General features: G+C 40.6%; 3 protein-coding genes and 1 pseudogene across 5 annotated transcripts in view; all 4 read left to right on the forward strand.

The window, feature by feature from the left end:
- amacr (alpha-methylacyl-CoA racemase) overlaps positions 1-3959 on the forward strand; it is a 21185-nt gene extending 17226 nt beyond the window's left edge. For both annotated transcript variants that reach the window (XM_062031241.1, XM_062031242.1), the window contains exons 5-6: positions 1807-1993; positions 2213-3959. In XM_062031241.1, the coding sequence (XP_061887225.1) occupies positions 1807-1993; positions 2213-2622 (597 nt within the window). In that variant the 3' untranslated portion in view covers positions 2623-3959. The remainder of the gene's footprint in view (positions 1-1806; positions 1994-2212) is intronic.
- A 109-nt stretch (positions 3960-4068) lies between these two features.
- LOC133638539 (transcriptional activator protein Pur-alpha-like) lies at positions 4069-7171 on the forward strand (annotated as a pseudogene).
- A 17618-nt stretch (positions 7172-24789) lies between these two features.
- LOC133638963 (opioid growth factor receptor-like) lies at positions 24790-25824 on the forward strand (the record flags this gene model as incomplete). The annotated part of the gene is made up of 1 exon (XM_062032017.1): positions 24790-25824. A coding segment is annotated over exon 1 (951 nt), but the record flags the coding sequence as incomplete, so codon positions are not given.
- A 24802-nt stretch (positions 25825-50626) lies between these two features.
- The window catches only part of slc45a2 (solute carrier family 45 member 2), a 99197-nt gene continuing 77734 nt past the window's right edge, over positions 50627-72089 (forward strand). For both annotated transcript variants that reach the window (XM_062031239.1, XM_062031240.1), the window contains exon 1: positions 50627-51245. In XM_062031239.1, the coding sequence (XP_061887223.1) occupies positions 50774-51245 (472 nt within the window). In that variant the 5' untranslated portion in view covers positions 50627-50773. The remainder of the gene's footprint in view (positions 51246-72089) is intronic.

The raw sequence follows: 72089 nt of genomic DNA on the forward strand, positions 1-72089 counted from the left end.
AGTAAATAAAAAATTACTTTTATCTTTAATTATGATCATGATTTCTTGCTAGCCCTGACAGCCCACCCCTGAACAAAACTAATCTAAACAGAAAATGCACTTCAACATACAGGCATATACTCGCTAAATTCTTTTGCAACGAATATTGACCGCTTTGATTGATTGATTGATTGAAACTTTTATTAGTACATTGCACAGTACAGTACATATTCCATACAATTGACCACTAAATGGTAACACCCGAATAAGTATTTCAACTTGTTTAAATGGGGCTAACTTTGTACTACCAGGCCAGCCTGCTGTTCTCTGCACTGTGTGTGCCTGTGCTGCTTAGCTTCGCAAGACTGTTGCTTAAATGTCAGACTCTAATTTTAAAACACATACCATAGTCAGTGTTTTGTGTAACATGATTTGCATATAGTACATCACCTGGTAGGTGAAGTGTTACCTGTATCACACAAAAAAATCCAAAACGTGGCCTGCCGCAAGTATACAGTCATGGTCAAAAGTTTACATACACTTTTAAAGAACATAATGTCATGGCTGTCTTGAGTTTCCAATAATTTCTACAACTCTTATGTTTTTGTGATATAATGATTGTAGCACATACCAAACATATTGGTGAGTATTGAGTAAACAGCTCAATTTTTGTTTCATCTGACATCACATGGACAAAGATAAGACCTTCTGGAGGAAAGTTCTGTGGTCAGATGGAACAAAAATTGAGCTGTTTGGCCACAACACCCAGCAATATGTTTGGAGTAGAAAAGGTGAAGCCTCTAATCCCAGGAACACCAACCTACCGTCAAGCATGGTGGTGGTAGTTTTATGCTGCCAATGGAACTGGTGCTTTACAGAGAGTAAATGGGACAATTAAAAAGGAGGATTATCTCCAAATTCTTCAGGACAACCTAAAATCATCAGCCCGGAGGTTGGGTCTTGGGCGCATTTGGGTGTTCCAACAGGACAATGACCCCGAGCACATGTCAAAAGTGGTAAAGGAATGGCTAAATCAGGCTAGAATTAAGGTTTTAGAATGGCCTTCCCAAAGTCCTGACTTAAAGATGTGGACAATGCTGAAGAAACAAGTCCATGTCAGAAAACTAACACATTTAGCTGAACTGCACTATTTTGTCAAGAGGAGTGGTCAAAAATTCAACCAGAAGCTTGTGGATGGCTACCAAAAAGCGCCTTATTGCAGTGAAACTTGCCAAGGGACATGTAACCAAATATTAACATTGCTGTATGTATACTTTTGACCCAGCAGATTTGCTCACATTTTCAGTAGACCCATAATAAATTCATAAAAGAACCAAACTTCATGAATGCTTTTTGTGACCAACAAGTATGTGCTCCAATCACTCTATCACAAAAAAAAAGAGTTGTAGAAAGTATTGGAAAATCAAGACAGCCATGACATTTTGTTCTTTACAAGTGTATGTAAACTTTTGACCACGACTGTATGCACGCACGTGTAGAACTGATTTGAGTATTAAATAATTAACAAGGTGGTGCTATACCTGGCTGCAAACAGCAGAGGGGCTGTTGGTTCAGGCGCCACCAGTTTGCTGTCTAAAGAAGTAACAGGTCAGTTACTTGAAGTTGAGCTACGTCCTTGCCACACTTCCGCAATAGCTGCCAACCTCTATAGACAGTATTGTTTTTGTTAACAACAACAGTAGTTGAGAACAATTAGAGAACAATTCTGTAGTTCTATTTTCATTTCTATGGCCGATCCAGGAAATGGAGTTAAATGCCCAACCTTTAAAGTAATTGCATCGCCCCGCTAACGAGCTCTGTTTACAGGTGGAAGGAGCGGCGTACGTGGGCTCCTTTGTTTGGAAATCCCACAGCATTGGTATGTGGGACCGTCCACGAGGAGAGAATATGTTGGATAGCGGTGCACCCTTCTACGACACCTACCGGACATCTGACGCCAAGTACATGGCCGTGGGCGCCATCGAGCCACAGTTCTACCAACAGCTCCTTAAGGGTTTGTGGACACCTTTTTGTTTGGCTTTTTATTGTCTCATTACGGCCACTTTCGGGACTGAACACGTCAACCCCTAAAAGTACTTCATAGATTGAAACCACCAATTGTAAGTGTGGAGCCAGAAAACTTTGAATCCATACATCCTTCAGTTATTATCCCGCACCACTCATTAGCTGCTCAACTTAACCTACTGTGACTGTATTTATTTTTTCTTTCAAGGTTTGGAATTGGACGCAGACCAGTTACCACCGCAGATGAGCTTTGACGACTGGCCGCAGCTCAGGCGGATCTTCTCGGAGCGTTTCGCCTTAAAGACCCAGGCGGACTGGTCCAGAATTTTCAATGGAACAGACGCGTGCGTGACGCCTGTGTTGTCGTTTGACCAGGTGAGCGTGCACCCACACAACCAGGAGAGGGGTTCCTTCATGAAGGACTCCGGCGGGGAGGAAAGCCCTCGGCCGGCCCCGCTGCTCTCTCGCACCCCCGCAGAGCCTTGTGTCGCCTCTGGCCTGCTAACTGGAGAACACACAGTGGAGGTTCTGCAGGAATATGGGTTTAAAACATCTGAAATAGACAAGATGCTTGCAGCAGGAGTTGTGGAAGCTAATGCCGTTAAGGCAAAATTGTAGAACAAAAAACGGTAGCACTTTAGTATGGGGAACATATTCTAAGTAACAAAGACTTAATTTACAGTTATTTGGCCTCGGGATCTTTCTGTGTGGAGTTTGCATGTTCTCCCCGTGACTGCGTGGGTTCCCTCCTGGTACTCCGGCTTCCTCCCACCTCCAAAAACATGCACCTGGGGATAAATAAATGATAAATGGGTTATACTTGTATAGCGCTTTTCTACCTTCAAGGTACTCAAAGCGCTTTGACAGTATTTCCACATTCACACACACATTCACACACTGATGGCGGGAGCTGCCATGCAAGGCGCTAACCAGCAGCCATCAGGAGCAAGGGTGAAGTGTCTTGCCCAAGGACACAACGGACGTGACTAGGATGGTAGAAGGTGGGGATTGAACCCCAGCAACCCTCCGATTGCTGGCCCGGCCACTCTACCAACTTCGCCACGCCGCCCCAGGTTGATTGGCAACACTAAATTGGCCCTAGTGTGTGAGTGTGAGTGTAAATGTTGTCTGTCTAGCTGTGTTGGCCTTGCGATGAGGTGGCGACTTGTCCAGGGTGTACCCCGCCTTCCGCCCGATTGTAGCTGAAATAGGCTCCAGCGCCCCCTGCGACCCCGAAGGGAATAAGCGGTAGAAAATGGATGGATGGATGGTTAGAGTTAGGGTTGGAGGGTTAGGGTTGTACTGTATTATACTGGTTGTATAATAAGGCCATGCAGAATAAGGCATTAATAAGTACTTAATAATGACTAATTAAGAGCCAATATGTTACTAATTTGCATGTTAATAAGCAACTAATTAATGGTGAATATGTTCCCCATACCAAAGTGTTACCGAAAAAACAATTAATTAAAATATTAATATTGTCTAATTTTTTAATGTTGTACAAGCTAACTTTTGGTATTGAAAAATACTAGAAAAAGTTGTATTGACACTGAAATTGAAAGTATTGGTTTTGTAAAATGAATTTTAAAAATAAAAGTCTTTAAAAAACAAAAAAAAAAAAAAAATGTTTGTGGATATATCAGTTAAACTGTGTTTTTAAGGTTGCTCATGCACAAAAACCTGGCGTACACCATTCGTCACAATGAGATGTATCAAGAGTGAAATCAACTAGGGCTGGGCGATATGTCGAGTTGGTTATATATATTGATATATTTTTAAACAAGATATGAATTGAGAAAATATATCGATATAATTTAGTTCACGTTAAAATGACCAAACGCCGCTTATGGGTGAGGGCCGACATCCGGGCAACTGAGCTACATACGGGTTCTTCGAGCCATAGCAACCAGACTGGCGTTGAAAACAAACCGTTGCCATTACTCTTTAACCTGTCGACCTACGCTGGCTAAACCCGTCATTCTGCCTCCAAAATGCCGAAAAACTGTGTTGTTTTTGTTTGTGCTAACCACAACTGGAAACAGGGAAAACAAAGGTTGTATTTTGTTCTGCCAAAGCGAGATAAAAGCCCACAGAGACGAGACAAATGGCTCGCAGCTTTACACCGGGAAAACGAGGACGGTTCTCACTGGAGTCCCCCAAAGTCGGCAGGCAGGCAGCATCATGGCGGACAGAGACAGTGGAAGTGAGCAGGGAGGAGCAGCCACGGGCCCAGGCTTCGGTTCCATGCACGCTACAGCGGGAGGGACGGGCTCGGCTTCCGGCCTCCAGCATGAGACGCAGGAGCTGGCGTCCAAGCGAGTTGACATCCAAAACAAACGCTTCTACTTGGACGTCAAGCAGAACGCCAAAGCCCGCTTCTTGAAGATAGCCGAAGTCGGGGCCGGTGGCAACAAGAGCCGCCTCACGCTGTCTATGTCGGTGGCGGTTGAGTTCCGCGACTACTTGGGGGACTTCATTGAACACTACGCCCAGTTGGGTCCCAGCAACCCGGGCATGGTGCAGGATGAGCCGCGGCGGGCCCTGAAAAGCGAGTTCCTAGTGCGGGAGAATCGGAAGTACTACATGGACCTGAAAGAGAACCAGCGGGGACGGTTCTTGAGGATCTGGCAGACCGTGAACAGGGGGCCCGGCTTGGGGTCAGACCATCGCGCTCCCGGCACAGGGACTTAGCGAGTTCCGCGACTCTTTGGCCAAACTTATTGACGATTACGGCGTGGACGAGGATCCCGCGGAGCTGCCGGAGGGCTCGTCGATGACTGTGGACAACAAGCGCTTCTTCTTCGACGTGGGCTCCAACAAGTACGGCGTGTTCACACAAAGTTGTTGATAACTTCCGCGTCTTTCTTAGTAGCGCGCAGGCTAAGCTAACTAGCAAGCTAAGCTAAGCCTGAGAAGCTTTAAAGTTCACTGAGACGAGTCTGACGCAAATAATACATTTTCGTTTTTTCACACGATATGCGAATAAGTAAAAATGCGTAAATGAAGGATTTAACGCCGACTTCCAAGCCACAACGCTCGTTAAATGCTTTTTCTGTCAATGCTGTGTTCGCTGTGAGCTGGTTTGTTTTCAACGAATTCCCGGTTGCTAGGGTATTGGTAGGCGGAAGTGACGTAGGTCCGCCCTCACCCATTTGTTGTGTTCCTTGTTCTCCCCCACTCCCGCTCCATGGGCTACTAAACCCCTCCCCTTCCTCCTTCCAAGAAGTGCTTGCACATATAAGAACATCCATGATTGGTTGGTTGTTTACTATTATGAGTCACGATTGGTTAGGCCCAGGCCAATCAAAGGCAAGATAGGGCGGGTCATCGAACCAGGAAGGGAAATCACAAAGTGCCTGCCAGCAATGTATTTTTTTATCTGAGTTTGATACGTTTTGTATTATTTGCACAGCTAAGTCATTTATTTTACGTAGAAATAATATATTTCTGTTTTATTTATGTTATGTATTTTCTGTACTACTTAAACAGTTTTTTTTCTGTGCTGTTAATACCCATATTGACTAATTGGGTTAATAAAAGTGCCACTGACTGTTTACAGTACAGTTGTCATTCACTTCAATTTCACTGAATATCGCTCAAAAATGAATATATTTATACACTACCGTTCAAAAGTTTGGGGTCACATTGAAATGTCCTTATTTTTGAAGAAAAAGCACTGTACTTTTCAATGAAGATAACGTTAAACTAGTCTTAACTTTAAAGAAATACACTCTATACATTGCTAATGTGGTAAATGACTATTCTAGCTGCAAATGTCTGGTTTTTGGTGCAATATCTACATAGGTGTATAGAGGCCCATTTCCAGCAACTATCACTCCAGTGTTCTAATGGTACAATGTGTTTGCTCATTGGCTCAAAAGGCTAATTGATGATTAGAAAACCCTTGTGCAATCATGTTCACACATCTGAAAACAGTTTAGCTCGTTACAGAAGCTACAAAACTGACCTTCCTTTGAGCAGATTGAGTTTCTGGAGCATCACATTTGTGGGGTCAATTAAACGCTCAAAATGGCCAGAAAAAGAGAACTTTCATCTGAAACTCGACAGTCTTTTCTTGTTCTTAGAAATGAAGGCTATTCCACAAAATTGTTTGGGTGACCCCAAACTTTTGAACGGTAGTGTATGTATGCTTTCACCTGAAAATATATCGAGATATATAGAGTTTAAGTAAAATTATATCGAGATATACTTTTTCGTCCATATCGCCCAGCCCTAAAATCAACGTGGAAATCTGCTGTGACTCCCCCCAACTCCATGCTTGACGTACGCATATTTTACAGGCTGTGAATACTTTGATACGGTGGTGGTCCTTTGGGCTTTGCCAACATTTGACTTCAACAATGTAAAAAGATCAAGCAAAGGACGCAAAATCCACTTTTTCGTCAAAAAGCATTTAATGTTTTCAATTCTTGTTAATTTTTGACGTCTATTAATTTTTATAGGCAATCATTTTTCCACATATTACTGTCACAACGTGTTCCTGTGACTCCAGCACCAACTTGGCCAGTCGGGCGGACAACAGCAGCAGCCCGTGGCGGCACAAATGGCACCGGAGACGGTGGAGAACTGGGCCAAATCTGTGTCACGTATGGCTGTGACATCAAGTCTTTTCCTGGCTTTTATTAATAAATTGAGTAACCAAACAAGAGTAAAAGTCTATCGTACCCTTTGTGGTATGCTGGCATGATTAAATTTAAAAGATTGAAAACCAAATAATATATCATTTTCACATGAAATCTGGCTCTGAGCAGGGTATTATGTATAAACACATTTTGTTGTAAATTACACAAATTATATTTGTATTGGGGATAATCATCTTCTAAAGTTTTACAGATTATTGCAGCAACTATCTTTTTAAACTAAATACATTGCTAATTGATCTCCGGTCCCCTAGCTTGCCTGTTTTGGCCATGCACAGCCATCGTCTTCTTCACCTTCCTGACGTTTTCGTTTTTATTTCAGCCTGTCTGCAGTTTTCAGAGCAGCCATAGACATCTGCAATCAATTCCAAATGTAACAAAGAAATGTGCTTGGCTTATTGCTTGCGCACATTTATATCAATCTACATTTTCTTGTATATGCTGTTTTCTGGATTTAAACGTACCGTATTTTTCTGACTATAAGTCGCAGTTTTTTTCATAGTTTGGCCGGGTGTGCGACTTATACTCAGGAGCGACTTATGTGTAAAATTATTAACACATTACCGTAAAATATCAAATAATATTATCTAGCTCATTTACGTAAGAGACTAGACGTATAAGATTTCATGGGATTTAGCGATTAGGAGTGACAGATTGTTTGGTAAATGTATAGCATGTTCTATATGTTATAGTTATTTGAATGACTCTTACCATAATATGTTACGTTAACATACCAGGCACGTTCTCAGTTGGTTATTTATGCGTCATATAACGTACACTTCACTATTCTTTATTTATTTTAAATTGCCTTTCAAATGTCTATTCTTGGTGTTGGGTTTTATCAAATAAATTTCCCCCAAAAATGTGACTTATACTCCAGTGCGACTAACATATGTTTTTTTCCTTCTTTATTATGCATACTCCGGAGCGACTTATAGTCAGAAAAATACGGTTCGTCAATTTTTAGTAGGAAATCCACACAACTCTTGATACATGAGGCCCCAGGAGCGTCTTAGCTATATATAGATAGCCATAATTTTTAACGGTAATATGTAACATGCCCATCAAATTAAATACATTGTAAAAAAAAACAAAGGCTTTTTTAAGTTTGGCACATTTCGTTTCGTCCATTTTTCTTATTTGAACAATTGAATAAGAAACAGAATAAAGAATTTTCATTTTCTTGTGTTAGTTAACAGGCAGGTATGTCTCAAGCAATCGACTCAAAGCGCTGAGCTCTCAGGACTCTAAACTCCACTCCCTGGTCAAAAGACTGCTAGTAAGTTGAAACTAAAAAATAATACAACAGAACCTGAAAAATAGTAAGATGAAAATAAAAACATGAAGAGTTTTTAAAAAACCCTGAAGATTGGTATGGAAAAATATCAAAATACACAACCCAAAACCAGTGAAGTTGGTACGTTGTGTAAATCTTAAATAAAAACAGAATACAATGATTTGCAAATTATTTTCAACTTCTAGTCAATTGAATAGACTGCAAAGACAAGATATTTAATGTTTGAACTGAGAAACTTAATTTTTTTTTGCAAATAATCATTAACTTAAAATTTAATGGCAGCAACACATTGCAAAACAGTTGGCATAGGGGCATTTTTACCACTGTGTTACATGGCCTTTCCTTTTAACAACACTCCGTAAACGTTTGGGAACTGAGGAGACCAATTTTTGAAGCTTTTCAGGTGGAATTCTTTCCCATTCTTGCTTGATCCATCCATCCATTTTCTACCGCTTATTCCCTTCGGAGTCGCGGGGGGCGCTGGAGCCTATCTCAGCTACAATCGGGCGGAAGGCGGGGTACACCCTGGACAAGTCGCCACCTCATCGCAGGGCCAACACAGATAGACAACATTCACACTCACATTCCCACATTAGGGCCAATTTAGTGTTGCCAATCAACCGATCCCCAGGTGCATGTCTTTGGAGGTGGGAGGAAGCCTGAGTACCCGGAGGGAACCCACGCAGTCACGGGGAGGACATGCAAATGTACAGCTAAATTCGTTCAACAGTCCGGGGTCTCTGTTGTGGTATTTTACGCTTCATAATGCGCCACACATTTTCAATGGGAGACAGGTCTGGACTACAGGCAGGCCAGTCTAGTACCCGCACTCTTTTACTACGAAGCCACGCTGTTGTAACACGTGCAGAATGTGGCTTAGCATTGTCTTGCTGAAATAAGCTGAAAAAGACGTTGCTTGGATGGCAACATATGTTGCTCCAAAACCTGTATGTACATTTCAGCATTAATGATGCCTTCACAGATGTGTAAGTTACCCATGCCTTGGGCACTAATACACCCCCATACCATCACAGATGCTGGCTTTTCAACTTTACGCCTATGACAATCCGGATGGTTCTTTTCCTCTTTGATCCGGAGGACACAACGTCCACAGTTTCCAAAAACTATTTGAAATGTGGACTCGTCAGACCACAGAACACTTTTCCACTTTGCATCAGTCCATCTTAGATGAGCTCGGGCCCAGCGAAGCCGGCACGTTTCTGAGTGTTGTTGATAAATGACTTTCGCTTTGCATAGTAGAGTTTTAACTTTCACTTACAGATGTAGCGACCAACTGTAGTTATTGACAGTGGTTTTCTGAAGTGTTCCTGAGCCCATGTGGTGATATCCTTTACACACTGATGTCGCTTTTTGATGCAGTACCGTCTGAGGGATCCAAGGTCACAGGCATTCAATGTTGGTTTTTGGCCCTGCAGTGATTTTATATAATATTGTTTTTTTAATGTTTTATTTTTCAATTCAACATTTTACAATACCAATGCTTGTTTTAGTGTCAATACAACTTTTTTTCTACAATGCTAGTGTTATTTTCCAATACTAAAACTTACTGGCTATGTATATGTTTTTATTAATTATTAAAAGGTAGACTGGTTAAAACTGTATGCCATTGATAAGAGAGCGTGTTAATCTTTTGACCGTGCTGCAAGTTTCAAGCATGTAAACTATGCCCAACATAACACACACTTGTGCATTATTTTGTTAGTTTAAGTTAGCAAAGTTTAGCTACTGACTTAAGGCTATACATTCATTGATGGATATCATAACAACATGACTGCAAATTGTTGACTGCTTTTGTGTGTGTGAACGGTAGTGCAGGTGTGTGCTAGACAATTTTAATTTTTTAATGCGGTTTATTTTGTAGTTGTGTAAAATATCTACTTTTTTATTTTTTTTACAATCTGTTCTTTTTAACGAATAATGGTAACATATGCTTACCGGTGGTGATAGTGAATACATGTTTTGTTTAAAAAAAAAAATTGATGCGGGACATACAACAGCTCATTTTCTAAAAAGAAAACCAAATCAATATCTTGACACGAGCTTGATGCCAAAGCTGACATTTGTGAAGTGGTTGCCATGGAGATACACTTTAAAGTATGTGACCTGAAGCAATACGCATAAATAATATGGAAATGTAATATGTCCTGGTTTCGTGACATATACGATGACATGTTATTGCTGATATCAACAGCCGCACTTATGTATAATATATATAATTGTGTGCTATTAAAGGGGAATTCAACTCGTAACAGCAAATGTTGTCATTTCTCAGAGCGTTTTACATGATTTTCTTTTAATAGTGGACCTTTTTTTTGCGCCGCATGTGATAAAGAAATTAAGACACAGAATAATACCCTTAAACCAGGGGTGGGCAATTCATTTTCACCGGGGGCCGCATAAGCAACCCGAGCACTGCTGGAGGGCCACACGACAATATTTCAATTAAATTTTGCTCAATATTATTTTTGATATACCGTAAGATAAATAATAATGATGATAATAATAATAATAATTACTACTAATAATAATAATTTAATTTAACCTAACTTAACTTTATACAAAAGTAGATTGCTTTTGATGGTCACTTTATCCTGCATTATCCAACATTTTTCCCCATCAGATTTGGACAACCATCTGTTGTTAAAAATAGTTATTAATCATATTTATTTTATATTGTTTTTTATATTGGTTTTATATGTAATTGTTTTTTCTTTTTATTCAGTCATTGGTGGAACTAAGGATAATATTTGAATATTGTTTTTAATATTGTTGTGCAGCACTTTGGAAACATTTTGTTGTTTAAATGTGCTATATAAATAAAGTGGATTGGATTGTCACACCTGCCAGCTTGTCCCAACACGCATTTACCTATGTGAACAAGTCATTACCTGTGGTTGTCTCTTTAATTGACTGCATGGCTGCCAGCTACTCCGTGATTTGAAAGTCTGCAGTTATCCCACGTAAGAAGAAGAGCAGCTGGGCGGTGTCACGTACATCACAGCTCTCATCCAAAGTTAGCGAAAAACAGTCCATGTCTCCGGGCATACAGCGCAACAAAGTCCAATAAGCACTCCTTAATAAACTCTCCGTCAGAAAACGCCTTACTTTTTCTGGCGCTTTTGTGAGAAATGACGAAACTTGTCCTGACGGCTGCATCTCTGGGGGTGTGAAATATGGCAAAAAGTCCTTGTTGGGTTTGCAGTTTTACCATTAATGCATCGGCCTCCCTTGCGCGCGCTTCATCACACACATTCCGGTATTTTCCCTCGTGTTTCTTCGTGTAGTGGCGATTAAAATTATATTCTTTAAACACAGCAAGCTGTGTACCACAAATTAAGCACACGGCTTTACCATTAATTTATGTAAAGAAATACTTGGCAGTCCATGTCTTCTTAAAAACACGCCATTCGTCATCAACTTTTCTTTTTTTAGCGTCTCATCACTTGTCTCTATGCACCTTCACTCACAGGTTCCCCCCGGACATACGGCATAAATAACACATTTCAAAATAAAAGCAGCACAGTTGTATTGCGCACACGACATAGATGTTTTTTAAACTTTATTTTGTAATTGCGCCGTTCAATTCACTCACAATCGCACACGCGCATACGTCCACACGAAAGTAATACAAATAACGCTTTTCAAAACAAAAGCAGCACCGTTGTATTGCACACTCGACATAGATACTTTTTGAAATTTATTTTGTAATTTATGATTGGCCTCACGCGGGCCGGACAGGGATGCGCAAAGGGCCGGATGCGGCCCGCGGGCCGTACAATGCCCAGGTCTGCCTTAAACCATTGCAGCATCTGCACGTCATAGTGGGATAGCCAACATGCAGATATCACTTGCCAGTTATTTATTACTATTACTAGTGTGGTCAAAGATAAAGCACATAGCGATTCTCCACCTGGAGATGTGCTACTTAAGGATTGTTTCACTTAGTGCTGTAAAGGTAAAGTTAAAGTACCAATGATTGTCACACACACACTAGGTGTGGTGAAATTTGTCCTCTGCATTTGACCCATCACCCTTGATCACCCCCTGGGAGTTGAGGGGAGCAGTGGGCAGCAGCGGTGCCGCGCCCGGGATTCATTTTTTGTGATTTAACCCCCAATTCCAACCCTTGATGCGGAGTGCCAAGCAGGGAGGCAATGGGTCCCATTTTTATAGTCTGTTGAACAACTTAAGCTGTACATCAAGGAAGAATGGGAAAGAATTCCACCTGAAAAGCTTCAAAAATTGGTCTCCTCAGTTCCCAAACGTTTACTGAGTGTTGTTAAAAGGAAAGGCCATGTAACACAGTGGTAAAAATGCCCCATGTGCCAACTTTTTTGCAACGTGTTGCTGCCATTAACCATTCTAAGTTAATGATTATTTGCAAAAAAAAAATCAAGGTTCTCAGTTCCAACATTAAATATCTTGTCTTTGCAGTCTATTCAATTGAATATAAGTTTAAAAGGATTTGCAAATCATTGTATTCTGTTTCTATTTATCAATTACACAACGTGCCAATTTCACTGGTTTTGTATAAAATATTTAGGGCTGTCAAAGTTCACGCCATAATAACTATAATTTAAAACATGCGATTAACGTTTGGTGCTCATAAACAGACTATATGAACACATAATTCCTCGTGTTGGTGTGCGTCTGTGTGAGAGAGCGTTGTTTGCAACACAGAGTTGTTTTCCGACAAGCATGCATTTGATAAACATCCACACTTGAGTAAATAGCTGCATAGATATATTTAGCTGTAGTATACCTGGCTACAAATCTATTAGAATATAGAAAGGGCTCCGGTCTGAATAATATGCTTTGTAGTACAATAATAAGATCAGTGCAAAATCTCAATAGAAAATCCTACCAGGAATGCCTTCTTTGGTCCCACGGCTGCCACTTTGGTCTGCAAGGTGACATAATATTTCATAGACTTTCCCCTCGAGCATATTATTGGATGCTTGCAAAGTGTGTGATCTAGTGCATACAGTACAGTACAGTGCACACTACATAGTTATGGGATTTAAGCACATGCATGTATGTGAGGAATGTCCACGGCGTGACCTCAAACATCTGACTTTCACCTTGTATGGGCAGACTCGTGGCAAATAAATGCGTATAAGAACGCACACGTGATTCATTATGCACTGAATACATGTACATGTTTGTCTTCAGATTGGTTGAACAATCAATGAGTCAATGTAGAAGCAATTATAGAAAATGCCAACGTTTGCGTCAGTACTGCCATCTATTTTCTTGTGGTTTACATTTTTGTTACATCTGACATCACATGGACAAATATAAGACCTTCTGGAGGAAAGTTCAGTGGTCAGATGAAACAAAAGTTTAGCTGTTTGGCCACAATACCCAGCAATATGTTTGGAGGAGAAAAGGTGAGGCCTTTAATCCCAGGAACACCATTACTACCGTCAAGCATGGTGGTGGTAGTATTATGCTCTGGGCCTGTTTTGCTGCCAATAGAACTGGTGCTTTACAGAGAGTAAATGAGACAATGAAAAAGGAGGATTACCTCCAAATTCTTCAAGACAACCTAAAATCATCAGCCCGAGGTTGGGTCTTGGTCGCAGTTGGGTGTTCAAACAGGACAATGACCCCAAACACACGTCAAAAGTGGTAAAGGAATGGCTAAATCAGGCTAGAATTAAGGTTTTAGAATGGCCTTCCCAAAGTCCTGACTTAAACATGTGGACAATGCTGAAGAAACAAGTCCATGTCAGAAAACCAACACATTTAGCTGAACTGCACCAATTTTGTCAAGAGGAGTGGTCAAAAATTCAACCAGAAGATTGTGGATGGCTACCAAAAGCACCTTATTGTAGTGAAACTTGCCAAGGGACATGTAACCAAATATTAACATTGCTGTATGTATACTTTTGACCCAGCAAATTTGGTAAATTTTCAGTAGACCCATAATAAATTCATAAAAGAACCAAACTTTTTTGTGACAAACAAGTATGTGCTCCAATCACTCTATCACAAAAATAAGAGTTGTAGAAATGATTTGAAACTCAAGACAGCCATGACATTATGTTCTTTACAAGTGTATGTACATTTTTGACCACGACTGTATATATATATACAGTATATATATACATATATATATATATATATATATATATATATATATATATATATATATATATATATATAGTAAATACATTAAAAATAATATGCCTCTTTGATAGCTTGTAAAGCTCTAAGCAAGTCCAAAACATGATATCTATACTTTATTAATGTTGATGATTTTACAATATTTATATAAACAATACTATGTATAATATTTATATTTGTATATTTATTACACGGAATGTCCCAATCAGGGATCTATGCTGCTGATTCCGATACTAATCATCAAAGATGAGATTGGCCGATACCGACACAATCACATGTATTAACTGTACATTTTTTAATGTATGTGTAGTTGGTGATTTTGACAGTTGAACAATATCAACACAATATTTTAGCTACTTCCTTATTCTCTTTTATTGCATACATTGGTTTGATCAAATCCAAGTCAATAATACACTGTAACTAAACACGATCAAAAACTATTATCTATTACTCATTGAAATCCTTTTTGCCCCCAAGTCCTCCTGTGTTCATGGAATTATTCCGAGTTAGTAAACATTAACAAAAAAAAGAGATTTTGAGAAAATAAAAAAAAACGATTTAACCACTGCAGTGTCGTTCATATACTGATAATACCCTTAGTGTCGATCCGCCCTCCTCTTAAGTGTCGTGCACTGACTGTGACAGTACTGACACACCAAACTGTTATATTATCCTTTCGCTAGACTTTTAGCAGTTAGCTTAGCTATTAGCATGCCTGCTCCTGCTTGCTCTCGGTGTGTAACATGTTCAGCCTCGTCCTCCAGTGATAATGTTACTTGGGATACTTAGAAATAGTTTATTTTCCGTAATGGAGGTGATTATTATGAAGTTACAGGACTGTGTATGGAGACCCATAGTTAGCTGCTAGCCCCTTGTCAACCGGGGGACTGAAAATAAATCAGCCAGAGGAAAATCGTGTTTGCGATCGCTTCTAAAAGGCATGAGTTGGCAATAGCAATTGATTACTTTTTCAAGAAAATTGTCACGTCCCAAGCGCCCCCAGTGCACATTCATCTGTGCGCTGCACTTTAACTATAAAGTTAAAGTACCAATGATTGTCACACACGCACTAGATGTGGTGAAATTTGTCCTCTGCATTTGACCCATCCCCTTGTTCACCCCCTGGGAGGTGAGGGGAGCAGCGGTGCCGCGCCGGGGAATCATTTTTGGTGATTTAACCCCCAATTCCAACCCTTGATGCTGAGTGCCAAGCAGGGAGGTAACTGGTCCCATTTTTATAGTCTTTGGTATGACTCGGCCGGGGTTTGAACTCACAACCTACCGATCTCAGGGCGGACACTCTCTCTCTCTCTCTCTATATATATATATATATGTATGTATGTATATACTGTATATATATATGTGTCCTTACGTAACATCACCATCACTATTGGTCCTCCTAATTGTCAATCATTCTGGTCACCAGAATGATTGACAATTAGGAGGACCAATAGTCAACATGATCCACAACATCCTCTAGTATACCTTAAAGTCTTTCATATATATATATATATATATATATATATATATATATATATATATAAGAAAAACCCAGTGAAGTTCTGTGCTCGTGCGCTACGTTCGCTCGCATCCTTTGCATCTCCTGTCCCCCCTGTTCTTAAAAGCTAGTGACGCCCCTGAGCAGCACAAAGAGCATATGAAATAGTAAACAAGGATGTGAAGAAGAGTGTCAGAAGGGACAAAAAGAAGTACATCAAGGATTTAGCACAGCAGGCAGAGGAAGCAGCAGGAAAGAATAATCTGAAAGAACTCTATCTAACCACAAAGAAGCTCACCAGCAAATTTAAACAAGCCCAAATGCATATTAAAGACACAAATGGTACACTCCCCACAACCAAGGAAGATCAACTCCAGAGATGGACTGATCACTTTCAAGACCTACTCAACAGAGAGCCCCCTCAACTGACTGCAGATCTTCCACCAGCTCCAATCATGCAAGGAGACCTCAGGGAGTGTAAAAACTACAGGGGAATGATGCTCCTCTCAACGCCAGGGAAGGTGCTCAACCATATACTACTAGAAAGGATGCGAAAATTGGTCGATGCACAACTGAGGGAAAACCAGGCTGGTTTCAGAAATGGAAGATCTTGTGCTGACCAAATTGCCTCCCTCATGATTGTAATAGAACAATCCATGGAATGGAACTCACCGGTATATATTAATTTCATATGTTTGAAAAGGCGTTTGACAGTGTCGATCGTGAGACACTGTGGAAGCTGATGGCACACTATGGCATCCCACCGAAGCCCATCAACATCATCAAGAGCACCTACCAAAGGATGCGATGTCGTGTCCTACATGACGGATGCCCATCGGAGGCCTTCGAGGTCCTGACTGGGGTGCGGCAAGGATGTCTGCTCTCGCCTTTCCTTTTCCTCCTCTGTATTGACTGGACCATGAACCAAACAACCAAAAACAGCAAAACCGGCATACAGTGGAGCCTTACCGAACAACTGGAGGACCTAGACTTTGCAGATGATCTAGCTCTCCTGGCTCACACCCACCAACAGATGCAGGACAAATCACAAAAACTACAAAGAACTGCTGCATTTCTTGGGCTTAAGATCAATTCACAAAAAACAAAGGTCATGCATATCAACAACAAGAACAATACACCAATAACAATTGACCATAATCAATTAGAGGAGGTAGTCAGTTTTCATACTTGGGGAGCATAATCAGTGTAGATGGAGGGGCAGATGAAGATGTCAAATCCAGAATAGGGAAAGCAAGAACATCATTCAACATACTAAACAAAATATGGAGAGCAAAAAACATTTCTCTCAAAACCAAACTGAAAATATTTAACTGAAATCCATTCTGCTGTACGGATCAGAAACATGGAAAACCACCAATAGCATACTCAATAAACTACAGACATTCGTAAACCGTTGCCTCCGTCGGGTCCTAGGAGTCTACTGGCCAGACACCATCACCAATGCCAACCTGTGGGAACTCAACAAACAAGAACCAGTGGAAATCAGGAGAAGGAAGTAGAGCTGGATAGGCCACACACTCAGAAAACCCAATAAATCAATCACCAAACAGGCACTAACATTGAACCCACAGGGAAAAAGAAACAGAGGGAGACCAAGAACAACCTGGAGAAGAAGCACGGAACAGGAGATGAGGGCTGAGGGGCTGTCATGGCAACAATTCGACCGAAGGGCACAAGACCGGAATGGATGGAAGGCTTTTGTCGGCGGCCTATGTTCCTCAGGGAATACTAAGGCCTAAGTAAGTAAGTAAGTAAGTTACCTGCACCTTGCCTCCGGAGTTTCCGTCTGCATCCTGGGAGAAGGACCCACGCATAAACATGCGACCCAGACGTGACTGTTATAGCATTTTTGCAAAATGAAACAAATTCATTTTGGTTCTGAAAATTCTACACACCATACGCTATAATGATATATTTTTTTATTTTCCAAATGTTTTAGAAATAAAGAGGAATGGGTGAAACTGCCCAAAGATAGTTGTTCCAAGCTTGTTAAAAAAAGTACCAATGATTGTAACACACACTAGGTGTGGTGAAATTATTCTCTGCATTTGACCCATCACCCTTGATCACTCCATGGGAGTTGAGGGGAGCAGTGAGCAGCAGCGGTGGCCGCGCCGGGGAATAATTTTGGTGATTTAACCCCCAATTCCAACCCTTGATGCTGAGTGTCAAGCAGGGAGGTAATGGGTCCCATTTTTATAGTCTTTGGTATGCCTTTGGTTTGAACTCACGACCTACCGATCTCAGGGCGGACACTCTAACCACTAGGCCACTGAGCAGTGGCATTGTATTCAGAAAAAGACAAAGTACTAAGCAAATGCTGTAAAAATTATTTGATTGTGATTTTTTAATTGTATTTATTTTTAATAAATTTGCAAAAATTCTGAAAAAAAACCCCTGCCTGTATTTCCCCCCAAATTTGGAAGCGAAAACTTATGACTTCCACTTTTGTCAGAAATGTTTTTAATTTTAACACTATCGTCGTTACTATTTACGCTGCACGTGCTCCATTTTTGTATCACACCCAACCAACCCTTAAGAGTCGAGCCCTGCGGTTAAAGAAGCCCTTTTAAATTTGTGGTACTTTGTCAGAAATGTACAAGCAAAGTGTTTTCAACTTTACCAGACCAATCAAGAGGGAGTTACTGTGCACCTGTATGCTACTCCTACGCAATAATTATTGCATGCAGCCTCAGAAATGCCTGAGAGGGGAAAAAGGGAACTTTGAACACAGCAGGACACAACTATAACACTCAAAATTGGCCATGAAACACTGTGGAGGTGAACCATTGGCAAATCATTTTCACTTCCAGTTTTTGTAAGTAATCAAAACCAAAAGATTTGGGCTAAGACCTTCTGATTTGAAGCATTGGAAAGCCATGCGGGCTCAGCCTTGAATGTGTGTGGTAGATTGTAATAAGCATTTTTTGGAGTCAGACACTGGAGGCTTTTGTTAGAATATTTTCGGAGAGTGACGTCCCCGGAGGAACACTTCTGCACTCTGACCATGTTATCAGATCATCCATACTGGAAATAGGTGAACATTGGCAAGCGATGTGCTGTTTTTTTTAATGCATTGGAAATCATAAATAAATAGCCAACAATTGAGTCAACAGATTGAGGGTCATTTATAGAGATGTCCGATAATGGCTTTTTTGCCGATATTCCGATATTGTCCAACTCTTAATTACCGATACCGATATCAACCGATACCCGTATATACAGACCTGGACATAGTCTGGACTGTATACAAATGCTTATTTTGAAAATGTCATTTTGTTTACAGATTATATGCAATCTGTTGTTAAAGTTCCCAAATTTTGAGTGTACATAAATGAAGGTGTGTTTCTGAGCCCGACCTGGACATAATCTGGACTGAACATGGTTTTTAAGAACCCATTAAACAATCTAATTTCATGGACAACCAGGTCTGGTGAAGATAAGGTCCTTTTTAAAAAATAAAATAAAATAAGATTAATAAATTAAAAACATTTTCTTGTATTGTTCTCTTATGGCTCCTTTGAATATTATTATTTATGTAATTGTTTTGCTAAAGCACACAATTAGGGGCCGGGATGTTGGAGCCTATCTATATTATTTATTTATTAATTGTTTTGACAATGAAATCAATTAATGTCAAGAATGATGTTGATGAATTATTGGATGTTTTAGATTTCATTGTGATTGACTGATTGTTTTCAGCTGCTCACGCTCCTACTGGTGAGCCACGTCCTCCTCCTATAATTAAGAAGACAGGACAGCTGGGTGCCCCTTGTCTGTCTATCATGTTGAAGGAGTGAGGAGTGAAACAGTTTGTTTACTGCTAAACAAGTTATTTTGAAGCCACGCTAAACAAGTTATTTTGAAGCCACGCTAAACAAGTTATTTTGAAGCCACGCTAAACAAGTTATTTTGATTATGATGAAAGTCAACCACGGAGAATATTTTTTGTTTGTGAAAATAAATTATGATCATTTTGAATCTAGAAATATCTCCGCGAGTGCTTATTAAAGGCCTACTGAAATGATTTTTTTTTACTTAAACGGGAATAGCAGATCCATTCTATGTGTCATACTTGATCATTTCGCGATATTGCCATATTTTTGCTGAAAGGATTTAGTAGAGAAAATCGACGATAAAGTTCGCAACTTTTGCTCGCTGATAAAAAAAAGCCTTGCCTGTACCGGAAGTAGCGTGACGTCACAGGAGCTAGTATTCCTCACAATTCCCCATTGTTTACAATGGAGCGAGAGAGATTCGGACCGAGAAAGTGATGATTACCCCATTAATTTGAGCGAGGATGAAAGATTCGTAGATGAGGAACGTTACAGTGAAGGACTTGAGAGACAGTGATGGACGTATCTTTTTTCGCTCTGACCGTAACTTAGGTACAAGCTGGCTCATTGGATTCCACACTCTCCTTTTTTTATTGTGGATCACGGATTGTATTAAACCACCTCGGATACTATATCCTCTTGAAAATGAGAGTCGAGAACGCGAAATGGACATTCAGTGCCTTTTATCTACACGACAATACATCAGCGAAATGCTTTAGCTACGAGCTAACGTGATAGCATCGTGCTTTAACTGCATATAGAAACAAAAAAATAAACCCCTGACTGGAAGGATAGATAGAAAATCAACAATACTATTAAACCGTGGACATGTAAATACACGGTTAATGCTTTCCAGGCTGGCGAAGGTTAACAATGCTGTGCTAACGACGCCATTGAAGCTAACTTAGCAACTTAGCAACGGGACCTCACAGAGCTATGCTAAAAACATTAGCTCTCCACCTACGCCAGCCAGCCCTCATCTACTCATCAACACCCGTGCTCACCTGCGTTCCAGCGATCGGCAGAAGGACGAAGGACTTCACCCGATGCGTTTGGCGGCCCGGAGACGTAGGAAGTCAAGGTGAGGTCGGCGGCTAGCGCGGCTAGCGCGGCTAGCGCGGCTAGCGCGGCTAGCGTGGCTAGCGCTCCAACAAAGTCCTCCTGGTTGTGTTGCTGTAGTCCGCTGCTAATACACCGATCCCACCTACAACTGTCTTCTTTGCAGCCTTCATTGTTCATTAAACAAATTGCAAAAGATGTCCAGAATACTGTGGAATTATGAAATGAAAACAGAGCTTTTTGTATAGGATTCTACGGGTACCATAACTTCCGTTACTCTGACTTCGTCACGCGCATACGTCATCATACCGCGACGTTTCAGCCGGATATTTCCCAGGAAGTTTTAAATGTCACTTTATAAGTTAACCCGGCCGTATTGGCATGTGTTGCAATGTTAAGATTTCATCATTGATATATAAACTATCAGACTGCGTGGTCGGTAGTAGTGGCTTTCAGTAGGCCTTTAAGGAATTTAGTGAGTCAAACACCTCCTCCTCAAGACTACTCTGCATTACTTTATTTTTATTTTTTCGAACTTTTTGAACGCAAGAGTAGCCGCTACAAGTAAACAAACTTCACTGAAGACCAAAAGGACCAAGCACAATCGCTCTGCACGGAGGACCGAAAGCAGCCGGCGGGCCGTGAGTAAAATCAGCTGATGACGTCATGAATGAACGAATGAACGCGCCGCTTCGCTGTATGGAATCATTCGAACAGATTGTGGATGTGAAATGCAATAAAACAGGATGTTGGAAGGACATTTAAGAATGAATTAAGTGGGCATTAAATTGAGCTGTGTGATTATCTGAAATGATGTCTGGCACACCAGAGACGGCAGCTGAGGCCGACGACATGCTGAGAACGTGCATTCGCCATCAGTGTGTGAATGTGTGTGTGAATGGGTAAATGTGGAAATACTGTCAAAGCGCTTTGAGTACCTTGAAGGTAGAAAAGCGCTATACAAGTACAACCCATTTATCATTTATTTATTGCTTCGCGCAGAGGCAGACTGGGCGCGTGCACGAGGACGCTAAATGAAATAAAGACTTTGATGACTGATGTTGAAAAGCTGATAAAGTCAATGATGCATTTGAAGTATTTAAAGGAGCTGTGGATGAATTTAAAAACGCTCACAAATCTGTGCAATAATTCTTATCAGAAGAGGAAAAGGAAAATGATTATTATGACTGGTATGAACCCAGAATAATAAATTTGAATTATTTCATGAAATATGTTGAAACATGGAAAAGACAAATTGCACAATCAAAAGTTGGACCACTGGACAGCATATCAAATGTATCTCACAAATCAAAGTCTGCCACTGGATCAAAAGCCTCCAGATGTTCCTCAGTATCCTCAGAATTAAAAAAAGCCCAAAGCGGAACAAGCTGCTGTAATGGCTCGAGCTGCTGCACTGAAGGAAAAAGACACCTTGCAACTGGAGGAAACAAAGCTTAAAGCAAAGATGGAGCAAATGGAGTTGGAAGCAGACCTCGCAGCATCAACTGCTAAAATACAAATCCTTCAAAGTGATTTAATTCATGAAAGCCATGATGTGGCTCAGGAAACTCCAGGTGATGGCATGACTGAGTATTATGATTCTCACCATGAAAGAGAAACTATGGAGAGCAATTTGGACTTTATAGAGTTAGGTGCAATACCCAAGACCCCAATTCACCAAACCATCTTAAAGGCCTACTGAAACCCACTACTACCGACCACGCAGTCTGATAGTTTATATATCAATGATGAAATCTTAACATTGCAACACATGCCAATACGGCCGGGTTAACTTATAAAGTGCAATTTTAAATTTCCCGCCACACTTCCGCTTGAAAACGTCTCGTTATGATGACGTATGCGCGTGACGTAGCCAGTTTAACAGAGGTATGGCTTCCCCATTGAAGCCAATACGAAATAGCTCTGTTTTCATCTCATTATTCCACAGTATTCTGGACATTCATTGCATTATGGAGAAAGAAGCTGAGCAAGCAAAGAAGAAAGTTGTCGGTGCGATGCGGATATTTTGCGAGGGAAGTCAGCAACACAACACAGCCGGTGTTTGTTTACATTCCCGAAAGATGCAGTCAAGATCGAAGAACTCGGACAACAGAGAGAGTAGCTGTGCTTCCAAACATTTGATCGCTTGCTATAACTAGCTCGAGCTAGGAGCTAGCATAACAAACACCTAGGTGTTTGTTATGCGGGATTAATTTGTGGCATATTAAATATAAGCCTGGTTGTGTTGTGGCTAATAGAGTATGTATATGTCTTGTGTTTATTTACTGTTGTAGTCATTCCAGCGGAATATCAGGTCCCACCCGCGCGCTTCCAAACATTTAAATGCTTGCCCGTACGTGCGTGTCATGTACGTAACTTTGGTTAAATATATAAGCTTTATGAACCTTGGGTTAGGTGAACGGTTCTTTAGGCTGAATGAGTGTGTGTGTTGTGCAGGTGTTTGAATTGTATTGGCGAGTTATATACACGGGATCCCTTCCATTTAACCCGCTCGAGCTATAACTATCTCGAGCTAGTAGCTAGGAGCTAGGAGCTAGCATAACAAACACCTAGGTGTTTTTATGCGGGATTAATTTGTGGCATATTAAATATAAGCCTGGTTGTGTTGTGGCTAATAGAGTATATATATGTCTTGTGTTTATTTACTGTTGTAGTCATTCCCAGCTGAATATCAGGTCACCCCCGGCTCTCACAGCATCTTCCCTATCTGAATCGCTTCCACTCCCCACTAGTCCTTCACTTGCATTTTCCTCATCCACAAATCTTTCATCCTCGCTCAAATTAATGGGGAAATCATCGCTTTCTCTGTCCGAATCTCTCTCACTTCTGGCGGCCATCATTGTAAACAATAGGGAACTTTGTGGATATGTTCAATTGACTACGTCACGCTACTTCCGGTAGGGGAAAGCCTTTTTTTTTATCAGATACCAAAAGTTGCGATCTTTATCGTCGTTGTTTTATACTAAATCCTTTCAGCAAAAATATGGCAATATCGCGAAATGATCAAGTATGACACATAGAATAGATCTGCTATCCCTGTTTAAATTAAAAAAAAATCATTTCAATAGGCCTTTAAGTCTCCACAAACCTCTACTTAAAAGGAACACAAACACATCACAAGATCTAAATAAACCTCAAGACAAAAACACAACTGAAAAACACAAGACCCAGAGTGTAAATCAGACTCAACCAATAAATAACTCTGCACAAGATAATGTGGTTATTAATGCTGCTCATGATAACTTGGATATGGTTATTCAAAGACAAAGTGACATCGCAAAACTCATTGTCTCACAGCAAAAACTGTCTCTACTACCAGTAAGAGAGATTTCGGTGTTTGATGGTAACCCACTGGCATATCAGTCTTGTATCCATGCATTTGAACACTTGATTGAAGACAAGACTGATAATGATCAAGACCGGCTCTACTACCTTGAGCAGTTTACCTCAGGTTTGCCAAGAGACTTGGTTTGCAGCTGTTTGCACACAGAAGCCAGTAGGGGCTATAATGAAGCAAGGCGCCTCTTAAAAGAACACTTTGGAAATGAGATGAACATTTCGGGAGCTTATTTGGAAAAAGCCTTGAATTGGACAGCGATTAAAGCTGAGGCAGGGAAAATGGAACTTGATATCCCATCGAACCTAAGGCTAATTACATCCAAACTACCCTACAAGCTCAGAGAAAAGTGGCGAAGCACAGCTTATGAGACACAACAGAGAACTGGCAGGAGAATCAGATTTAACAACTTTGTGGATTTTGTGGAAAAGCATGCCAAGATGCTTTTGGATCTGTTGTTTGGAGACATTCAGGACCAAATAACAACGAAAAGGCCTCTTCCAAGAAGCACAAGTGAATTAAAACCAATCAGCCAAAGACACAGCAGCTTTGCTACTTCAGTAGCTGTGAATTCAGAGCCAGCAGGATGCACTGTAAAACAATCATCTGTTCCACAACAACCTGCTCAAACCACACCCAGTGGTATCATCCCTTCATGTGGATATTGTCACGGCAAACATGCTCTGATTGACTGCTCACAATTCAAAACACAGTCACATGACAAAAAGGTTGACTTTTTAAAAAGGCATGGATATTGTTTTGGTTGCCTACTAAAAGGTCATCTAAGCAAAAATTGTAAAAGAAGATTAATGTGTCATGTTTGCAAAATGAAACATCCTACTGTACTTTATATTCCAAGTGAAAAAGGCCCAAGGCAGGAACATCAAGCAAAGTCCACTGCTGAGACAGAAGAAACCCCTATAAGCAGTGCTCTTGTTTCAGCCGGTGATGCAACCGGGGCCGGGAAAGACTGTGCACCTGCAATCATGCCAGTCAGAGTTAAGACGGCAAGCATGGAGGACGACTGTGTGTGTGTTTACGACTCGACCTGGGACACAGAGAGTGATGGAGAGGACCAGGCCAGAGATGGTCAACATCGTCGATCCAGTCAAGACAAAAATAAATCTGGTTGGACTTCAGAATCGTGGCATCGCACGCCCAGAAACATGAGGGCAGCAAAGGACATGCAGAACTACAGAAGAGGATACCCTAATCTTGCAGATGAAGAGTGCTCAGAGGACAAAATGAACAATTTGCAGTTTTACCTCAATAAATTCCCCTCTTCACCTGATAATGTCTACATTGAATCGTTCCTTAAAGAATGGAAGAATGACTACAAAAAGCTGGAGAGAGTTCACTCATACATTCAGTGGCTGGTTCCACTCCGAGAACTAGGGGTAAACTACATGGCTTCTGAACTCACCAAGAAGGAAATTGAGGCCTTTAAGAGTAATGAAGATGCAAAAAAGAGGCTAGTGGAGTCCTATGAACTCATGTTGGGCTTCTACGGCGTCCGCCTGGTTAACAAAGAGACGGGTGAAGTGACACGAGCAGACAACTGGAAAGAGCGCTTCGAGAACCTTGAGCGGAACATGCACAACAACCTGCGCATCACTCGTATCTTGAAGAGTCTGGGCAAGCTAGGATTTGAGCACTATCAGGCACCGCTCGTTCGCTTCTTCCTCGAGGAAACTCTGGTCAAGAAAAACCTCACCAGTGTTAAACGCAGCGTACTTGACTATTTCCTGTTTGCGATTCTGGATAAACAACAAAGCCAGGAGTTGGTGCGCTACGCCTACCTTCACTTTGAACCAAAGGATACATTTGTGTGGTGTCCCAGGAAGATTCAGAGGCAGTTTAAGAAGTTCAGAAAGAAAGAAAAACATCGGCATTCCTCCTCTTCTTATTCCACAAAAGACCATTACGAAGATAAAGAAAAAATCAAGGACTCCACCAAGGACAAGACCATGGACCATGGAACAAGGAAACACATAACAAGACCATGGACCATGGAACAAGGAATCGCATAACAAGATAATGAACCTAAGACCATGGAACAAGTAAAGACATTTCCAGATGCCAAATGCTTTGTGAGAAGTGTTTTGGTTAAAACCAAGATCAACACGGTTCAACGACCAATAGATTAACTCTGCCTGCTAATGGAAGCAGCTTGATGGACTGAGGTGGGATTCGGTTCTCCAGACTCGATGACTCGATGACCGCTTTGGATATGACTATGGACTTTGAAGAGACTTGACGAGTAACTCAAGTAACTTCATTAATTTTGAATTTGAAGAACATAATTGTTTGGATTGTATTGTTCTATTATGGCTCCTTTAAATATTATTATTTATGTAATTGTTTTGCTACAGCACACAATTAGGGGCCGGGATGTTGGAGCCTATCTATATTATTTATTTATTAATTGTTTTGACAATGAAATCAATTAATGTCAATAATGATGTTGATGAATTATTGGATGTTTTAGATTTCATTGTGATTGACTGATTGTTTTCAGCTGCTCACGCTCCTACTGGTGGGCCACGTCCTCCTCCTATAATTAAGAAGACAGGACAGCTGGGTGCCCTTGGTCTGTCTATCATGTTGAAGGAGTGAGGAGTAAAACAGTTTGTTTACCGCTAAACAAGTTATTTTGAAGCCACGCTAAACAAGTTATTTTGATTATGTTGAAAGTCAACCACGGAGAATATTTTTTGTTTGTGAAAATAAATTATGATCATTTTGAATCTAGAAATATCTCCGCAAGTGCTTATTAATGAATTTAGTGGGTCAAACACCTCCTCCCCAAGACTACTCTGCATTACTTTATTTTTATTTTTTCGAACTTTTTGAACGCAAGAGTAGCCGCTACACCATGGTTTAATAGTATTGTTGATTTTCTGTCTATCCTTCCAGTCAGGGGTTTATTTCTTTTGTTTCTATCTGCATTTAAGCACGATGCTATCACGTTAGCTCCGTAGCTAAAGTGCTTCGCCGATGTATTGTCGTGGAAATAAAAGTCATTGTGAATGTCCATTTCGCGTTCTCGACTCTCATTTTCAAGAGGATATAGTATCCGAGGTGGTTTAAAATACAAATCCGTGATCCACAATAGAAAAAGGAGAAAGTGTGGAATCCAATGAACCCTTGTACCTAAGTTACGGTAAGAGCGAAAAAAAGATACGTCCTGCACTGCACTCTAGTCCTTCACTCTCACGTTCCTCATCTACGAATCTTTCATCCTTGCTCAAATGAATGGGATAATCGTCGCTTTCTCGGTCCGAATCGCTCTCGCTGCATTGTAAACAATGGGGAAATGTGAGGAGCCCTTCAACCTGTGACGTCACGCTACTTCCGGTACAGGCAAGGCTTTTTTTTTTATCAGCGATCAAAAGTTGCAAACTTTATCGTCAATGTTCTCTACTAAATCCTTTCAGCAAAAATATGGCAATATCGTGAATGATCAAGTATGACACATAGAATGGATCTGCTATCCCCGTTTAAATTAAAAAAAAATCATTTCAGTAGGCCTTTAAACCTTGATGTATGAACCTAATTGGTTCCTGACCAGGGTTCATGAATACAAAACCCAAAACCAGTGAAGTTGGTACGTTGTGTACATCGTAAATAAAAAGAGAACACAATGATTTGCAAATCCTTTTCAACTTATATTCAATTGAATAGACTGCAAAGACAAGATATTTAATGTTCAAACTGAGAAACTTAATTTTTTTTTCAAATAATCATTAACTTAGAATTTAATGGCAGCAACACATTGCAAAAAAGTTGGCACAGGGGCATTTTTACCACTGTGTTACATGGCCTTTCCTTTTAACAACACTCAGTAAACGTTTGGGAACTGAGGAGACCAATTTTTGAAGCTTTTCAGGTGGAATTATTTCCCATTCTTGCTTGATGTACAGCTTAAGTTGTTCAACAGTCCGGGGTCTCCGTTGTGGTATTTTAGGCTTAATATTGTGCCACACATTTTCAATGGGAGACAGGTCTGGACTACAGGCAGGCCAGTCTAGTACCCGCACTCTTTTACGATGAAGCATTAATGGTGTCTTCACAGATGTGTAAGTTACCCATGCCTTGGGCACTAATACACCCCTGTACAGCCCTTACCTTTGGGCTGGTACCGAGGGCGACTGTGTTGACCAGTTTGACGCGTGTAAATGATAGAATGTCCAGTACTGTAGAACTGTGTTTGGATATGACAATCCGTTTATTCCAGCTATCTAAATTAAATCAAATGTAAGTTATATAACATAAAGTATGCTAACCTTGAATGGCACATTGTCACAGCATTGTCACGGCAAGACACGACACGTCACGTCACAAACACGAACACGACCACGACCACGATCGAAAACTGTTTGTCCTCCAATCGCCCTGCCCATGCTCACACCTGAACCCAATTTAAAGGAGGCTACCATGGTAACCGCACCATGGTAACAGTCCCTCCCTGTCAACACTTCCTGGTTCTTAACAGGAAGTGGGCGGAGCAATCTGCCGCAAAGGAAATTCATCATGCTGAACCCAACAATCAATTACAGAAAATAAAAACAAAAACAATATAAACAAATAAGGAATTTTGGCTCCAACACTCCGGCCCCCAATTGAGAAGGGCATGATGCCATGAACAATTCAAAATAAATAACAATGGAGCCATAAATAAACAAATAATAATCGTCTTTGAATGTGTGTTTTTTTTAATTTTTTATTACACTTCAGCTTCTTGCAGCAAGCACATTTTTGTAACTGGTCTGTCCAGTGTGCTTGTTTTAGTTTTGATTTTAGCAGAACGCACCAATCCTTTTTTATCTGGATAAGTCTCCATGACTCTTCCAAGTAACCAAGAGCCACGTGGAGCGGTATTGTCTGCGATGAGTACAATGTCATTTGGGACGAGGCTTCTTCTCTGTTTGCTCCACCTCTGCCGCTCCTGTAGCAAAGGTAAGTACTCTCTTAACCAGCGTTTCCAGAATAGGTCAGAGATGTATTGGACTTGTCTCCATCTTCGTTTGAGATAGAGGTCTGATTTTTCAAATAATCCAGGTGGTAAAATTGGTGTTCCTTTCATGGTCAGAATGTGATTTGGAGTGAGGGCTTCTAGATCATTGGGATCCCCAGACAACCTTGTTATGGGGCGGTCATTCAGGATCGCTTCGACTTCACACAGCACCGTTTGAAATCCTTCGTCATTCAGGGTTTGCTGTCGTAGAACTGATGTCAATGTTCGTCGGATCATTCTGATCAAGCGCTCCCATGCACCTCCATGGTGAGAGGCTGTTGGTGGGTTGAAGCTCCACTGTGTTCCTTCCTCCAGAAATGCTGACTGTACTTTGCTGTGATTTAGAGCAGCGAGTGCTTCTCTCAACTCCCTTTCAGCACCAACAAAATTGGTTCCATTGTCAGACCTTAAATGAGAGACTGGTCCTCTTCTACAAATGAACCTGCGTATAGCATTTATACAAGAATCGGTATCCAATGAGTAGGCGACTTCCAAATGAACTGCTCTACATGCCATACAGGTAAAGATAACCCCATATCGCTTTTCCAATGAACGACCTCTCTTGACCTCAACCGGGCCAAAATAATCAACTCCGACGTTGGTAAATGAAGGTAGGTCGGCAGCGATCCTCTCTACAGGTAGGTCTGACATCTTCTGTTCGCCCAATTGACCTCTATGGCGTTTACAGAAGACACAGTTTGAAATGATTTTTCTGGTGGCTGCATTAGCACTTGTGATCCAATATTTCCTTCTTACCCTGGAAAGTACATGGTTTCTCCCACCATGTCCCAGTTGTTCATGGATGTGTTTTAGTATCAGAGCGGAGATGTGGAGATCTTTTGCGAGGATAATGGGATGTTTAGAATCCTCTGACATTGCTGCTTTACTCAATCTCCCTCCTACTCTGAGCAAACCGTTTTCCAGAATGGGGTCCAGCTTGTAAATAGAACTGTCTTTCTTCACGTTACTCTTCCCAGATTTCAATAAAGCAAGTTCCTGTGGGAATCTTTGCTCTAGAGTGAAGTGGATGATGGCTGTCTCAGCTTTTGACAGATCGTCTGGTGTTAGAGTTTGGTTTCTTTGTGCAGCTTTAATGTGCATTATTTCCTGATCTATTTCGTTATCACTTAATAGCTTTCTCTTTTGACTCATCTCCAGTAGAGTCCTCTTTATTTTCAGTATCCAGGCAACTGACCTCTTCAACCGTTTCCAGTCAGAGAAGTAGGTGATCAGTTGGTGAGTAGCATTTGGAGTATCAACAATAACTACATTGGTGCTGAGCTCCTTTTTTACCTCAGGGTCCTCCACTGCAATCCCATACTCCATCATATCAGCTGGCCACTCTTCCTCTTGTTTCTTCAGAAACTCAGGGCCTTCTATCCATCCTTTGTGAGTCAGTAACTCATCCACTTTAATTCCTCTTGAGGCTTTGTCTGCAGGGTTTTCAGTGGTATTAATGTACCGCCATTGTGTGACTTCAGATGTTTTGCGAATGGCAGAAATCCTGTTTGCTACAAAAGTATGAAATCTCTTGTCCTCATTTTTGATGTACTTCAAAACGGACGTGCTATCAGTCCAGAAGCAAGACTTCACCAGTTGAAGCTGTATTTCTGCTTTAATCATCGTGTCCACACGGACCGCAAGAGCAGCTGCAGTGAGTTCTAGACTCCCTCAGTTCCGGTTTTGAGCGTCCCTGGGTTTGTGTTTTCGTTGCGATGGGTGCAGACTGGTTTCACCTGCCTCTGATTAGTGTTCGGCACGCTCACCTGCTGCCGGGCACTAATCAGAGAGCTACTTATTCCCGTTTTTCGCCACAGTCAGTCTGGTTCTCTTATTTTCTTCATGCAACATTTACGTTTGTGATCCACGCTTTTCGGCACGCTTGCTTTGTTTGTTTGTTCCTGCCTGATTTATGACAATAAATCACTGTCTTACCTGCACCTTGCCTCCGGAGTTTCCGTCTGCATCCTGGGAGAAGGACCCACGCATAAACATGCGACCCAGACGTGACAGTTATAGCATTTTTGCAAAATGAAACAAATTAATTTTGGTTCTAAAAATTGTATATTTTTTTAAATTTTGCAAATGTTTTAGAAATAAAGAGGAATGGGTGAAATTGCCCAAAGATAGTTGTTCCAAGCTTGTTAAAACAAGTACCAATGATTGTCACACACACTAGGTGTGGTGAAATTATCCTCTGCATTTGACCCATCACCCTTGATCACTCCCTGGGAGGTGAGAGGAGCAGTGAGCAGCAGCGGTGCCGCGCCCGGGAATCATTTTTGGTGATTTAACCCCCAATTCCAACCCTTGATGCTGAGTGTCAAGCAGGGAGGTAATGGGTCCCATTTTTATAGTCTTTGGTATGACTCGGCCGGGGTTTGAACTCACGACCTACCGATCTCAGGGCGGACACTCTAACCACTAGGCCACTGAGCAGTGGCATTGTATTAAAAAAAAGACTTGAGACTGTAATTGCTGTCAAAGGTGCATCAACAAAGTACTAAGCAAATGCTGTAAAACTTATGTGATTGTGATTTTTTAATTGTATTTATTTTTAATGAATTTGCAAAAATTCTGAAAAAAAAAACCCTGCCTGTATTCCCCCCCACATTTGGAAGCGAAAACTTATGACTTCCACTTTTGTCAGAAATGTTTTTAATTTTAAACGTCCAATTTTCCAAACACTATCGTCGTTACTATTTACGCTGCACATGCTCCATTTTTGTATCACACCCAACCAACCCTTAAGAGTCGAGCCCTGCGGTTAAAGAAGCCCATTTAAATTTGTGGTACTTTGTCAGAAATGTACAAGCAAAGTGTTTTCAACTTTACCAGACCAATCAAGAGGGAGTTACTGTGCACCTGTATGCTACTCCTACGCAATAATTATTGCATGCAGCCTCAGAAATGCCTGAGAGGGGAAAAAGGGAACTTTGAACACAGCAGGACACAACTATAACACTTAAAATTGGCCATGAAACACTGTGGAGGTGAACCATTGGCAAATCATTTTCACTTCCAGTTTTTGTAAGTAATCAAAACCAAAAGATTTGGGCTAAGACCTTCTGATTTGAAGCATTGGAACGCCATGCGGGCTCAGCCTTGAATGTGTGTGGTAGATTGTAATAAGCATTTTTTGGAGTCAGACACTGGAGGCTTTTGTTAGAATATTTTCGGAGAGTGACGTCACTGGAGGAACACTTCTGCACTCTGACCATGTTATCAGATCATCCATACTAGCAATAGGCGAACATTGGCAAGCGATGTGCTGTTTATCATTCACAATCCTTATGTGAGACAAGAACACATATGCGTAGCTTTTTTTTATACATTGGAAATCGTAAATAAATAGCCAACAATTGAGTCAACAGATCGAGGGTTATTTATTGTGCCCATTATACTTTCTCTAAAAACATCCACAAAGTGCCAACAATACTCCATTGACAAGTCGTGACCTGAAAATTAACTAAATATGAGTGTTATTGTTATTATAAGTGCTAACGCAGACGGACTATTTTAGCAGCGCATTGATAGCAGTAGTTTACGCTTCTGATGTTCACACAGAGCCGACGGCTGCTTCCGCTTCGTCTCAAACGTCCATCCATCCATTTTCTACCGCTTGTCCCTTTCAGGGTCGCGGGGGGTGCTGGAGCTCAACTAAGCTGCATTCGGGCAGAAGGCGGCGTACACTCTGGACAAGTCGCCACCTTATCGCAGAGCCAACACAGAGAGACAGACAACATTCACTCACTAGGGCCAATTTAGTGTTGCCAATCAACCTATCCCCAGGTGCATGTCTTTAGAGGTGGGAGGAAGCCGGAGTACCCGGAGGGAACCCACGCAGTCACGGGGAGAACATGCAAAATCCACACAGAAAGATCCCGAGCCCAAGATCGATCCCAGGACCTTCATATTGTGAGGCACACGCACTAACCCCTGTTTCACCGTGCTGCCCGTATCAAACTTGCTAGAAGTAAGTTCTAGATTATAATTCATGCATCGCTCACCTGATAGTAGACAAATGTGGCCATGGACCGACTTTCACGTCTCAGGGAGATGGCAAAAAGGACCCCGAAAGACACTTCCTGGAGGAACTATTTTTTTAACCCTTCTTTAGGATTGCAATTGAATCTTCATGTAAAGCGGATTATGTGAGTGTCCTGTCAGTCGGCATCCCAGCGAGACTGGAAATATTACAGTAAGTTTTTTTTTCATTAAAATGGTTAGTTTGCACCTAGCAATACTGCGGATGCTAGTGTCACAATAAAGCTACATCCGCCGGGTTACAGTCGGCTTATTGCTCATCCTCTTTGTGTTCGGGCTCAAAAATATAAGGCTCTGGGTCATAATTTTCCAAAAGTAATCGTTGTTGGCTCTCACAAAGTCTGCTTGATTCGCATTGATGTTGATGGGGAAGGACTCTATGGTTCCTAATGCTACGTCACAGATCACGTAACTGGCTTCCCCAATAACTCTTAAAATGGCTCGGGAATCTCCGTGAGATTGTTACTATTTTGATCATATATATTTATTAGCAAACTTTGGAAGTTTTTTGGTGTCATACATCAGAAATATATGGTAATAGCTTCAATATAAAGGCAACTTGTTTTTCCTGGTACTTTCACATTTAGATTTAAAATGTATATTTAAAATGTTACATTTATATTTAGATTCAATATTTGATACTTAGATTGAACATTTATACTTAAATTTTACATTTTAGATTTAGATTTAACATTTAGATGTATATCTAACATTTGAATACAACATTTAGATTTAGATTTAACATTTAGACTGAGATGATGAGGTGGCGACTTGTCCAGGGTGTACCTCCTCCTTCCGCCCGAGTGCAGATGGGATAGGATCCAGCACCCCCCTGCGACGCCGAGAGGGACAAGCGGTAGGAAATGGACGGATTGATGTTCAATCTAAATCTAAATATTAACATTTGTATTTCAAATTCATAGTTAAAAGCCTACTGAAACCCACTACTACCGACCACGCAGTCTGATAGTTTATATATCAATGATGAAATCTTAACATTGCAACACATGCCAATACGGCCGGGTTAACTTATAAAGTGCAATTTTAAATTTCCCGGGAAACTTCCGGTTGAAAACGTCTAGGTATGATGACGTTTGCGCGTGACGTCAATGGTTGAAGCGGAAGTATTCGGACACATTGTATCCCGATACAAACAGCTCTGTTTTCATCGCAAAATTCCACAGTATTCTGGACATCTGTGTTGGTGAATCTTTTGCAATTTGTTTAATGAACAATGGAGACTGCAAAGAAGAAAGCTGTAGGTGGGTTCGGTGTATTAGCGAATGGCTGCAGCAACACAACCAGGAGGACTTCGAGTTGGATAGCAGACGCGCTATCCGACGCTAGCCGCCGACCGCATCGATGATCGGGTGAAGTCCTTCGTCGCGCCGTCGATCGCTGGAACGCAGGTGAGCACGGGTGTTGATGAGCAGATGAGGGCTGGCGTAGGTGGATAGCTAATGTTTTTAGCATAGCTCTGTCGAGGTCCCGTAGCTAAGTTAGCTTCAATGGCGTTGTTAGCAACAGCATTGCTAGGCTTCGTCCGGCGGTACAGCATTAACCGTGTGGTTACAGGTCCAGAGTTTGGTAGTATTGTTGATCTTCTGTCTATCCTTCCAGTCAGGGGCTTATTTCTTTTGTTTCTATCTGCATTTAAGCACGATGCTATCACGTTAGCTCCGTAGCTAAAGTGCTTCACCGATGTATTGTCGTGGAGATAAAAGTGACTGTGAATGTCCATTTCGCGTTCTCGACTCTCCTTTTCAAGAGGATATAGTATCCGAGGTGGTTTAAAATACAAATCCGTGATCCACAATAGAAAAAGGAGAAAGTGTGGAATCCAATGAGCCCTTGTACCTAAGTTACGGTCAGAGCGAAAAAAGATACGTCCTGCACTGCACTCTAGTCCTTTACTCTCACGTTCCTCATCCACAAATCTTTCATCATCGCTCAAATTAATGGGGTAATCGTCGCTTTCTCAGTCCGAATCGCTCTCGCTGCTGGTGTAAACAATGGGGAAATGTGAGGAGCCCTTCAACCTGCGACGTCATGCTACTTCCGGTACAGGCAAGGCTTTTTTTATCAGCGACCAAAAGTTGCGAACTTTATCGTCGATGTTCTCTACTAAATCCTTTCAGCAAAAATATGGCAATATTGCGAAATGATCAAGTATGACACATAGAATGGATCTGCTATCCCCGTTTAAATAAGAAAATGTCATTTCAGTAGGCCTTTAACGCTTATATTTAAAATTTTAATTTAGATATAGCATTTAGATTTGAAAAAACAACAACACATCAGACAACAACAGCTTTTCGACCCGGTCTTGCACTTTCTCTCTGCACTTGCGAAGATATTTTAGCCCTTTGGCAAAGTCAGCAACCACATAAACGTCCTTTTTTTTTATAATGGTTGCAATTTTGGACTTGTTTCTTCCATATTTATGGGCCAATCCGTGCGTCAATGGAGCTGCCATACTTGCCAACTCTCCCGATTTTCCCGGGAGACTCCCGAATTTCAGTGCCCCTCCCAAAAATCTCCCGGGGCAACCATTCTCCTGAATTTCTCCCGATTTCCACCCGGACAACAATATTGGGGGCGTGCCTTAAAGGCACTGCCTTTAGCGTCCCCTCTCACCTGAAAAGGAGACTATTATATATGTCTCCGTTATCCATAAGTTTATCTATAACCCATAAAGTAGGCAGGAACGGAGCTATTTCTCAGCGTGTGTTTATTCCAGCCGGCACGTTAATACACTGACACACGACATCCGGATTCCCATCATGCATTGCTTCAAAACTACGGCAAGTAGTAATGTCCAAAAACATAACAGAGACGAAGCAGAAGAACGAAGTAGAGACATGGCGACGACGAGTAAGAAGAAGAAGTACGCTTGCAAGTTCCAAAATGATTGGAAAAAATTATTTCAGTTCATCCAGGACAGCTCGAAGGGGAAGGGGTATGCTGCTTGCAAATTTTGTAGACCAGGGGCCGTACTTATCAAGCTTCTTAGAGTGCCATTTTACACTTAAGTCCTGAGAATTTGCGAAATTTAGTCCTACTCTCAAACTTAAGAATAAAAGCTTTTTATCAACGTTCTTAAGTCTAAGAATCACTCCTACTCTCCACGATATTTAAGAGACCTTCAGAGGTGTCCTAAGTGGTTAGGAGTTGCCAGCAGGGGATGGCACTGAGGCGAGAGAGACGTGCGCGAACGTTCAGGGAACGGAACAATGTTTTGTTTTTTTTTTATGACGAGCAGCTGATCAAACGGTATCGTTTAGACAGAGCGGATATTATTTTTGTCACAGATTTAATACATTTCGATTTCTTGTTGATTTCTGCATGTGTCTGCAGTGGGCTAGTATTTATAGAGCCACCCACACCAGTTTCAAATTAGTTGCCTAATTAATGAATTGGAAAGAAAATGTTATGACAGTAGCGTATGTGTGTGGCCGTGAGGTGAGTGACGTCAGTGAGTGTGTGGGCGATAGAAGAGAGGGAGCGGTAGCGTGAGTGCCGGCGGGGACTAGTTTGTTTTGTATTATTTTGTAGTTCATTGTCAAAATATACACTCCCATTGTCCACTTAAATATTTCCAAGATATTTCTTTATTCTTAGACAACGGATTCCCTTCCGTGATTGGTCATTTCTATGGACACAGAAATGACGTCACCTAAAATTCCGTTTACGGCACATAGTAATGTTGTAATTCAGCTCTGAGTGTGACACTTAAGATTCAGTCCTACACTTCGCTGAAAGCGTGAGTAAGACGCTTGATAACTAACTTTTAAGTGCAGCTTTCAGCGAAGAATTTATTTACTCTTAAGTCAACTCTTAGCAGACTTCTTAGGAGTAATTCTAAGAAGCTTGATAAGTACGGCCCCAGACTTCTCCATTGAACACGGTGGCCGAATGGATATACTCATTCATGAACGTATTATTTATATATATATATATATATATATATATATATATATATATATATATATATATATATATATATATATATATATATATATATATATATATATATATATATATATATATATATATAAGAAATACTTGAAAATATATACAGCGGCACACAAAATGAATGAATCGTTCGTACTCCGAGACATTGTTCGCACACAGAGGCACAACAAATGAATGAATGAATGAATGAAGCGTTAGTACTCTGAGACATTGTTCGCACACATTGTTCGCTCGATGTAAAGATTTGTAGACGGAAAAGGTTGCAAATAAAAGCGCTCGTAAATCAAGGTTCCACTGTACATGACTCAGTTTTAAGGTCACGGTCTGGGTTCAGTCGGGGAACAAAACACAAAACATTAAACTGCCCCGCATTTGTTTAATCAGATTTAAAATGAAATAAGGCTGTTGGCAGGAGCTCTGTGCTCTTGTGTCATCCTTTTGTGTTCCTGATGTTGTTTTCATGTGTTTGTTTGTTTTTTTTGCCTTTTGGTTCGGGACCCTTTGGGACTGTGCGACAAGGGGCGGCACTTTCGTGACTTCTGCGGTGCTTTTTTGTGGACTTCTGGGTCTGCCTCCCGGGAGACTTTTGGCCGTGCGGACAAGGGGCTGGGTTTCTGCCACACCAGAGTCCGTTTGGAGGGACTGGAGGAGATGCGGATGAAGAGACAGGGCTGCGGAGCTGGCACTGAGCGCCGGGACGGACAAGCTTCACAGTGTCTTGGCTGAATGAGCAGGTATCGGACACTTCGGTCTACTTGGACGTATCTTCGCTCATCCATGCGGACTGGACGCTGGCCGAGAGTTGGTGGGCGGCCGAGGGTGGAGTCGGCTCTCTTGGTTGCTTTGTTGGGTCTGCTCCTGTCTCTGGCCATGCTTCCCGCACCGCAGCAGACGATGGCGTGGAACACTGCAGAGGCCACCACAGTGTATATGTTTTTGTTGTTTTTGTTTTACTTATGTGGCTGTGTGTAGACGTGAATGGTTGCATCAGCTTTGCTCTTTTAATGTCTTTAATGTCCTTTGTGTTCTTTGATGTTTCCCTCTTGTGTGCTATGGCTATGAGTTTTTTTTCCTTTGGCGTCCCTCTCCAGGGGCCCAGGCTTGGACTGAATTATTTTTTTCCCTCAACCCCCACCCCTCCCCAGCGTTTACCTGTTTCTCACCTTTTTTGTAAGGGGCGCCGGAAGTTGGCAGACCTGTCAGCGATCCTGTTCTGTCTCCCTGTAATGTTTGTCTGTTCTTGAATAGGATTGTGCTGAAAATCTTTAATTTCCCCTCGGGGATTATTAAAGTATTTCTGATTCTGATTCTGATTCTGAAATTATACTTCCTGTACCTCACTTAAATGCAATATGTGTACCTTATTTTTAGCATTTTTTCCCCCAAGATTGCGCCACTGTATGGGTTGCTGGGTGCGGGACAACTGTGCACTTATGTCTCCTCATTTTTTGTTCTTGATGTTTCCCTCGTGTTTTCATGTGTTTTTTGCCTTTTCGGTTTGGGCCCTTTGGGACTGCGCAACAGGGTTTGGCGCTTTCGTGACTTTTGTGCCACTTTCGTGCGATGTATGTAGCAATGGCAGCTGGTTGCATCACCTCTGTGCTCTTTTAAGGTATTTTATGTCCTTTGTGTTCTTTGATGCTTCCCACTTGTTTTCATGTGTTTTTTTTTTTTCATTGTGAAAATGTTGTATCTGCACAGCAACCACATAATTTCCCCATTGTGGGATTAACAAACGTATCCTATCCTATGAATTGCTGTTCTTTTGACGCTACCTTGTTGACATACAACCACCTCAAAAGTAACATGCAACGTACCGGTAACAGCTATGTAACATACGCAAAATTGTGTCTAAGAATGTTCTCAATCAACCAGGTCATTTTAATCTCAGGGCACTTAGATTGGTCAAAGCTAGTCAGTCTTGATCTGACCAATCTAAGACTATGAGCATGAACTGATGAAGCCTACTGAGGTACTGGCACCAGCTACGTGACTAGTTTCGACCAGACTAAGACTAGATCTGACCAATCTAAGCCCAACACTTGATCTGACTAGTCTAAGTCTATGAGCATGAACTGATGAAGCCTACTGAGGTTTTGGCACCAGCTATTAAACTGGATCCGACTAATCTAAGTCTAAGACTAGATCCAACCAATCTAAGTCTAAGACTACATCTGACCAATCTAAGTCCAAGACTAGATCCGACCAATGTAAGTCTAAGACTAGATCCAACCAATCTAAGTCTAAGACTAGATGTGAACAATCTAAGTCTAAGACTAGATCTGACCAATCTAAGTCTTTGAGCATGAACTGATGAAGCCTACTGAGCTATTGGCACCAGCTACTAGACTAGATCCGACCAATCTAAGTCTAAGACTATATCCGACCAATCTAAGTCTAAGACTTGCCTTTTCGGTTGGGGTCCTTTGGGACTGCACAACAGGGTTTGGCACTTTCGTGACTTTTGTGCTACTTTCGTGCGATGTATGTAGAAATGGCAACTGGTTGCATCACCTCTGTGCTCTTTTAAGGTATTTTATGTCCTTTGTGTTCTTTGATGCTTCCCACTTGTATTCATGTGTTTTTTTTATTCATTGTGAAAATGTTGCATCTGCACAGCAACCATATAATATCCCCTTTGTGGGATTAAAAAAAGTATCCTATCCTATCCTATGAATTGTTAAACACTAATGTCAGCACGAGGCTTTGATCTCGGGAGATCACAGTTGGGAGAGGTCAAATAATAACGAACATCTAAGGATTTTATTGCCGTCATGAGTGAGGTCATTTGCCCTGAGAAAATAGCTCAGATGATACATGATATGCATGATGTTCAAATGTGTGTCTACTTTACTTATTTTTTTGTGTTTTATCACAATGGTTTTAAAGTACAACTAGCTTGGTATTGCTTTGGAACACATCACCTTTTATTCAAATGGAAAAAAGGCCATTTTATCAGGACGAAAGATAAGTTCATTGAACAAAGGCTTTTATCTTCCTCTACAGCAAATGATGATAATCACAAGAGGCTGATAATGGCCTCAAGAGTCTCACTGGGTCTTACTTAAGAGACGACGACAAACACATGATGGTTTGCTGTAATGACGATGTGGCAGGATGACTGTGCACCAATCACACTTTCATCTGCGTTTTTATAACATCACGTTATATATAATAAGTTTAGTTGGGTTCTAGTTAACCAAGGTAGAAGCATTAGCTAACATTTTAACATTATGTGTTAGCTAATGAAGTGTAATTCTGGTCTTGTCATCCTCGTCCGGACAAAAGGGTGACAACGGCAGTGCGGCAATAGACGTCAGAGACGCTTTACTAAACCTAATGTTGCTTTATTACAAGCGAGCGTCATTATTCAGGGCTGCAGGAGAAAGTCAAAAAGATATGTCAGTGTTTCCCACACATTCATTTATTTGTGGCGGCCCGCCACGAAAGAATTATGTCCGCCACAACATTTTTTTTTTTTTTTTTTTTTTTGTCCTGTCCAGCTTCTCAGGCAAATCATATAGTTGATGTAGATGCCCATATAGGCTGTTCAGATTTACTTTTGTTGCCTTATTTGTATTTGACCACTACTGTTTTCTGTTTATTTGTTACTGACTGTGGCAGGACACCTCTGCCTCTGTTTCACTTTATGTTGCTGGTAAATAATATGGTTGTAGTAGTAGGCTAAAGTTAAATTATTTAGTATGCACTAATTAAAGGGGCAGAGCTTTAAGAGACATTTTAGCTTTTATATTTTATAAGATATATTTTTTGTAAGAACCACGATTAATAAATATATTTCAGTGAATAACCTATTGTTCAAATCTGTATATAAATATGTACACAAAGTGTTGTAATTATATTGTAAAATGGATGGATGGATGGATGGATGGACGTTTAAAACAAAACTGTTATTATTAATTAGTAAGTATACATTTTTTTAGCCTTTTTAGAGAAAATCATATCATTGTCCCACCTCCAAAGACATGCACCTGGGGATAGGTTGATTGGCAACACTAAATTGGCCCTAGTGTGTGAATGTGAGTGTGAATGTTGTCTGTCTATCTGTGTTGGCCCTGCGATGAGGTGGCGACTTGTCCAGGGTGTACCCCGCCTTCCGCCCGATTGTAGCTGAGATAGGCTCCAGCGCCCCCCGCGACCCCGAAGGGAATAAGCGGTAGAAAATGGATGGATGGATGGATGTAGTAAATTATGCAAATTACTCGATGATATCATTGTGACCACACCCATAGCCACGCCCCCACCGCCACAGGTATGTTGGCAGTTTATGGGAAACACTGTATGTCCCTCCTCACTTGGAGAAGCCAAAACATCAGTTTTATATCCCTTCTTCCTGTCTCTGTGTGTGTGTGTGTGTGTGCTAAGTCAGGAGAGCACATCCTGACTATAAAAGGAGATGTTAATGTTTCATAACTTAAATGTTGTTAAATGTTGGCGTTGAGCTAGACAGGTAGTCTCTTGTGGAGAATGCATATATTTTTAAGAGTTATTTCTTTATTCATAGTCATGTTTAAAGCAGCTAATATTTTCCCGTGTGTACACTTTGATCTTGTATCTTGTGTCCGCAAGTAAACTCTTGTGCTTTACCTTGAAGGCGTTGGAATGTGTATTGGGAGTATGATGTATTCCCTTTTTTACCTTGTCTGTTTAGAACAATGAGGCTGTATTCCTTTCTGGGTGGGCGGGTGCTGTTTTCGTACTAAATAAGCTGTATCTTTCCGTTTGATTTGTAGACCGCTTCTGGATGCCGCCATTAACGCACTGTAACACTGGTCTCCTAAAGCTTTAGTAAAACTTGATAATATTTGTTAGAATTGTTTCTAAATTATCACAAAAACTTTGTATTACATTGTGTTCCTGACAAGAAGACAAAAGGCTGTCTTTGAAACCTACCAAGAGTAAGACTCGTAAAACTCCTCTGTATGTGGGGGGGGGGGGGGGGGGGGGGGGGGGGGGTTTCCTGTGTTCTTTTATGTATGGTAATCAACAGAAGGATGTTGTTCTGGCCCAAGGACTTCAGAGTGGAGAGATGAAAGGATCTGCCCAATTTCCAGACGACCTCTTTTTGAACTATTTTACGAACTCTTCTTGAACTGACCTTTCCTGTGAATTGTTTACGACCTTTTCTGTGAACTTTTTGCGACCTTTGTCCTTTGGAAACAAAGGTGGCCATGTGGTCAGGGAGAGTCCAAAATAAAAGGAGGCATACAATCTTTTGGCAGACCGTGCTAAAATACTGTACAAGGGTACAGTGTAAAGACGACTCTCTTCAATATTGAGTCCAAATTGAATTCTGTCTCTGTTTGATTCTTTGCTTCTTGTCTTGTTTAATAGATGTCATCATTGTTTGAACCTGACAATATTCCTATTCTGTCTTGATGGTCCTTCTTACTCAACATATATGTCACCCGAAAGAATTTGGGATTGACCAGCGACTTTTATTCCCTGAGAGGAAGACTGGTCCGAGGCAACACTCTTCACAAGGATACGGCTATCGCTTTTGCATTCCGAAGTCCCAATTACAGCCTCTTTTCCTACAAGAAGTGATCCAATCCACCTGCAAATATCAAACTAAGGGGCCTTATCTTATTATGTGCTTAAACTGATATACCACTATTTAATTAAACTTGGTGGTTCCCCTTCTCCAAGTTGGATGTAAATCTTGACCATAAGCAAAACATGATATGAGTTCATTAATTCACTTCACTAGTTTAGTGCGGACACTCACAGAGGGGCGAGGCAGAAAGGACAAGCTGTGTTAGCCGCAGCACTAAACTAGCTTGAATGTGAAGTAGTGAATCAAGAAGAAAATATACGCTTTGTACACCTCAACAGAATGCTATCAGAAACTGTTTTACAGCAGAAAGTAACGAGCTAAGAAGAGGAAATTAGCAAGTAGAGTAATAAGTCGGGAAAGACAATAATAACCAGTTTGGCCGCAGGCCGGCAACACTTTCAGCCATCGATATGCATGAGTGGATAGACCACAGCTGCCGGTTTATGGCGACTGGAGGCAAAGTGAATGAACATTCTGTGGGTTTAGAAGGCACAAAAATTAAATTGAAGTAAATTAATTAACTCATATCATGTTTTGCTTATGGTGAAGATTTACATCCAACTTGAAGAAGGCAAACCACCAAGTTTAATTAATAGTGGTATTTCAGTTTGAGCACGTAATAAGATAAGGCCCCTTAGTTTGATATTCGCAGGTGGATTGGATCACTTCTTGTAGGAAAATAGGCTCTAATTGGGACTTCGGAATGCAAACGTGATAGCCGTATCCTTGTGTAGAGACTAACTGTCTAGCTCAACGCCAACATTTAAGTTATGACTTAAAGTTAAAGTTAAAGTTCCAATGATTGTCACACACACACTGGGTGTGGTGACATTTGTCCTCTGCATTTGACCCATCCCCATGATCACCCTCTGGGAGGTGAGGGGAGCAGTGGGCAGCAGCGTGCGCCATGCTTGGGAATCATTTGGTGATTTAACCCCCAACTCCAACCCTTGATGCTGGGTGCCAAGCAGGGAGGTAATGGGTCCCATTTTTTGTAGTCTTTGGTATGACTCGGCCGGGGTTCGAACTCACAACCTCCCAGTCTCAGGGCGGACACTGTAACCACAAGGCCACTAAACTGGAAAACAAAGCAGTTGTTTTCCAGACACTTACACACAAACATCTTTTTTTTATGGTCAGGATGTGCTCTCCTGATTTAGCACACACACACAGAGACAGGAAGGAGGAATATAAAACTGATGTTTAGGCTTCTCCAAATCTTTTTGACTTTCTCCTCCAGGCGCTGCAGCCCTGAATAATGACACTCGCTTGTAATAAAGCAACTTTTGGTTCAGTAAAGCGTCTCCGACGTCTCTTTTGATCCAGCCGCACTGCCGTGTCACCCTTCTGTCCGGACGAGGATGACAAGACCAGAAATACACTTCAAAATCCAACCGGAATCTAAAACCGGGAATGACGCAATACTGCATATGTCAGTAGTCAAAGAAGGAGCCTCGTAGACATATTATTAACATTGTTAATAGTTAAGTGTAATACATTTAGTACCGTGTTTTTCGGACTATAAGTCGCAGTTGTTTTCATAGTTTGGCCGGGGGTGCGACTTATACTCAGGAGCGACTTATGTGTGAAATGATTAACACATTACCGTAAAATATCAAATAATATTATTTAGCTCATTCACGTAAGGGACTAGACGTATAAGATTTCATGGGATTTAGCGATTAGGAGTGACAGATTGTTTGGTAAACGTATAGCATGTTTTATATGTTATAGTCATTTGAATGACTCTTACCATAATATGTTACGTTAACATACCAGGCACGTTCTCAGTTGGTTATTTATGCGTCATATAACGTACACTTATTCAGCCTGTTGTTCACTATTCTTTATTTATTTTAAATTGCCTTTCAAATGTCTATTCTTGGTGTTGGGTTTTATCAAATACATTTCCCCCAAAAATGCGACTTATACTCCAGTGCGACTTATATATGTTTTTTTCCTTCTTTATTATGCATTTTCGGCCGGTGCGACTTATACTCCGGAGCGACTTATACTCCGAAAAATACGGTATATATAATAATATGCAATATATTACCAGTATACAATATAATACAAATAAACAATATGATAATTATAGACAAATAATCATTCTAAATATAAATGTGAAATCTTGGTGGGACATTTTGATTTAACATTTAGCTTTACATTTTGATTTAACATAATTATTTAGATTTAACATTGAGACGTAACATTTAGAATTAACATCTAATATTAGATTTAGGTTTACCATGTATATTTAACATTTTACATGTATATTTAGGTTATTTTTTAAATTTAATTTTTAGATTGATACTTAGATTCAACATATTTGATATTTCAATTTAGATTCAACAGCTAACATTTCGATTTAACATTTAATATTTTGATTCAACATTTTGATTTAGCATTTAGATTTAGATTCAACATTTTCACTTAACATTTAGATTTAACATTAGATTTAGATTAAAGAAATTGTATTCAAATTATACATTCATATTCAGATTTAAGCTTTAGCTTTAAAGGCCTACTGAAATGAATGTTTTATTTAAACGGGGATAGCAGATCTATTCTATGTGTCATACTTGATCATTTTGCGATATTGCCATATTTTTGCTGAAAGGATTTAGTATAGAACAACGACGATAAAGATTGCAACTTTTGGTATCTGATAAAAAAAAGGCTTGCCCCTACCGGAAGTAGCGTGACGTAGTCAGTTGAACATATACGCAAAGTTCCCTATTGTTTACAATGATGGCCGCATGAAGTGAGAGAGATTCGGACCGAGAAAGCGACAATTTCCCCATTAATTTGAGCGAGGATGAAAGATTTGTGGATGAGTAAAGTGCAAGTGAAGGACTAGTGGGGAGTTGAAGCTATTCAGATAGGGAAGATGCTGTGAGAGCCGGGGGTGACCTGATATTCAGCTGGGAATGACTACAACAGTAAATAAACACAAGACATATATATACTCTATTAGCCACAACACAACCAGGCTTATATTTAATATGCCACAAATTAATCCTGCATAAAAACACCTGCGTGTTTGTTACGCTAGCTCCTAGCTCCTATGCTAGCTCCTAGCTCCATAGAACACGCCAATACAATTCAAACACCTGATCAACACACACAATCACTCAGCCCAAAAGACCGTTCACCTAACCCAAGGTTCATAAAGCTTATATATTTTAAAAAAGTTACGTACATACGCAAAAAAAAGTTGCGCACATACGGTCAAGCGATCAAATGTTTAGAAGCCAAAGCTGCATACTCACAGTAGCACGTCTGCGTCTTTGTCATCCAAATCAAAGTAATCCTGGTAAGTGTCTGTGTTGTCCCAGTTCTCTACAGGCGTCTGTGTATCGAACTCAAAAGTCCTCCTGGTTAGAGTCTCTGTTATCCGAGTTCTTCCATCTTGACTGCATCTTTCGGGAATGTAAACAAAGAAGCGCCGGCTGTGTACTGTTGTTGCTGACTACGTTCGAAAAATACGTCCATTTCGCACCGACAACTTTCTTCTTTGCTTGCTCAGCTTCCTTCTCCATAATGCAATGAACATGATTGCAACAGATTCACGAACACAGATGTCCAGAATACTGTGGAATTATGAAATGAAAACAGAGTTTTTTCGTATTGGCTTCAATGTGGAAGGCATACCCGTGTTCGCCGGTCTACGTCACGCGCATACGTCATCCTCAGAGGCGTTTCGAACCGGAAGTTTAGCGGCAAATTTAAAATGTCACTTTATAAGTTAACCCGGCCGTATTGGCATGTGTTATAATGTTAAGATTTCATCATTGATATATAAACTATCAGACTGCGTGGTCGGTAGTAGTGGGTTTCAGTAGGCCTTTAAATGATAATATTATTTTTATCCACATTTAATGTCTCAATTTTATTTTAATTATTTTCTTAGATGTATCTTATTGACTTTGTTCTGTTCGGTGCCTGTCATGCTGTACAGCAATTTGGTCCACAGGTTATTTTTTCAATGCTCGACAAATAAAGTTGGATTGCAGTTGCTGTTCTTTTGTTGTTCACATACAACCACCTCTGTTGGAGCCTATCTATATTATTTATGTATTAATTGTTTTGACAATGAAATCAAATAATGTCAATAATGATGTTGATGAATTATTGGATGTTTTAGATTTCATTGTGATTGACTGATTGTTTTCAGCTGCTCACGCTCCTACTGGTGAGCCACTTCCTCCTCCTATCATTAAGAAGACAGGACCTCCTTCTCAAGACTACTCTGCATTACTTTATTTTTTTCAAACTTTTTGAACGCAAGAGTAGCCGTTACAAGTAAACAAACTTCACTGGAGACCAGGGGCGCCGCTAGGGATTTTGGGCCCCATGAAAAGAATCTTTACAGGGCCCCCAACACAGCTGCAACATTTTTTGATGCTATTTTACATACAATTATGCATTTTAATGGGCCCCCTCCATCATGGGCCCCTAGAATCCGTCTCCTTAACCCCCCCTTTTCGGCGCCCCTGCTGGAGACCCAAAGGACCAACCAAGATCGCTCTGCACCGAGGACCGAAAGCAGCCGGCGGGCCGTGAGTAAAATCAGCTGATGACGTCATGAATGAACGCGCCGCTGCGCTGTATGGAATCAAAGGAAAGTTCCAGATTGTGGATGTGAAATGCAATAAAACAGGATGTTGGAAGGACATTTAAGAATGAAATAAGTGGAAATTAAATTGAGCTGTGTGATTATCTGAAATGATGTCTGGCACACCTGAGACGGCAGCTGAGGCCGCCGACATGCTGAGAACAGAGGCAGACTGGGAGCGTGCACGAGGACGCTAAATGAAATAAAGACTTTGATGACTGATGTTAGAAATGCTGATAAAGTCAATGATGCATTTGAAGTATTTAAAGGAGCTGTGGATGAATTTAAAAATGCTCACAACTTTGTGCAATAATTCTTATCAGAAGAGGAAAAGGAAAATGATTATTATGACTGGTATGAACCCAGAATAATACATTTGAATTATTTCATGAACTATGTTGAAACATGGAAAAGAGAAATTGCACAATCAAAAGTTGGACCACTGGACAGCATATCAAATGTATCTCACAAATCAAAGTCTGCCACTGGATCAAAAGCCTCCAGATGTTCCTCAGTACCCTCAGAATTAAAAAAGGCCAAAGCGGAACAAGCTGCTGTAATGGCTCGAGCTGCTGCACTGAAGGAAAAAGACACCTTGCAACTGGAGGAAACAAAGCTTAAAGCAAAGATGGAGCAAATGGAGTTGGAAGCAGACCTCGCAGCATCAACTGCTAAAATACAAATCATTCAAAGTGATTTAATTCATGAAAGCCATGATGTGGCTCAGGAACCTCCAGGTGATGGCATGACTGAGTATTATGATTTTCACCATAATACAGAAACTATGGAGAGCAATGTGGACTTTATAGAGTTCGGTGCAGTACCCAAGACCCCACTTCACCAAACCATATTAAGTCTCCACAGACCTCTACTTAAAAGGAACACCAACACATCAGAAGATCTAAATAAACCTCAAAACAAAAACACAACTGAAAAACACAAGACCCAGAGTGTAAATCAGACTCAAATAATAAATCCCTCTGCACAAGATAATGTGGTTATTAATGCTGCTCATGATAACTTGGATATGGTTATTCAAAGACAAAGTGACATCGCAAAACTCATTGTCTCACAGCAAAAATTGTCTCTACAACCAGCAAGAGAGATTTCTGTGTTTGATGGTAACCCACTGGCATATCAGTCTTTTATCCATGCATTTGAACACTTGATTGAAGACAAGACGGAAAATAATCAAGACCGACTCTACTACCTTGAGCAGTTTACCTCTGGTTTGCCAAGAGACTTGGTTCGCAGCTGTTTGCACATGGAAGCCAGTAGGGGCTACAATGAAGCAAGGCGCCTCTTAAAGGCCTACTGAAACCCACTGCTACCGACCACGCAGTCTGATAGTTTATATATCAATGATGAAATCTTAACATTGCAACACATGCCAATACGGCCGGGTTAACTTATAAAGTGCAATTTTAAATTTCCCGGGAAACTTCCGGAAAACGTCTATGTATGATGACGTATGCGTGTGACGTCACGACGGCAACGGAAGTATTCGGACCCAAAGTGTCACCATACAAACTGCTCTGTTTTCATCGAAAAATTCCACATCTGACCAATCTATGTCTAAGACTACATCTGACCAATCTAAGTCTAAGACTAGATCTTACCAATCTAAGTCTAAGACTAGATCTGACCAATCTAAGTGTAAGACTAGATCTGACCAATCTAAGTCTTTGAGCATGAACTGATGAAGCCTACTAAGCTATTGGCACCAGCTGCTAGACTAGATCCGACCAATCTAAGTCTAAGACCATATCCGACCAATCTAAGTCCAAGACTAGATCTTACCAATCTAAGTCTAATACTAGATCTGACCAATCTAAGTCTAAGACTAGATGTGACCAATCTAAGTCTAAGACTAGATCTGACCAATCTAAGTCTTATAGCATGAACTGATGAAGCCTACTGAGGTATTGGCACCAGCTACTTGACTAGATCTGACCAATCTAAGTCTAAGACTAGATCTGACTAATCTAAGTCTAAGACTTGATCTGACCAGTCTAAGTCTATAAGCATGAACAGATGAAGCCTACTGAGTTATTGGCACCAGCTACTGACTCGATCTGACCAATCTAAGTCTAAGACTAGATGTGACCAATCTAAGTCTTAAGACTTGATCTGACTAGTCTAAGTCTATGAGCATGAACTGATGAAGCCTACTGAGGTATTGGCACCAGCTACTAGACTAGATCCGACCAATCTAAGTCTAAGACTAGATCTGACCAATCTAAGTCTAACACTTGATCTTACCAGTCTAAGTCTATGAGCATGAACTGATGAAGCCTACTGAGATATCGGCACCAGCTACTAGACTAGATCCGACCAATCTAAGTCTAAGACTAGATCTGACCAATCTAAGTCTAACACTTGATCTGACCAGTCTAAGTCTATAAGCATGAACTGATGAAGCCTACTGAGGTATTGGCACCAGCTACTAGTCTTGATCCGACCAATCTAAGTCTAAGACTAGATCTGACCAATCTAAGTCTAACACTTGATCTGACCAGTCTAAGTGTATGAGTATGAACTGATGAAGTCTACTGAGGTATTGGCACCAGCTACTAGTCTTGATCCGACCAATCTAAGTCTAAGACTCGATCCGACCAATCTAAGTCTAAGACTAGATCTGACCAATCTAAGTCAAAGACTAGATGTGACCAATCTATGTCTAAGACTAGATCTGACCAATCTAAGTCTTTGAGCATGAACTGATGAAGCCTATTGATGTATTGGCACCAGCTACTTGACTAGATCTGACCAACCTAAGTCTAAGACTAGATCTGACCAATGTAAGTCTATGAGCATGAACTGATGAAGTCTACTCGGATGAGAGGCGAAACGTCTTCGAAGACAAACCAAACAGTCCAGTTGCGATCGATTGAATGCCCAGGGAGTACGTAAAATTAATTCCTGAAGAAGTAGCAGCCTTATTCCTAACACTGAAAAACCACTTGTGTATTTGGGAAAAAAATCTGGGGGGAAAAACACCCTGAATCTCATCACGCTTGTAACGCTCTCTTAGATTTGACATTTAGATTCACTTTTTAATTTCTAATGTGGAAAAATTGAGTTACAGTAAACGTAACCTTGGTATCGATATTATCAATGTTTGGATCGCTCTCCAGAGTTGTCCTGATACTTTTGTATGTTTGAAACCGCCACTTGTCTGAATAGTATCAATGTAGGCCTCACACACACACACACACACACACACACACACACACACACACACACACACACACACACACACACACACACACACACACACACACACACACACACACACACACACACACACACACACACACACACACACATGCCTGTACAGCCACGAACATTCCCATGAGCAGCCCTCAGGTCTCACTTGGACCACTAAGGGGGAAAAAAAGGCATTTGTTAATCTTACAAACACAACCCCTCCCTCCTCCTTCCTCTCTTTCCCTACTTGGAGCCGGACGCAGCTCTTCCCAGACCAGCCGGCGAGGACTCACATGAGCGCTAAAGCTGCGGCTATGCAGTGAGGTGAGGGCTGAGGACCAATGCAAGGACCGGCTGCATAGAAATTCCGTCCATCCCCTGGTCGCCCTAAGAGAGATTCTTCCTGTCTCCCACGTTGTAGCCCCCCTTTTCCTTCCAAACATGACTCTACTGTCAGAGGACCAGTCCGCGAGGCCCCAGCCTTGCCGAGTCCCGGAGCCCACCAAGCACAGCGGCACTACTTTGTACTCGGATTCAACAGACTACACCGGTTCCAAGGATGACTTAACGGATAGCGTCGAGAACGCCGTCTTCGGGGCCATGGAGCCCCCCAGGCGCTCGCGGGGACGCCTCGTCCTCCACAGCTTGGTCATGTTCGGAAGGGAATTCTGCTACGCCGTGGAGGCTGCCTTCGCTACGCCCGTGCTGCTGAGTGTCGGCCTGCCCAGCAGCTTGTACAGCCTGGTGTGGCTGATAAGTCCCATCCTGGGCTTCCTGCTCCAGCCTATCATCGGATCGGCCAGCGACTATTGTCGCTCGCCGTGGGGGCGGCGGAGGCCTTACATCCTGACTCTGGGCATCCTTATGCTGGTGGGGCTCACCCTGTTCCTTAACGGAGATCTTGCCATCTCAGGTTAGACCAGAGCTTCTCAATTATTATCTCCTCAATTATCTCTGTACATATGTGTTTTTGTGTACTTACTACGTTTACTTGGTATAAGTAGTTTGTACACATGTCTTCCTTCGTATTTACTACTTATACTAGGTATAATTAGTAAGTACACATGAGTTATCTTGTGTACTTACTACGTTTACTAAGTATGAGTAGTTTGTACACGTCTTCCTTCGTATTTACTACTTATACTAGGTATAGTTAGTAAGTACACATGTGTTATCTTGTGTACTTACTACGTTTACTAGGTATAAGTAGTAAGTGCACATATCTTCCTGTGTATTTGCTACTTATACTAGGTAGAATTAGTAAGTACACATGTGCTCTTGTGTACTTCCAATTTTACTAGGTAGAAGTAGTAAGGTCACCTGAGTTCCTATGCATTTACTACTTATACTAGGTACAATTAGTAAGTACACATGTGTTTTTGCGTACTTACTACTTCTACGTATTCTTGTGTATTTACTACTTATACTAGGTACAATTAGTGAGTACATATGCGTTACAGTGTACTTACTAATTTTACTACTTGTGTACTTACTACAACTACCAACCCCGTTTCCATATGAGTTGGGAAATTGTGTTAGATGTAAATATAAACGGAATACAATGATTTGCAAATCCTTTTCAACCCATATTCAATTGAATGCACTACAAAGACAAGATATTTGATGTTCAAACTCATAAAGTTTTTTTTTTTTGTAAATAATAATTAACTTAGAATTTCATGGCTGCAACACGTGCCAAAGTAGTTGGGAAAGGGCATGTTCACCACTGTGTTACATGGCCTTTCCTTTTAACAACACTCAGTAAACGTTTGGGAACTGAGGAGACACATTTTTTAAGCTTCTCAGGTGGAATTCTTTCCCATTCTTGCTTGATGTACAGCTTAAGTTGTTCAACAGTTCGGGGGTCTCCGTTGTGGTATTTTAGGCTTCATAATGCGCCACACATTTTCAATGGGAGACAGGTCTGGACTACAGGCAGGCCAGTCTAGTACCCGCACTCTTTTACTATGAAGCCACGTTGATGTAACACGTGGCTTGGCATTGTCTTGCTGAAATAAGCAGGGGTGTCCATGGTAACGTTGTTTGGATGGCAACATATGTTGCTCCAAAACCTGTATGTACCTTTCAGCATTAATGGTGCCTTCACAGATGTGTAAGTTACCCATGTCTTGGGCACTAATACACCCCCATACCATCACACATGCTGGCTGTTTTAACTTTGCGCCTATAACAATCCGGATGGTTTTTTTCCTCTTTGGTCCGGAGGACACGACGTCCACAGTTTCCAAAAACTATTTGAAATGTGGACTCGTCAGACCACAGAACACTTTTCCACTTTGTATCAGTCCATCTTAGATGAGCTCAGGCCCAGTGAAGCTGACAGCGTTTCTGGGTGTTGTTGATAAACGGCTTTTGCCTTGCATAGGAGCGTTTTAACTTGCACTTACAGATGTAGCGACCAACTGTAGTTACTGACAGTGGGTTTCTGAAGTGTTCCTTAGCCCATGTGGTGATATCCTTTACACACTGATGTCGCTTGTTGATACAGAACAGCCTTAGGGATCGAAGGTCACAGGCTTAGCTGCTTACGTGCAGTGATTTCTCCAGATTCTCTGAACCCTTTGATGATATTACGGACCGTAGATGGTGAAATCCCTAAATTCCTTGCAATAGCTGGTTGCGAAAGGTTTTTCTTAAACTGTTGAACAATTTGCTCATGCATTTGTTGACAAAGTGGTGACCCTCGCCCCATCCTTGTTTGTGAATGACTGAGCATTTCATGGAATCTACTTTTATACCCAATCATGGCACCCACCTGTTCCCAATTTGCCTGTTCACCTGTGGGATGTTCCAAATAAGTGTTTGATGAGCATTCCTCAACTTTATCAGTATTTATTGCCACCTTTCCCAACTTCTTTGTCACGTGTAACTGGCAACAAATTCTAAAGTTAATGATTATTTGCAAAAAAAAAAAATGTTTATCAGTTTGAACATCAAATATGTTGTCGTTGTAGCATATTCAACTGAATATGGGTTGAAAATGGTTTGCAAATCATTGTATTCCGTTTATATTTACATCTAACACAATTTCCCAACTCATATGGAAACAGGGTTTGTAGTAAGGACACGTGTTCCTATGTATTTACTACTTATACTAGATATAATTAGTTCAGTGTCCTCTCCCTCATTTTCACCAAAAATATTATCCAGAACTTCTCTCACTATAAATCATTTTTTCATTCTTGCATGCTGCAAATTGGAAATGTGCACTCTGCAAGTCACCAACTCTATACTGAATTGACCTCACATGTCTGGACTTTGTTTGTTTTTGTACTGGATAACAAGGTAAAATGAGAATCCCCTAAAGCTCACATGATTGGGAGAGGAGCTGGCTGTCAGTGTGTTCAGTTTTGGCTCTAAGTATTGCTTTATAATCTTATTTTTTATATCTGGGTCGAAACCGACCCTAACAACACCAAGGTCATAATTTCAACCAGAGCATTTTATAATTTAGTGAAAAAAAAATATATCTATATATTTTGTTGAAATAGAGGTTCCTGACGAAGTCAAAAAGCCTTGATGCAAAAAAAATAATTTATGTGGTTCTTTTATGCATTTAAAACTAAAACGTGTCGGTGCCGACCCTGACACAAGACGAAGGTTAAATTAGTCTTTGCAGCCTATTCAATTGAATATAGGTTGAAAAAGATTTGCAAATTATTGTATTCTGTTTTTATTTACGATTTACACAACGTGCCAACTTCACTGGTTTTGGGTTTTGTATATTTTATTAAACCATTTCACTAAATGTGTAAACATTTAGGTTCAAAAGTACTTATGTATGAATCAGTATTGTTAGTGTTGTTAATGTTAATGTAATGTTAGTTATATTTGTATGAATTTAGGTTGATATGTAAAAAGAATGAACTATTTGTTTTGTGTTTCCTAATAATGCAACAAATATATTATTGTCATACATTAAATAGTTTTTCCTAATATAATTATCTGTTTGACTTATGATTTCAAAACAAATTATCCATGAAATTGTACACTGTAAAAATTACAATAGATTTTACGGGGTCGCCAGAATTTTACTGTTCAAAAAACAGTGGTATTGTATTTCCATATAGTGCCACATCATAAAAACAACAACAGCCATAGATTTTACAGTGACAAACTAGTCACTTATTCAGCAGAATTGTATCGTAAAAAATTTGTGGTGACACATTATAAAAACAACAACAACCATAGATTGTAATGTAAAAAATTGCAGCTCAGTCGCCCGAACTTTAATGTTAAAAAACAGAGTTATCAATTTCCATTTATAGTAATTTGCTGTAAAAAAATGTTTACAAAAAAAACGACTGTAAATTCTTGTATAACATTTTGTCAACTGAGCTGCCTGTCTGTAGAGCAGTGTTTTTCAACCACTGTGCCGCGGCGCGTGAGATACAGTCTGGTGTGTCGTGGGAGATTATCTAGTTTCACCTATTTGGGTTAAATATATTTTTTGCAAACCAGTAATTATAGTCTGCAAATGATGTGTTGTTGTTGAGTGTCGGTGCTGTCTAGAGCTCGGCAGAGTAACCGTGTAATACTCTTCCATATCAGTAGGTGGCAGCCGGTAGCTAATAGCTTTGTAGATGTCGGAAACAGCGGGAGGCAGTGCACAGGTAAAAAGGTATCTAATGCTTAAACCAAAAATAAACAAAAGGTGAGTGCCCCTAAGAAAAGGCATTGAAGCTTAGGGAAGGCTATGCAGAACGAAACTAAAACTGAACTGGCTACAAAGTAAACAAATACAGAGTGCTGGACGACAGCAAAGACTTACTGTGGAGCAAAGACGGCGTCCACAAAGTACATCCGAACATGACATGACAATCAACAATGTCCCCACAAAGAAGGATAAAAACAACTGAAATATTCTTGATTGCTAAAACAAAGTAGATGCGGGAAATATCGCTCAAAGGAAGACATGAAACTGCTACAGGAAAATACCAAAAAAAGAGAAAAAGCCACCAAAATAGGAGCGCAAGACAAGAACTAAAACACTACACACAGGAAAACAACAAAAAACTCTAAATAAGTCACGGCGTGATGTGACAGGTCGTGACAGTACACCTACTTTGAGACAAGAGCTATATTGATGCATGCTTGGTTATGGTTTGAATTCATATCCAACAATTGCGACAATTACTTTTTACTGTCAACTGAGTTTCATTTTTCAATGATTTCTGCTGGTGGTGTGCCTCCGGATTTTTTCAATGCAAAAAATGTGCCTTGGCTCAAAAAAGGTTGAAAAACACTGCTGTAGAGTACATAAAAAAAATAAAATAATCAAATGCATATGTAATTGTATAATAATATCATGAGGCAAATCCTTGTACTTTTTATATTCATTTATTACTCACTGTTACAAGCGTGCCACACACGCACGCACGCACGCACGCACGCACGCACGCACGCACGCACGCACGCACGCACACATACATTTTTATATATACATATGTATATTGACGTATACAGTATATATATACTGTATATATGTATATATATATATATATATATATATATATATATATATATATATATATATATATATATATATATATATATATATATATATATATATATATATATATATATATATATATATATCGAATTTAACCACAGCAACCGCGGCAACTGCTGCGACCGCCCTCGTCATTTGCCATAATTCCCCCAAATGTATTTATTTATTTATTTATTTTTTTCTTATAACGTCCTGCCCAGCTTCTCAGGCAAATCATATAGTAGATGTAGATGCCCATATCGGCTGTTCAGATTTACTTTACAAAAGAGAAGTGTAGGATACTTCTCTTGTTGCCTTATTTGTATTTTGACTTTATTAAATGTATTTATATTATCATTTGGTGCAGCCGGGCCGGAGCAGGAGGGGATGGAAAGAGAAAAAAAGGAAGACAGAGGGGGGAATTGTGGGGACAAGAGGGGGATTAGACAGAGATGCCCCAAAAATTGACCAACATTTGCGGCAAGAACATGCCGTAACCGCCCTTGACTTTTTACTTGTTAATGGACGAGGGATGTAACAGTAAACGGTATAATGATAATTTGCAATAAAATTCCAGACGGTTAGTAACACCGCCTAATTTTTTAATTACCGAAAAAACGTCATTTATTAATGCATTTTCAGCAACACGAAGTCAGACGCATGCGCACACGCGTTGTTTGGCGTGATAATCATGGCGGATAAGCTACATGGACTTTGCTGCAGAGATTTCCCCCTCGGAGTACACTTGTTTATAAAGTCTTTAGTTTGTTGACTGGGATGTTCACTGGTCCTTTATTTAACTGCAAACTGTGTCAGTGTTCAAATAACATCAATACTAGGTAAAATGTTTGTCATCTCATCAAACTGAAGCTGTGAAGATTGTGTATTCGATGTGAGAGGTGTCACTTCTCTTTCTTTTTGTTGGCCTAACTGTTGTACTGAAACACTGGGGGGCACTGGAGAAGAACACAGCTTGTTTATTAGACTTTATTTTCATTAGCCAACCAGCTTTGTGTTATATTTTGATATCAAAAAGTAAACACCATGTTTTTTTCACATTACTTGTTTTTTTTTTCATGTCACAAAGGTATTACTTCAAAAACCATTCATGTGACACAGCATTTTGTTCATGCGGGCCGTAGTTTGGACAGCCCTGCTGTAAGGGTTCACATGACAAAAAGAGTTGAGTAATCTGCAAACAGGTGAAGATCCTTCTCTCATGGCCCCAATGTTCCCGTTTGCGCTTAAGTGTTTGTCTACGTGCTTGAAATGATGTGCGTTACTGTCCACACGAACACAGATATACTTAATAAACACATACTTACGTTTAAGCCTCTTGTCCACACCCAAACGCATACTTTTGTCCTTAAAAACGCAGACTTTTGCAAATGCTGGCCAAGGTGTAGAGTAGGGGTGTACGGTATACCGGTATTAATATAGTACCGCGATACTAATGAATAATATTCGGTACTATACCGCCTCTGAAAAGTACCGCTACTTCTAAATCACTAATCCTGGTCTCCATGGCGACACATAAAGTAAGTTTCTTACAAGTATCATATCTACAGGACAAGGAATAGCTAAACATGCTTCACTACACGATGTAGCTCATCGGCGTCAAAATGTAAACAAATGCCATTGGTGGATCTACACCTAACATCCACTGTAATGATACCAAGTACAGGAACGTATCTAGTCGATACTAATATGATTACGTCGATACTTTTTGGCATCACATCTTCTTTTATTTTTTTAAAATTTATGTTATGTTTATAAATTCAGGAAATATGTCCCTGGACACATGAGGACTTTGAATATGACCAATGTATGATCCTGTAACGACTTGGTATCGGATTGATACCCAAATTTGTGGTAGCGTCCAAAACTAATGTAAAGTATCAAACAACAGAAGAATAAGTGATTGTTACATTTTAACAGAAGTGTAGACAGAACATGTTAAAAGAGAAAGTAAGCAGATATTAACAGTAAATGAACGAGTAGATACAAATTAATTTTCTACCACTTGTCCTTAATAATTTTGACAAAATAATAGAATGGAAAATGACACAATATGTTACTGCATACATCAGCAGACTAAATTAGGAGCCTTACTTTGCTTACTTACTAATAAAAGACAAGTTGTCATGTTTGTTCACTATTTTATTTAAGGACAAACTTGCAATAAGTAAGATTTTTTCTCAAAATAAAGCCAATAATGCAATTTTTTGTGGTTCCCTTTATTTAGAAAAGTACCGAAAAGTATCTAAGTAATTTTGGTACTGGTACCAAAATATTGGTATCGGAACAACACTAGTGTAGAGTTCCAAAACTCTCTACTCAGCGTATACGTGACCAATGTTCCCTCTAAGGTGCGCGCCTGCGGAATTGCGCACCGCTCACACGTCCTCTGCGCACAGCAAATTAAAGCTGCACAGAAAATCAAAAATCCCATCTGAACTTTAAACAAAATAAACACATTACAGTTTATTCTGTATGATTTTGCAATGCAACTCTGTGAGTGACAGGTGACAACAAGAGTGGCCCCAATGAATAAAACACACTTTGTCAACACAGTTCAATTATCGTCTGTCAAGACACTTTACGAACAGGAATTCCATCAATCACTTTATTGAGCAAAACTGTTTGTAACCACACCAAAAACATGAGTAAAAAAAACTTTTATCTATAAAAACGGGTAATTTTCTGCCATACAAACCAGGCTTATACCAACTTTGTCAGCCGTCGTTTCAACAGAAGTCGCTCTCTCTGTCTCACCTGCACCAACACACGCACTCATGGCACTTAGCCAGTGCTGCGTTTATGGCCACACAAAAAGTCGGACAACCCCAACGCCACACAATGTGTAAATGCCAGGTTGTAACACTCCGACTCTTCAATCAGATGTGTGCTTATTTTACTGCCATTTATTAAGAATGTTAATCTAAGGATATTATTCATGAAATATTGTCACTAGATTTCATAAATGCTAATAAAAAGATGTATTTTACAGACAGAAAGTTACAGGAACTAAATGTAATCTCTGAAAGGGGAAACATTTCTTTTAAAGGCAGGACCCGCAGCCAGACATACAATACTAGCACATAGGTCATGAAAAACATGTTTTTTTGTTATTGTCATTGTAATAGGGCAAAATCCCTTCCATTCATCCATCCATTTTCTACCGCTTGTCCCGTTCGGGGTCGCGGGGGCGCTGGAGCCTATCTCAGCTGCATTCGTGCGGGAGGCGGCGTACACCCTGGACAAGTCGCCACCTCATCACAGGGCCAACACAGATAGACAGACCACACTCACATTCACACACTAGGGACCATTTAGTGTTGCCAATCAACCTATCCCCAGGCGCATGTCTTTGGAGGTGGGAGGAAGCCGGAGTACCCGGAGGGAACCCACGCAGTCACGGGGAGAACATGCAAACTCCACACAGAAAGATCCCGAGCGCAGGATCGAACCCAGGACCTTTGTATTGTGAGGCAGACGCACTAACCCCTCCGGCAAAATCACTTATATCAGAAAATTATTTTAATAAAACATTTAAATGGTTATGATGTCAGGTTTGGGACAGGTGTGACACTGGTGTGGCCACAGTGTGCACATCTGGGGCCGTACTTATCAAGCTTCTTAGAATTACTCCTAAGAAGTCTGCTGAGAGTTGACTTAAGAGTAAATAAATTCTTCGCTGAAAGCTGCACTTAAAAGTTAGTTATCAAGCGTCTTACTCACACTTTCAGCGAAGTGTAGGACTGAATCTTAAGTGTCACACTCAGAGCTGAATTACGACATTACTATGTGCCGTAAACGGAATTTTAGGTGACGTCATTTCTGTGTCCATAGAAATGACCAATCACGGAAGGGAATCCGTTGTCTAAGAATAGTGAAGTGAAGTGAATTACATTTATATAGCGCTTTTTCTCAAGTGACTCAAAGCGCTTTACATAGTGAAACCCAATATCTAAGTTACATTCAAACCAGTGTGGGTGGCACTGGGAGCAGGTGGGTAAAGTGTCTTGCCCAAGGACACAACGGCAGTGACTAGGATGGCGGAAGCGGGGATCGAACCTGCAACCCTCAAGTTGCTGGCACGGCCGCTCTACCAACCGAGCTATAAAAAAATAAAGAAATATCTTGGAAATATTTAAGTGGACAATGGGAGTGTATATTTTGACAATAAACTACAAAATAATACAAAACAAACTAGTCCCCGCCGGCACTCACGCTACCGCTCCCTCTCTTCTATCGCCCACACACTCACTGACGTCACTCACCTCACGGCCACACACATACGCTACTGTCATAACATTTTCTTTCCAATTCATTAATTAGGCAACTAATTTGAAACTGGTGTGGGTGGCTCTATATATACCAGCCCACTGCAGCCACATGCAGAAATCAACAAAGAATCGAAAAGTATTAAATCTGTGACAAAAATAATATCCGCTCTGTCTAAACGATACCGTTTGATCAGCTGCTCGTCATAAAAAAAAAAAAAAAACATTGTTCCGTTCCCTGAACGTTCGCGCACGTCTCTCTCGCCTCAGTGCCATCCCCTGCTGGCAACTCCTAACCACTTAAGACACCTCTGAAGGTCTCTTAAATATCGTGGAGAGTAGGAGTGATTCTTAGACTTAAGAACGTTGATAAAAAGCTTTTATTCTTAAGTTTGAGAGTAGGACTAAATTTCGCAAATTCTCAGGACTTAAGTGTAAAATGGCACTCTAAGAAGCTTGATAAGTACGGCCCCTGATGTTGCTCACATGTGCTCCACTGAATGCTCAGGGAGTTTGTGCGTTTGCTCACACACATGACAAATTAGAGGGAACATTGTACGTGACTCAAGCGGAGATTTGTACTCCCTTGATGACGTCATTTGCAAAGATCAACAACACTGCCTTGCTGCCTTTAAACACACTATAAGAGGATTTACTGTCTGTTTGAACGTAAATATGCTTCTATTGTCACTCAACAAAAAAAGACGCATCAAAATGGGCTTTGCAACATTCCCGCCAGCGCTAATGACAGTCAGCTGTTTTGGATACGATCGCTGTCATATGGGATGGGACAACGGATGGGACAACTTTGACAAGCAAGACTTTTTGCTTTGTGTCATAAGAAAGGTGCAACATCAGCTCATGTTTTTAATCCCTATTTAATGACAGATCGTGAAGCTAACTTACGTGTGTTGCTTCCATTTGTGTAGAAGGAGCCGTCTCCTTCCTTCTTGTTAATGTTAAAGACAATATACTCTTAATTGCACATTTATCTCTATATTGATCATTTAATGCGTTATAATTCCACGAGAGTTTTGCAGCGCTTATAGGCACTTAAAGATGCAAAATGGTTTCCTTGCCTCGTTAGTACGTGCTAATTTTAGAAATAATGTACACTTCACTGAACATGTAATATATCACCATGTTGCTGATGTTATCATTTGGGTTTCTGCAGCACGGGCGTGCATGCACGCTTTAAACACTAAAAAAAAGATTCATAATGTTCAGGGCTCTGTGCACGTGCAAACTGTTTTTAAAATAATGTACATGTCGTTGTACGTCTAGTAAAGGGGTCGGCAACCCAAAATGTTGAAAGAGCCAAATTGGACCAAAAAATAAATAAAAAATCCTTCTGGAGCCGCACAAAATGAAAAGCCTTATATACCGTATTTTTCGGACTATAAGTTGCAGTTTTTTTCATAGTTTGGCCGGGGGTGCGACTTATACTCAGGAGCGACTTATGTGTGAAATTATTAACACATTACCGTAAAATATCAAATAATATTATTTAGCTCATTCCCGTAAGATTTAGCGATTAGGAGTGACAGATTGTTTGGTAAACGTATAGCATGTTCTATATGTTAGTTATTTGAATGACTCTTACCATAATATGTTACGTTAACATACCAGGCACGTTCTCAGTTGGTTATTTATGCGTCATATAACGTACACTTATTCAGCCTGTTGTTCACTATTCTTTATTTATTTTAAATTGCCTTTCAAATGTCTATTATTGGTGTTGGGTTTTATCAAATAAATTTCCCCCAAAAATGCGACTTATACTCCAGTGCGACTTATATATGTTTTTTTCCTTCTTTATTATGCATTTTCGGCCGGTGCGACTTATACTCCGGAGCGACTTATACTCCAAAAAATACGGTAAGTCTTAAAATGAAGGCAACACATGGTGTAAGTGTCCATATTAGCTATTAACTATCAAAATGACTATGTTTCGCAGGCTGACGCAAATCTTTGTTGATGTCCATCCATCCATCCATCTTCAACCGCTTATCCGGAATCGGGATAGAAATGTTGAAATGTAATATTTATTCTACCAGTTTTTGTAACACTGGAAAACATTAGTTAAACGGAGGCTTCTTCGAGGATGAGATAACTCCTCGAAATTACTGGCTTAGAATGGCCAAAGGTATAGATGTGTTTGTCCAAGTTAATCTTTACAAGCTGGGTAACGTTTGCTGTGGTCTGGAACAACATGTCACACAAACAACTATCAGACATGCAGCCAATATTACATACAGATAATGTGTCATGAGACATGCAAATATAAATTAAATACACCGAGGACATAAGTAAAGGAAATTAAATGAGCTCAAATATACCTACAAATGAGTCATAATGTTGCTATATGTACATACAGTTAGCCTAAATAGCATGTTAGTATCTATTAGCTTGCATTAATGCAGTGACCAAACATGCTTGATTAACACTCCACACAAGTCAATAACATCAACATAGCTCACTTTTGTGTATTCATGCTCAGCATGAAACGTTTGGTGGGCAAAATTAGACAAATAAGGAGTGCCATAAAACACGTCTTTCTGTGGCAGCGTCAGAGAAAGTTGTACATGTAAACTACGGTGCGTTCAAGGACCGCCGAAATTAGTAGGAGAAAACGGCGCTCGCCAAATCCTCTCATCAGTGAAGCATGTTTAATATAAACAGTGGGATTTCTAACAATTAGGAAGGTTTGTGTCATGTTTGCTCTCTTACAGAAACAATATTAAAACAAAAATTATATTTTTTCCACCATCTTTTCCATTTTCATACATTTGTTAAAAAGATCTAGGGAGCCACTAGGGCGGCTCTAAAGAGCCGCATGCGGTCTAGTATATCAAAATAAACATTATAATAACAGAAGTGTAATGATGACGATATGTCACTTCCTTTTTGTTTCCTTGTTTTGTATTCACTTCCTGTCAGTGGTCTTGTTTTGTTTCCACTCCCTGCTTGTCACGCTGAGCGCTGTGTTTGTTTTCTCACCTGCATTGATTGGCAGTCAGTCCACACCTGCTGCCAATCAGCATGTGGTCTATTTATGCCTGGCTACAGCACTCCTCAGCAATGTTCCCTCTAAGGTGCGCGCCTGTGCAATTGCACACTGCTCAAGCGTCCTCTGCGCACGGCAAATCTATGCCACGCACAAAATCAAATAAAAAAACAAGTGCATAACAATTTTCGACACGACACAGACACGACAGAGAAAACAGTTTTCGTCATCATTGTTCAAATATTGTAACGTCTGTCGAGACGCTTTGAGGACATGAATTCCATCCATCACTTTACTGAGCAAAACTCTTTATTGTTGGCCATGAACACATCACCAAAACATTAGTAAAAAAAAATATATCTAGCAAAACTGGTCATTTTCTGCAGTACAAACCAGACCAAAAGCAACTTTGTTATATCAACAGCAGCTTTTTCACTTGCGCCAACACATGCACATATGGCACTTAGCCAGTGATGCGTTTATAGCCACACAAAAAGTCGGACAACTCCAACACCACACATAAAGTGTCATTCCAGGTCGTTACTCTATGATTTACCAATCAAATGTGTGCTTATTCTAGTGTCATTTATTAGGAATCTTAATTTATAAATATTAATCATGAAATGATGTTAGTATATTAAATAAATACTAATAAAAATATATTTTTTACAAACAGGAAGTTGCAGGAATGTACACATGATCCCCTGCTTACATCTCATTGTGCAATGTGAATGTTTTAATGGGAATTAAATGCAATGTCTGAAAGGGGTACAAAATATTTCTAAAGCAGGACCTCCACCCAGACAAACAATACAAATACACAGTTCATGAAAAACAATATTTTTTGTTATTGTCATTGTAAGTGGGCTTAAACACTTATATTAGAAAATAACCTCATGGAAATGACTGCTGTCATTTGATTATAATAATAAGAGAATGTTGTCTGTCTATCTGTGTTGGCCCTGCGATGAGGTGGCGACTTGTCCAGGGTGTACCCCGCCTTTCGCCCGAATGCAGCTGAGATAGGCTCCAGCACCCCCCGCGACCCCGAAAGGATGGAGATTTAACTTGTTATTTAGTCAGGTTTGGGACAGGTGTGCTGCTGGTGTAGCCGCAGTGTGCACGTCTGATGTTGCTCACATGGGCTCCACTGAATGCTCAGGGAGTTTTTGCGTTTGCTCACACACATGAAAAATTAGAGGGAACATTGCTCCTCAGTGCTCAAAGATAGCTTTATGTTGGTAACTATTACGTGCAAGACTGCTTCCCTCTCTGTTTTGAGTAATAAAACTCATCTTACCTGCTCGTCGTCTGCTGGTTCCTGCATCTTGGGGTCACTAAAACTGCAGCCATGCGAGTTCCTAACAGTAACGCCACCAAGTCAGCTGTGACTGCTTTTTTTCAGGCTTCTGATTGGACAAAATGTGCATGACAGCAGGTGTATGCGTTTGTGTGTAGACAGACAGTTTTGAAACTACACTTGTGTAGATGGAGATCGTTTTAACCCCAAATATGCGTTTTTGAAACTCTCCGTGTTTGTGTGGACATGGCCTATATTCCTATTCTCCAATCCAGCCTCCGGACTTAGACATACTTAAATGATCCACAAGGGAAATTGTCATCAATGAAGGCGGGCTCTATCATGATCCGTGCCCGGATCGTGTTTTGTTCCGTTAGTTTGACTACCTCAGTACTGTTTTCAGCACCCCTGGGTTTGTGTTTTGGTTTCCATGGTTGCTGATTAGTCTCAACTGCCTCTGATTAGTGTTCGGCAGGCTCACCTGCTGCACTAATCAGAGAGCTACTTATTCACTTTGTGCGCCACACTCGGTCTGGTTTCCTTATTTGCTACAAGCAACAGTTACGTTGGATGAATTCTGGTTATTATGCTTTTGATTCCTGTGCTAAGTCTCGCCTTAGCTTCCCGTGCGATCTGCACGCGTGTTGTTTGTTTCATGTACGTTTGTACTGTGTATGATTTATGCACATTAAATCATATTCTGACCTGCACGTTTCGTCCGGAGTTGTCCGTCTGCATCCTGGGAGAACAACCCAATCATGACAGGGTCATTACTTTGCCATGGCTGCATTATTGGCTGTGTTCAAATTGTGAAACATGGAGTTTTACTAGCACAATGACAAAAATAACACTTTAAATGTGAAAAGGCCTTATCAATTCAGGCAGTGTTTTCATGTGTCGTCATGGTGATGTGGCTAGATGCAAGTTTGCAGGGAAAAGAAAATGTTTTACCTGTCATGCTGCTATGTTAATAATTCTGTTTAGTACTGTGACCTATACATTTTTGCCGATAACAGTATTATTGCCATCATTTTTTTGAGACCCAATTAACCAATGCAATTATAATACATATTAAAGGTCTACTGAAATGCGATTTTCTTATTTAAACGGGGATAGCAGGGCCATTCTATGTGTCATACTTGATCATTCCGCGATGTTGCCATATTTTTGCTAAAAGGATTCAGTAGAGGACATCAACGATAAAGTTCGCAACTTTTGGTCGCTGATAAAAAAAGCCTTGCCTGTACCGGAAGTAGCGTGACGTCACAGGTTGTGGAGCTCCTCACATCTGCACATTGTTTACAATCATGGCCACCAGCAGTGAGAGCGATTCGGACCGAGAAAGCGACGATTTCCCCATTAATTTGAGCGAGGATGAAAGATTTGTGGATGAGGAAAGTGAGCGTGAAGGACTAGAGGGCAGTGGAAGCGATTCAGATAGGGAAGATGCTGTGAGAGGCGGGTGGGACCTGATATTCAGCTGGGAATGACTAAAACAGTAAATAAACACAAGACATATATATACTCTATTAGCCACAGCACAACCAGGCTTATATTTAATATGCCACAAATGAATCCCGCATAACAAACACCTCCCCCCTCCCGTCCATATAACCCGCCAATACAAATCAAACACCCGCACAACACACTCAATCCCACAGCCCAAAGTTCATACAGCACATATATTTCCCCAAAGTCCCCAAAGTTACGTACGTGACATGCACATAGCGGCACGCACGTACGGGCAAGCGATCAAATGTTTGGAAGCCGCAGCTGCGTACTCACGGTAGCGCGTATCCAACTCAAAGTCCTCCTGGTAAGAGTCTCTGTTGTTCCAGTTCTCCACAGGCCAATGGTAAAGCTTGACTGTCATCCTTCGGGAATGTAAACATTGAAACACCGGCTACGTGTTTGTGTTGCTGCAGCTGGCCGCTAATACACCGCTTCCCACCTACAACTTTCTTCGTTGCTGTCTCCATTGTTCATTAAACAAATTGCAAAAGATTCACCAACACAGATGTCCAGAATACTGTGGAATTTTGCGATGAAAACAGACGACTTAATAGCTGGCCACAATGGTGTCCCAAAATGTCCGCTACAATCCGTGACGTCACGCGCAAACGTCATCATACCGAGACGTTTTCAGCAGGATATTTTGCGGGAAATTTAAAATTGCACTTTACTGATCTAACCCGGCCGTATTGGCATGTGTTGCAATGTTAAGATTTCATCATTGATATATAAAATATCAGACTGCGTGGTCGGTAGTAGTGTGTTTCAATAAGCCTTTAATAGTGCATGTATATCCTTTCAAATGTTATAAACTTGTATTTTTCGTATATTTTAACGTTGTAATTGGATCGTAAACTTTTACATCTTTAAGTAAAATAAACCAAACAAATAATAACAACAACATTTACTTTGGCTGTTGGATAGGCTCCAGCACCCCCACGACACCGAGAGGGACAAGCGGTAGAAAATGGATAGATGGAGGGATGTTAGCAAAATGTTGCGTTTGAATAAAAATCACAACCAAAAGCAATAAAATATGTTAGGAGTGGGAGCGGGGGGGATGCTCAATTATGCACAACCAAAACAAATAAATAAAATAGCAAAATAAAGTTTTAACAATAGATGCAGGACCAGTCAAAAGTTTGTTCACAGTTGTCATTGCTCACAATGTTCAATGTTCACAGTGTCCATTATTTAATGTAGGCCTGGGCCGATAACAAATTTTGCTCGAATTGCGAAATAAAGTTTTAACAAACAACATTTTCACTTTAATATTGAACATGTAGGCAGGGTAGAGTTGTACATTACTGACAATCAAGTTAGGACTAGAGATGTCCGATAATGGCTTTTTTGCCGATATCCGATTATCTGATATTGTCCAACTCTTAATTACCGATTCCGATATAAACCGATACCGATATATACAGTCGTGGAATTAACACATTATTATGCCTAATTTTGTTGTGATGCCCCGCTGGATGCATTAAACAATGTAACAAGGGATTTTCCAAAATAAATCAACTCAATAAACCTCCATGCAAGGCACACATAAACACGTTACATTTAATCACGACAACTCGCAACAGAGGGGCGGGGAGTTGGGGCCCTGGAGGGCAACTGCCGCTATGAAGTGTCAAATGTCAATTTGCAAGCCTTAATCAATAGATTAAAACTAATTTTGATATAAATAAACGTAATGATTGGAATGAAACTCAACGTAACGGAGTAAAAGTAGCCTTTCTTCCTCACAAAAATAAAACGTACGTTGCAATAAAAACTCCTTGGACAAGTATAATTTATCTAAAAAGTTACTTGAGTAAATGTAATGGAATAAATGTAGCGCGCTACTTCCCACCTCCGAGTGCCTTTTCCTCATTTACAGTTGTATTTGTAGCTGAATCACAACTTTACCACAGCACACAAAACAAGAAAAAAAACTTTGCCATGTCCGGGGGCCGCGTCCCGTGAACCTCCTCGAACAGTATCGTTGCCTCTTATCAAGGAATAAGGAGTTTATTCAAGACTAACAACAAACCACATGAGCGGGATTCTCGCCTGTAATTGCAAGTCACAGCGCTTAGGACACTGCATTAGGTACACCTGTGGTTTCCAACGCACCACCTGGTACGCCTTTATTGACAGGTGCGATCGATAGAAGCCGCAAAGTTGTGTGACGAGGTGATGGTGTACGTAACTACTAGAGCTGCAACTAACAACTCATTTGATAATCGCTTAATCTGTCGATTATTACTTCGATTAATCGATTAATAATCGGATAAAAGAGACAAACTACATTTCTATCCTTTCCAGTATTTAATTGAGAGAAAAAAACAGCATACTGGCACCATGTTCTTTCAACTTGCCAAATAAATGGACATTGGGGATGCAGCATACACCAATAATAACACAGAAATGTAACTCATCAGATCAGAACTGAATCAGATATTGTACACGTTTCGTTTGTGAATAATAAAGGATTCCTTTTAGGCTGCCTCTGAATAATAGCAGGAAATATTCCAGCACCTTCATAACGTTTAGTTATACTAAAGTGTCACTCAAATGTAAATATATTTATATAGCTTTATCGGGCCCGGCTACATTGATCCATTATGAAACCAACCTGAGATATTTCTGTCCGTTACGTTTATTTCGAAATTGGTAACCGTGCGTTTTCTCTCTCAAGACGGAGTCAAATGTGCCGGAGACTCATTATCAGCCCCGCGTTGCAAAAAAGGCATAACGTTAACGTTACTCACAATTTTTTTTGCAGGAAACGGTCTTCTTTGAAGTCTTTAAAGTAAAATGTTCCCACACTTTTGACGACTTAGGTCGTACACTTTTCTCCATTGAAGCAATAACCTCAATATGTTTCTCCGCTGACCTGTTTTCCTCCGCCATTTTTCGAATTTTTCCATGCAAAGGAGACGGCGTCGTCACGTGAGCTGTACATGACACATCATTGGCTGGCTTACTGCCACCCCATGAGACGTAGTCTCAGCGCCGCCCTGGCGCTGTTTTGTACTGTTTTTGTACTTATTTTGACTATTGTTTCTCAGCTGTTTGTAAATGTTGCAGTTTATAAATAAAGGTTTATAAAAAAAAAAAAAAAAAAAAAAAAAACGTAGCCTCAGCGCATGCGCATAGCATAGATCCAACGAATCGATGACTACAAACCCTGTTTCCATATGAGTTGGGAAATTGTGTTAGATGTAAATATAAATGGAATACAATGATTTGCAAATCCTTTTCAACCCATATTCAATTGAATACACTACAAAGACAAGATATTTGATGTTCAAACCCATAAACTTGATTTTTTTTTTTGCAAATAATAATTAACTTAGAATTTCATGGCTGCAACACGTGCCAAAGTAGTTGGGAAAGGGCATGTTCACCACTGTGTTACATGGCCTTTCCTTTTAACAACACTCAGTAATTGTTTGGGAACTGAGGAGACACATTTTTTAAGCTTCTCAGGTGGAATTCTTTCCCATTCTTGCTTGATGTACAGCTTAAGTTGTTCAACAGTCCGGGGGTCTCCGTTGTGGTATTTTAGGCTTCATAATGCGCCACACATTTTCAATGGGAGACAGGTCTGGACTACAGGCAGGCCAGTCTAGTACCCGCACTCTTTTACTATGAAGCCAAGTTGATGTAACACGTGGCTTGGCATTGTCTTGCTGAAATAAGCAGGGGCGTCCATGGTAACATTGCTTGGATGGCAACATATGTTGCTCCAAAACCTGTATGTACCTTTCAGCATTAATGGTGCCTTCACAGATGTGTAAGTTACCCATGTCTTGGGCACTAATACACCCCCATACCATCACAGATGCTGGCTTTTCAACTTTGCGCCTATAACAATCCGGATGGTTCTTTTCCTCTTTGGTCCGGAGGACACAACGTCCACAGTTTCCAAAAACAATTTGAAATGTGGACTCGTCAAGACCACAGAACACTTTTCCACTTTGTATCAGTCCATCTTAGATGAGATCAGGCCCAGCGAAGCCGACGGCGTTTCTGGGTGTTGTTGATAAACGGTTTTCGCCTCGCATAGGAGAGTTTTAACTTGCACTTACAGATGTAGCGACCAACTGTAGTTACTGACAGTGGGTTTCTGAAGTGTTCCTGAGCCCATGTGGTGATATCCTTTACACACTGATGTCGCTTGTTGATGCAGTACAGCCTGAGGGATCGAAGGTCACGGGCTTAGCTGCTTACGTGCAGTGATTTCTCCAGATTCTCTGAACCCTTTGATTATATTACGGACCGTAGATGGTGAAATCCCTAAATTCCTTGCAATAGCTGGTTGAGAAAGGTTTTTCTTAAACTGTTCAACAATTTGCTCACGCATTTGTTGACAAAGTGGTGACCCTCGCCCCATCCTTGTTTGTGAATGACTGAGCATTTCATGGAATCTACTTTTATACCCAATCATGGCACCCACCTGTTCCCAATTTGCCTGTTCACCTGTGGGATGTTCCAAATAAGTGTTTGATGAGCATTCCTCAACTTTATCAGTATTTATTGACACCTTTCCCAACTTCTTTGTCACGTGTTGCTGGCATCAAATTCTAAAGTTAATGATTATTTGCAAAAAAAAAAAAGTTTATCAGTTTGAACATCAAATATGTTGTCTTTGTAGCATATTCAACTGAATATGGGTTGAAAATGATTTGCAAATCATTGTATTCCGTTTATATTTACATCTAACACAATTTCCCAACTCATATGGAAACGGGGTTTGTAAATGAATCACCAACTATTTTTATAATCGATTTTAATCCATTTCAATCGATTAGTTGTTGCAGCCCTAGTAACTACACTTGAATGCTGTAGAGGATGGGGGAGTGGTTGAAAGTGTGCTACACAACAAAGCAGCACAGCGGGTTCCTCGCCCTCTCGCAGGAAACGCCACGGACGCGATGTCGACTTTGTCGTCATATGAAAGAAGTGATTCATGGCTATTCCTGACTGCAGGTTTATAAGACCCTGATGGGATGTCGCCATAGTGATAATGAGTCATTCTTGCTGTGCTTATTTTGTGCAGGGTTGGAGCATGCTGCAGGCCATTGGCACCAATTTGTAATGATCAATTATCGACTTAATTTGATTTTTTAATCGTATTCAAAACAAATCATCCATGTAAAAGTATTTTCTCTGCAAGCCTAATTAAGACCACATTCAACCAGGCCTTACACACATAACCACATTGGAAGGTGGCAGCGGAGGCACCCTGTGATTTATGCAAGGCTAATTTGGTTTAATGATCACTGCGGACTCTAAGTACTGTAATTATCCCGTATGAGGGTTTGTGGATGTGTTGCACGTTTGTATGCTAATCTACGACGAAAGCTCCAAAGGGCCTGCAAGCATGCCTGCAAGCGTTGGCTGAATGTTCAGCCCTCCTGTAGTTTTGGTTTTTGTTTAGATTTGGTTTTCACAGTGAGGCAAAGTCAACCTTTCCTCAGAGAAAATGATAATTGACAGCTGGTCTCACCTGGAAGCCAATAAATGTTTCTCAATTGTTTTAGGGCTTGATCTACAAAACCCAAAACCAGTGAAGTTGGCATGTTGTGTGAATGGTAAATAAAAACAGAATACAATGATTTGCACATCCTTTTTTAACTTATATTCAATTGAATAAACTGCAAAGACAAGATATTTAATGTTGTAACTGAGAAACTTAATTTTTTTTGGCGAATAATCGTTTAATGGCAGCAACATGTTGCAAAAAAATTACATGGCCTTTCCTTTTAACAACACTCAGTAAACGTTTTGGAACTGAGGAGACCATTTTTTGAAGCTTTTCATGTGGAATTATTTCCCACTCTTGCTTGATGTACAGCTTAAGTTGTTCAACAGTCCGGGGTCTCCATTGTGGTATTTTACGCTTCATAATGCGCCACACATTTTCAATGGGAGACAGGTCTGGACTACAGGCAGGCCAGTCTAGTACCCGCACTCTTTTACTATGAAGCCAGGCTGTTGTAACACGTACAGAATGTGGCTTGGCATTGTCTTGTTGAAATAAGCAGGGGCGTCCATGAAAAAGACATTGCTTGGATGGCAACATATGTTGCTCCAAAACCTGTATGTACCTTTCAGCATTAATGGTGCCTTCACAGATGTGTAAGTTA

The sequence above is a fragment of the Entelurus aequoreus genome, linkage group LG21 (genome assembly GCF_033978785.1).
Source record: "Entelurus aequoreus isolate RoL-2023_Sb linkage group LG21, RoL_Eaeq_v1.1, whole genome shotgun sequence".
Taxonomy (NCBI): Eukaryota; Metazoa; Chordata; class Actinopteri; order Syngnathiformes; family Syngnathidae; genus Entelurus; species Entelurus aequoreus.